Genomic DNA, 64,902 nt, shown 5'->3' with positions numbered 1-64,902 from the left:
CCCCAACTCTTCTGGCTGATTACTCCTAATGTAATTTTAATTAAAAACTGTGGTGTCAAAGGGTTTAGCCTGTCTGAGAAGCGGGTGCAGATTGTGGCACAGTGGCAGACCCCTTCACTTGCTTGAGAGGAAATGCATCCTGACATTGTTCAGGTGGTGCCAGCAACACCAGAGCCAGGATGAGCAGAACAGCTTTCTGGAGTATTTAAATATTATAGTAAATCTTTACTACAATGCAGTGAAAGAAAGAGTGTATCTTTTTTTTTTTTTTTTTTAAAGAATCCTTTAATCTTTAATTATGTGACTGTTTTTAATATGATTATTGAGGTTTTACAACAGGCTACTTACATCCAAAAAGATGGAGATTGAGGCCCAATGCATGTAAAACCCCAAAAGCAAACAGGAAGTTAAAAATCAAATGCAATGTCACTAATGCTAATGTTGAACTTCAGGCCTGTATTTGCTCTCTATGACCTTATCAAACAAACATCAATCACTATGTCAGGAGAAGGATTTACAATCATGAGTCCAATACCTCAGTAATGATATGCATCAATAAGGACAGGTGAATCCGTCAAGCTGCAACTCATTCTGATTTCATGATACTCATGGTTGACATTGGCAATAGTTGCCGCAGCCAAATGTCACAGAGATGACCTGCGGAGGGTGCCCCACAGCAGGACTCAACAGCAGAGGTCTGCCTGTAGGTTTGTAATCCCCTCGCCCGAGCCGTTGGATTATCTGCTCTCCATCGACCCTGAAGGGGTTCCCCGTGGCTAGGACTTAAACACTTTCTAAAATCCCACCGACACACCCCATCTGCCAGCTGAGTGATGTCTTGGAAGTCATTGATGCTGAGGAGTGGGGACGGAGGCTACAGAGCAGCACACAAGGAAGCCAGACTGCGCCTCGTCTTTTCTCGCTGGGATCTCTACCACAGGAGGAAGACATCCTTTAGTAGAAACAGTCTACATTTTGAGTAACACAAATCAAAAACACTTAAGAATCATGTTCAGTTCTCAAATCGGATATTCTTTCATCTTCGTTTTTTTTGGTGGGGGGGATCCCTGATTTTCACAATCATTGGTGCACATTATTCTACCAAGGGTTACTTCCATACAAATAAATTATATATCAATAAATAGTTTTTCTGAACCCTGACAAGTGGAAGTGTGTGTTGGTGATCCTCTAACATTCTCTGACAGGGGCCTTGTTTCATTGCCGTCAGAGGACAGTTGGAGGAGCTGGTGGTTGGCCCTGAGCAGTGAGGCATGAAGTAAAAGGGTTTAACTTTGCTAACCTCCTTCTGCCAGGTTCATGGGGCCCCTGCTGCTTGCGTAATATTGGATCAGTGTTGGGAGCCCATGCCTCTGCCATATTAGCCAGCACGCTATCTGGGGTACCGTGCACTTCCTACAATAGCGCCAACTGGATTTGATAGGGCTTCAGTTTGTGTTCTATGTGCTTGTGGATGTTACTAAACATATTAAAGTAAAGTTTATTCTTTTCTCATGTTTTAAAGTGTTATCCTATAGATAAAGACAGTAAGGAACAGTTGTTGCTCTTTTAAATCTATCATGAAAACCTATTTTTACACAAATAAATTCATTGGGTATTCTTTACCTTTATGGTGGCTTCTTGTTTGTCTGATTTCACAGCAAAACATCAGAAGTAAACAAAAAAGACCTTTGTTTGGTAACCATTTTTCTCTGCGCATATGGATACTCAACATTCTGTGTAAAAAAGGTGAAGCAAGGACAGTCAAACAATATTCAGGAAGTGGTATGTTATGAATATTTGTACATGTCGTATTTGGTGTTGGTGTTGACATGCATTGATAGAAAAATAGAGCAACCAAACTCACAATTTACAAAACTTACAAAAGTACTAAAAAAGATTAACATTATTTTGTCATTTCCATTAATGACAATTAAGTTATGTTAGATATACTTAAATTTAGCCAAAAGGATATGTACAATCTACATTTTATTGTTGGAATGAAACATATAGAAGAAGGTGAGTTTAGTTTTAAGGTGATATTTGAAATACAATTTTTATCAGATTTGGGTAATTGTTTGTGCAATCATGAGCTCATTATGGCCCTGTTAGGAGAATTTGGCAAGTGGTGCAGTCAAATGAGATTTCAAACCTGCAGATGCACAAATGGTGTCAGACAGGATGGAAACCGAAGCTTGTGCTGTCTGGGTTTGGAGATGCGCATATCCATCCATCTGTGGGGAAACATAACACATGCAGTGTACAAGCGACGGCCTGTGGTCTCTGTTTGTTAAAGTAGTGTGCTTTTGTGCTTGTAGAAATCACAGTTTTGTTTTAGTTTGAGGTGAAAAAGGTGTGCTCCTCCACAGAAGTGAGTGGTAGCTCTAGGACGGTGAGGTCAGAGAGCCGTGAGAATCATTTTATCTCTTCTGGTAGTGGCATATGTGTGGGTGAATGTAAATTGTGAAGACGCTGTCGGTTGTGTGTGTGTGTGTGTGTGTGTTTGAGTGTGTGGTTTGGATGTGAAGGTGAGTCGCTTACATCTGTTTGTTATAGTAAACTGTTGTTCTAACTTCAAGGTGTATGTGAGTGTGCACTGGTTCACTGCAGCTACCTCTTAGATTGAGCAGGTGGGACATCGTTTTATGGACTCTAGACAGCCGGTCTGCCACTGAGCCGACTGTGGTCAGGCTTACTGCGCTCTACGTGCAGTCTGTGGTTCCAGCATAGAGACTCTGTGGTTAGACGTCTCCATACTTTCAGGAGAGGAGTAGTAGAGTTTGTTTGAAAGATAATGTGTGGGTGCCACACACACACACACACACACACACACACACACACACACACACACACACACACACACACACACACACACACACACATGCATGCACACACAGCACAGGGAGCAAGGTGGGAACCCTCATTTGTCATTTGTCCCCCATATATACACAAAAAAAAAAAAAAATACAGCCTTTGAGATTGAATTTATTTTCCTTTTAAAAAGACAACACTCAATTCATCATGTGAATTGATTGGGCACCTGAGGTCCTCGACATCTGTCACACTATGCTGAAGGTGTTCTAAGTCTGTGGTGGTGAGTGTTATCCTGTTGCATGCTGGGGCAGCAGACCGAGGGTGGACAACACCAATAGGCTCAACGGGGCGTGGTGGCTGGGGCCTTCTCTGCCCCACCGGGTTGGGGGACTGGCACCTGAGGGCGAGGCGGGCTGGGCCTTTCTGAATGGAGGCTGCATGTTCTCCCCACGTGTGCGTGTGTTCCCACAGTTCAAAACGTTCCCCTAAGTGTGAATGTGAGTACTTTGTGTTTGTCTTGTGATGGACTGATGACCTGTCCATGAGGTACCCTGACCCCACCCTTAGATCATGGTGTGCTGCTACCATGAACAGGATAGTATAGTATACGTAGGTCTCCAACCTCAGTCCTCGAGAGCCCCCTGTCCTGCATGTTTTAGTTCTCTCCCTGCTTCGGCATAACTGAATCTAATGATGTCATCACCAACCTTGTGAAAAAAACCTAATAACGAGCCCCTCGTTGCAATCAGGTGTGTTGTAACTGGGAGAGACCTAAAACATACAGGACAGGGGCCCTTGAGGACAGAGGTTGGAGACCTGTGCTATAGAAGGTGGATGAAGTCTGTGGAGGAACGCTGAAAGGAATCATTCCTATTTTAGTTTATTCTAATTATTTTAGTCAAGTGAAGAAAAATTGCTATATGATGGCATAACAACAAATATTACAGAGGTTTAGAGCTGAGAGTTTGTTAGAAAGTACCTGTAGAAAAACAAAACACTCACAAAACTTATTATTGACTGGGTCACTGTATTATCAGGCTACAAAAAAAAGCTGTTCAACTGAAGCCATGGAGTTTGCATCATTGAAAGCACATGCCCTGCATTTTTTAATAGATATTATGAAAATACATGTCAATATATTGTGGCCAAGGTTTGTTAAATTGTCATCGGTGCATAGGTACATAAACAAGCAAACTTGGATGGACAGCAGGGACATTTGATCAATTTGTTATGACCCTGTTGAAAACGGTTAACACAGTATCCCACCACTAAATGATGTAGCCTTAACAGTAACATATCAAAGTAGATGTTTGTATGTTTAGCATTGAATGGTTTCTACATGTATGTGTGTTGGGGTTGAAGGTGTACAACTTCTTTTCTTTCATGATGAAGTGTTGTTTTTTATTGTGGTCCAATTTTTTGATAACATTGCAAATGTTGAAATATTAAATTACTTAATCACAAAAGTCTAACGTCTTTCCCTGTACTGCCGCCGTTTATATATGAAAACATAATTGACATTACTTTGGCGAGTGCGGCTGACCTTGTGCACGTGACGTGACTTTGTGGGACGCTGGGACTTGTAGTTTTCGTCATCGCGTGGTGACGTCAGCGGAAGTTGTTGCAGCTCGACAGCGAGGTCACATTGCTTCAGTTTTGTAATGTTTTGAGAAACACCGCCTCAATGGAGTCAACAAACGCAGGTATTTACCCCTTTTTTTCGTTGTTCTTAAAGCTTTTCATGTTTTTCAGAGCACACCTTTAGTGGTGGCTAAGTATCCGTGCTCCAGTTTTCATTGAGGGCTTTGTTTATGTGGCTATAGTAGCGTTAGCTGAGTCAACACTGTAGAGTTTGCACATTGAGGATAAATAAGTGTTAATGAGTCTGTTCGTATAGTATTTTAGAGCCTTGTTGTGAATCCTGTATATTGTAACATCGACAGAGGCACTGTCTGTCTCGTCCAACGTGACATATGATGACAATCGTTTTCTGGTGCATCATCAGAGCAGGAAATCCACCTGAGGCACGTGGAGACGGATGTCTTGATCCCGAAGATAATGAGGGAGAAAGCCAAGGAGCGCTGCGTGGAGAAGGTGGAAGGTGTGTGATGTTGATTCCTGCTCTCTCGACTGTGAGGCTCGACCGAGTAGGTGGGGGTGGTGATGGTGTCATCAACCTTTTTAAGACTGAGTGACTCGAAAGACTGCTTGTTATCAGCCTCCAGTAAGCTTGTTAATAGTACCTAAAACATGCAATATCATGTTTATGTTCAAAATAATTTGTGTACATATCACAAAGTCAGTACTTATGTCACTCACTACAGTATTGTCTAAATACTGTGCTTTATAGTTTTGAATGCATTACTACAATTGCAAGTTTTCTTTTAAAAAGACTAGTTACAATTCTTGGACTTTTGACATAAAAAAAAAAAAGTTATTCTTTCTTACATTTTCAGGCAATTGCTGACAATTTTTAGGACAGAACATACCCCATGACTAACCCTAACCCATCACAAGCCTGCAAGCTACAAGATTCAGAAATCACTAATAGACCTGCTCTACTCTCACTGAGACAGGATCTGAAAGTACTACTATTGCCACTCTCTATATTGTGCTTTTACAGTTTACTCCAGAAATAGCAATGCACTGCCTTAATTTGGAAAAGTCTGTCATGTTAGGTTTACAACCACGTAAGTCCTCAACAATAGGATTTGATAAAACTCAATAAATCAAGTCTTAAGTATTGTTTTATGTCCTGTCTCGGTCAGTCTGGCGTTTTCAATGCGCTAACAAATGCAATTGGTTGACACAACTACATTACAATTACTAGAGCAATCTAATTTGAGCTAATATAACCTCTTTTTCATAGATTTTGCATTTACCAAGGTCATTGTGTGTAGTCCAACATGCCTGTTGCCCACAAGTTTGAATGTGGATGTGTGTTTGGTTTGTCTTTCTATATGTGTGTCCTGTAAAGGACACACATATAGTCAACAAGCGCCTCATCCCTGTCCCCTTTGTCTTATATAGAAAGACAAATATAAGACAAATATAGTTGACCTGTCCAGGTATAACCTCTCCTCACGCAGTTAGCAGGGGTCAGATCCAGTATCCCGCTACGATAAACAGAATAGATCAAGATAGGATGGATGATTTTATTCAGTTTAGCTTGATGCTGTGGAGAATTGGATTGTTAGCATGGCAAGTATTGAGATTTTTGTTTTCAGTGTGGTTGCAATATATCATTTCACTGATCTTATTGTTCTTGTGGTCGTCTTTTGGACATTAATACAACATTATGTTTATTTTAGACATGCACTATGTTTATCATAAAGTTGTATTAGAAATATGAATGTATATCAACCCAAAGTATGACGCATATTTTTTTTAAATGCAGTTTTCAGTCAGTTATAATTACATGATTTCCAAACTATAAGCCGCCACATTTTTCACACATTTTGAACCCTGTGGCTTAAACCTCCTTTAGCTCCTATTGTCTGTAGCACTTTGAGATTTACTATTGTAAAGTGCAATAGAAATAAAAGGCATTATTATTAATAAACAATCTTTAAAAAATATTAAACATCTCAATTAACCAGCGCAATGCAAGTTATCCTTCAATAGCTTTTATTTCTTCAGACCAATTTTACTTGTTTTGTGGTGTTTTATTACCACAGTAACTCATTTGTGAAGGATGAGTGCATTTTTGTGTGTTGTGAAGCTGCCATGACAATAATACTTAGAGTATACGCAAGCTGTTCTAACTACTTGGAGTTACAGAAGAGCTTCACACCAGAATACAGCAGTGCACCATTCTTCTGTAATTTTGTAGTGTTATTGCTGTCAAGATTATGACGCTTTGGGAAGGTGCAAAATGAAGAGGAAAAGCAAATCATGTTTGAAAGTCTCATTTTACTTAAAATCCACTTATCACCCATTAACCACACTTTCATCGGAGTTTATGAGACTCCATATTTATTTAATTTCTCTTCAGGTTTTATTCATCTTTCTTTTTGAAGACACATCTTTAAATCCAGTTGCTCTTGATGTTTCACCTTACGGCGCGCTACTTTGATAACCTGCTGTGCCGCATTGTATTGTCACGATTGAGTAGCTGGTCTTTTTGGCCAGGTTTTGCAGTTTCTACAAATTTGACAGCAACCCGCGCAAGCCGGAGGTGACGGGACAGACAATAGACGTGTGGGTACTGGAAACCCCCCTCACGTTACAAGCTTCTCATCCCACTCATTTTCACACCTTTATCGTCCCCCCCCGCTATATTCTATACAGGTCTCCAGCATGTGATCTACAGATCTATAACTTTGTTTTCCTGTGTTGTCTTTCTAAGCACACACACCTCCAAACACCCCAAAGCACACAGACAAGTGATACTAACTGCTTTGTAGCATTTCCCTTACGTGATTTTTTCCCCCCCCATTCCCTTCTTGACTCGCATCACTACTCTGAAATAATTTGTTAAAAAAAAACGTGAGACATCTGCAGATACGATAAAAAAAAAGTTTCACATTGGATACTGGTTTCTAAATCAGATTTGTTAAATGTGTGTCAATATACCATCTATAACATCCACAATAAATAAAATAATTGTCAATTTCCTTGACATAGTACTTTATAATTTATTCATTATTCAGAAAAGCACAGATCAGGCTCAAAATCCTATTTTCTGTTATGGCTAATTATATATCAGGGGTTTAGACTCAGCCTCCTCTTTTAAAGCATCAAATCTCCCTCAATGTTTCTATCATTCCCACTAACTGCCAGACTACACTTCTGCAGCTATTAAAAAAAGCAGCACCACACGGCCAAAATTGGAGGTGGGGAGCACACTTTCCTTCACAAGGGCCTATTCTGACATGAATTCCGTCTCATAAATTGTCTTTTGGTGTAGCTTCTGATGTGTGCTCAGAAAGGCAGCCCTCTGCAGCCTCTATTAGTGCCAGGGGACAGGGATGAGGCGCTTGTTGATTAGATTAGTCGCACTATTCTGCTTCTCTAAATTGGTTCTGCCGTTGAGATTTTTTTTTTTAAACCCCCCCATCCTCTACATCTGCATCCTGATGAAAGTGTCTGTGTGATAACCATACTGATGCCACTGATAAAGGTAATTATGTTGTCAGTCGTTCAACTGGAGACATGAGAGGGCAGTGAGTTTTAATTAAAGCCTTGACAAAGAGCTCGCTAACAAGGTGACGACTCAGTCTTCAGCACCTTCTTTACAGTGAGGACCTTGCATGTTTACCGTGGAATAAAAAATAAATAAACAATTAAAGAAAACAATGGCCAGTCTGCACAGTCATCTTTGCAGAGGAGCTTTGTCTTTGCATATCAATATTTATTTGCTCAGCTCAAGGCATCCGTTAAAAAAAGTAGTCAAGTCTATATTGCAAGTTGCAGTATTTTGCGACCCCTGACAATGTGAGCAGCCTCAGTTTTTGAGTTTAATAAGTCTTGGCAGCGTGACGAAGTTCCTTCTTGTGGACATGAGACCCATCTCGGTTTGCCTGTGGCGATTTGTTTTAATCAACTGACAGGATATACCGGTACACACACTATAGGGAAAGGAAGGCTTCAGTTTTAGTTGAGCGATTCTGCTTGTGTTATTTAGGCTGTTTTAGTTCAAATCAAGCCCTGCCCACTTTATTTAACACATTTTTTTCTTCTTCTCTTCTCCACCTCCCTCCAGCCTTTAACCACTGCTGTAAAGAATCTGGCTTCTTCATGGTGTTTAAATGTCGAGAGCAAAATGCAGCCCTGAAGGAATGCCTGACAGTACAGTGAGTATTTACACTTCCCTGTGGAGCACTCCACAGTGACGCAGTAAAGTTATTTCTCAATTGTTGCAACTATGAACCGATACACATTTCTTTCCACTTCCGATCCAATGCGATGCCTGAATTTGGATATCTGCCAATACAGATACTATTCTGATACCAGAGCTCTGTTTGCTTTGATATTATTATCATTTTGGTTGATTTTATATGAGGCTGTAATAAACTCCTTTGTTTTGCAAGTATGAAATGTATGAATGTATTCTCCCAAAACACAACTTGAGGTTAGTATGAGGTCAGAAAAGGGAGAAGTCCAAACTGTTTTTCTTCAATTCGGACAATGTAGGGGTCTGCGTGACGTCATCATCTCATAATAAACTTGGTATGTTTTTAAAACCTCAGAATCACTTTGTTAATCCCTGGGGAATTTCTTTAGCAAAGCAGCATAAACTGCAATATTTCCAACACGCGCAGCACCAACGATTGGGACTATTTTCACGGAGCTTTACGTGGAGTAGGACGCAGCTTCACTGAGGTCTGAATCAACTGCTGACAGCGTGGAGGAGCTGCTTTTCATTGTTTTGACGCTGCGGTCAGAGCCGTACTCCTCTGCGAGATGTCGCTTTAAAAACGGTGACACCTGGCTCCAGAGAAGCCGCCACCCTGTACAATGGCTTTGCAAACATTGCATGTTGCTTTGCAGTGTGGTGAGCATAGAATACATTCAAACAGCCACATATTGCCATGAAAGGTTGGATAGCGACAGTGCGGCTATGCTCGCCTGCTTGCTGGCTGCAAACTGTGGAATGGATTTCCTGACTCATTACGCCACGACTCATTGAGACCCGCCTCTGTTCAGGAAATCCATTCCATATTTTGCAGCCAGCGAGCAGAGCAGCCTGCAGGGAAATCTCTTGTGGAGTCATTACAGTGACAGTAAAGCACAGATGCGGTTTTTCCTTTCCACAGTCGCAAACAAATCTGCTGTTGGGCTTTTCTGTTTTCTCTATAAAAGCACATTGGATTGACTGTAATGTATTTAAAATGTCTTTTTTTTTTATTTAAAAAAAATTGCACTTTAAAAAAAAAGCACAGATGTGGCTTGTAGATTGGAAATCTCCACAGGTATGATTGGAAATTTATGATCAGTGAATTACGTTGGTATCGGAACTCGATACAGATACTGGATAGGATCAACCCCATCTCCAATACTAGCAAAAAGTCATTTTATTTGACCTGTTGGTTTTTGTGACTTAAGCTCATCTGTGGTCAATCTATCATCTTCTCCATGTTTTATTACCTTACAGTCTTATTCCACAGTAGTTCACTTTTTGCCTGAAAACGTACAATTGCCGATTATCCGCTGCCACCACTATATTACCGGTTAGCCTCAAATTGCATTTTATTGACTGTGAGGAAACTGTACGCATGTTCAGGCAGAACATGCAAACAAAGTGACTTCTTCGATTGCGCATTGTGCTACTTTATAGAATGTTGTAACATAACACGCATTTGTTGGAGAAGGACTGTATAATGTAATAAAATGTGGAGAAGGAGAAGAAAGTGCTGCAGAGTGTTCAGCCTGTTCTGCTTTCCCACCAGCTACAAGGATCCCACATTCTTTGAAGAGTGTAAGCGGGAGTACATCCAGGAGAAACTGGAGTTTGAGAGGACTGGGATTCCATCCAAGAACAGGAAACAAAAACTGCCCACCAGCATGTAATACATCAGCATGATTGTGAAACAGCTTTCAAAAACCCCAGACGACGCCCAGAACCTGCATCAAGTCTTTCTCACTGAGGAAATGCGGCAACAGTCTGGATAAGTTTATTACTCTCACAGCTTCAAGCCTTGTGTGTGTGTGTGTGTGTGTGTGTGTGTGTGTGTGTGTGTGTGTGTGTGTGTGTGTGTGTGTGTGTGTGTGTGTGTGTGTGTGTGTGTGTGTGTGTGTGTGTGTGTGTGTGTGTGTGTGTGTGTGTGTGTGTGTGTGTGTGTGTGTGTGTGTTTTTTTTCTCCCATCTTTGGAATAGGTGGCTTAAAATGTGATTTTATTGTTTGGTATGATTTTTGAAAACTTCAATGCAAATGTTTTGTGCACATTATTCTCAATTCAGTTTTTCCATCACTTGACTCATTTTTGTAGCCACGGATCATGTCGTCATGGTACAGCCCCGTATTGGAAGATCTTCAGAGTCATGCCAGCGCGTTGCTGGTCGATAAATAGCCAGTTCCTGCTGGTCACTTCAACCAGCTTATTATATGAATGGCATGACACGAGTTAAAGAGACTTGTACAACTCAGATAAAACACCTGGTGTAAGCAAGAGAGAAATTATGTGTGATGATGAAGTGATGTAAATATTAAATTCTCAAAAGCAGTAAACATTGTGTGTAATTCTTTTCACTTGTTTTCCTACTTTCATATTAAGTAAGCTCTAATTAAAGTTTTAATTAGGAATAGCAAAAGATCTATTGGGATGCTCATCAGTCTGCACTGTGAAATGAAAGAATGTGAAGGAATAACAGGGAGGCTGGATTTTAGGAGATAAGCATGGACATTTTAATGAATTTAGATTTTTTTTTTCTTCTTTCATTCACGACAAAAGAAATTCACTAAGTGATCTCGCAACCTCCAGCACACAGTGTACTTCAGTTTAGTTCATTTGGGATATGAAAAACTGAACATTGTGAAGCATTTTCTTTTCAACATAAGTAGCTCTGAAGTGAATTAAAACTTTCTGTGCTTCTGTAATTTTTTCTGACTTTGACTGACTTAAATTTGTACCAAAAGAATTTCCAAAATAAATGAATAGCACTCTGTTGATTCCTGATAAATTAAACCTTTACAGTGCTGCACAGTTACTGTATGTATTTATTTAAAGATCTGTCTTTCTCTTATTTAACACACTCCAAAGAACCAAAATGGGGAGCAGTGACTGAGCTCGTTGTAAGGAGGTGTTGCTTTCATAAACAACAAAGTTGAGTTATTTTCTGACTTTCTGGTGGTTGATTTTGTCTGTTTTCTTTAAGGTGGCTGCTGAATTGGCATCACATTAGCAGTATGTGAACTTAAGATGTGTGGTGGAGGCTGTATTCATTATAAACATATTGACACGATGACATTGTTGAATGTAGCACAAAGACCTGGTTTTCACTGTACCCGAAGTGTCATGTCATAATATTTACAGCTAGACTTAAAAACTGACCTTTTATGGTTTAAATATGGCTCAATAGGCTACATACTGTTTACGATCTGTCAACATAATGAAAATATAAAGTGGTACAGCCCATTTTCACTTAACTCTGGCCTCCAGTATTGCTTCACTTTTACATTCAACTTTTAGGATTGCAATAATCTTCGGGAACAGATTTACCAAGTAAATAACATGGAAATGACATTGTCAGTTTTATTGGCTATTTTGTTTCGATCAAACCTACAAACCCACAGTACACCATGTAAGTAGTTTGTCTTCACACTCGCTTTTACGATTGCAACCTGCACTGAGTTTGAAATAACACGGAAAGAGTTTTGTTCTGAAAAGACAAGACTCATTTAAATTCTTCTTTTTTGTAATCATAGTTGTGAGGAAACCAGGGCACCCGTCATCTTCTTTTTCAAGGTCCTGGCTTCTTTTGTCAGGCAGCTCGTCAGAGGTGCAGTTCAACCTTGTCGAGAGACTCTCATTTGTCTTTGGGAGTTCAGCAATGGTTTGGTCTCTACCATGGAGCAACGCCTTCAGCTCGGCCACTTCTTGTTTGAAGTCCTTCTTTCAGGTGCCTGGCTGTCTGAGGAGGCCCTGGTTGCCCTCTGCCTTTCTGGGATCCACTGGGAACACTCTGTGTGAGTTGTCTTTAATGTTTTACAGCATTCAATAAGTTAACCATGAAAAAAAAAACATTCATCCATTCATCCTTTAGCCATTATGATCATTAACACTTAAATGCTTGAAAATTAGAAACTTGTAAGTGTAGAAATAACTGAAAAATCCATTTTAAAATCCTGATGATAAAGCAGGAGGTTTTGCAATTCGAGGCACGAGTGGGGCAAAACGATGGCTATTGCGGAACATGCACCATATATTGGAAGTATGATTGGAAGTCTCATTGCCTGTACCCATTCATCCATCTTCTGTTTAATCCAACGCAGGGTCAGAGAAGGATGGAGCTGATCCCGGCTCAATATGGGGATAAGGCAGCGTAGACTCTGACTGGCAGTCCATCACAGGGCAACCACTGAGAGAAAAACACACCTCCAGGTAATTTACACTCACCAGTCAACTAAAAACAGGTTTTTGGACTGTGGGAGGAAACAGATGTACAACCAATGGACAGGCAGAACAAGCAAACTATCAAATCAGGCACGTTACCGCTAAAGTTAACAAAAACAACAAAAAAAAACCATGATGCAGACAGGTGCCTTCATTTCATTCATTTAATTGATCATATTTACAAACAGTCTGAAGTGCAGTAAATCTAAAATATAATCCATATCTACTGTACATTGCATTTTGGTTTGCAAATTGTTTACAGAAGTATGAAACTACTGCTGTAAAATAATTCTTCTTAAAAATCAAGAACATAAAAGACCACAGTTATGAAACAGATTGCAGTATATGGAGGAAAGAAAACAAAAACAACACAAAACCTTGTTTTTTTTTTTTTTTTTTTTACAACCATGGGCCTTGTGCTTTGTGCACCTCTATGTCAAGTCACAGCTCACATTTCTTCAGGTTTACACATTATTGTTGCGCCACCAGTGAGAGAGCTCCTACATCACATCACAAGTCTTGTGGGTGGGGCAGGAGAAAAGAAAAAGGAATTAAATAAAAACCTATTCTTTGGAGTGCAAAAACCATGTTTGGCAGAGTACTGAAGCCCACCATATACATTTCTACAATATGCACATTCTTCCTTTTGTGTGTCTTATAAGCTAATATATTTAATTTGTACATCCTTCAGATTATCTGACACTCCAAAAGAGAAATCAATTACAAACTTCCCTTATCACTTAACAGCAGGATTAACATCAGCACAGTGCAGAGCTTCGGTATGTTTTCTATTATTGAAAATGTCCAAAAAATCTTGATTCAGCCTCATCGTGAGCTCAGTATACAGGGGAGTATGCAGACCACGTTCCTTCAAAATGGAAAGTGGAAAAAGTTCCTTCAAAGCTAAATTCTGTAGTCTGGGGAAAAAGGAATATGTGACAACAGGCAGGTTTAAAGAAGCTTTCCAAACAATTAAGATTTTAACTTTCACCTTTTCTGGAGGAGCCGAGATTGGAGTGGTTGCTTTTCCAGAAAGCATTAACAGCGTATCTTTGACCATACACACAAATAAATTTCAAATACGGCTTTCTCAAATATGATTCAGTAAGCATGGATAGATTGAAAGCCGACCATGATATAATGAATCCATATGTACTTTGTGGGGGGAGAAATAAAGGTTTGAATTTGGTATTTGTTAAAATGTTGGAACCAAAATATCAGCAATTATCCTACAGTTGCAGTATGTCTGTCTCCATCACAGTACAAAAACAAACACATCGAATCCTTGTACCAAGACATCTCCGTCACGTAATCATGACACAAACATGGGACTATGTATCTTGTATAATTTACAGTGATCGAATGTAAAAAGACTTGCATTGGAGGGAGCACGGGTATACAAATCCTAGTACTATGCTGTGGCTCCGGCCGTCACTGGCCACAGTATATGGAGAGAGAGAGATAGAGAGAGAAAGAGAGGCCCTTTGAGCTCTATTAGGTTTATTACGATGAGATACAGATCTAGGCGGGCGAAGGATTCCCACACACCGATCTGCACACACAGGCACACTGTTTGATGCACGTATATATAAACACACACGCAAATTAAACTGCTTGTATGCATGCTTGCGCACACTTATGCATGTGCATACAAGGACACATACACATGGACAAACTATTCTGTTGAGGGTCGGTCATCAAATTTTCCTCTGCAAAGTCAGGTAAGTTCACCGATGCGGTGTGCAGAGATGGCATTTCAATGAGATTAGTCTTTACCTCGAGAAAAAAAAAAAAGGCCTCTTCTGGCCTCTGTTAGATCCCACAACCAGTAGGTCCAGTCTCAATCACTCCGAAGGAGTGGTGTTTTCAACTTAAGGCAGGTTAGGTGGTAGCTATGTGGCAGGGTCGGAGAGTTCACTTATTCTTCCATTCAATTATTTTCCACCCAATTTCATACTGTGTTTGATCATTTATCTGTCCTAATAGGGCTTGGCCCACTCTGTATTTGGGCTTCTGGGACTGCAGTTCCCCATTGAGGACGAGGAGTTGGACGCAGCGGAGTGTCCCTCCCAGAACATGGCATCACTGGGCTTGGGCGGACTGGGGAAGGATCGCGAGCTGTCGTCCAGGGAGGCCTGGTTTATAGGAGGCGGGGGCAACACCACGGAGCAGGTATCACTACCAAGCAGAGCCTCTCCTGAGCAGCCCGGAGAAGGCCAGGGACCGTCGTACCAGCAGTCTTCCCTCAGACTGTCCGGCAGCAGGTTTCCCGACTGACCACTGACTGGTGGGCCGGGACGGCCGGAGCATGAGGGGAGTGGGGGGGCACTAGGGGGACGAGGCACTGACGCCCGGGGGACTGGGTGGTTGTTGTTCTTTTCCACATCATCCAGACACTGGATTGGAACCGTTGAGGCAGCTAGACAGAGAGGAGGATGGGTAGGATCCAGGGAAAAACAGAAAATGAAGGACAACGAAGATTAAAATAAAAAAATAAAAAAAGACAGCAGCAGATGTACAAAGAGTTTTAGAATCATTTTGTATCTAGTGAGACCTGTATACACCGACTGGTAATATTGTCAAACTTGCGTTTCATTTATAGCAACGATTCTGTATGTTTTTGTTTTAACGGCGCAAACCCCTTTTGAGGATGGAAATATTTAAAGAATTATCTTGTCTGTAGCATGTTAACAGTCTTTACACCTTACAAAATCTTCTAAACACATATTTCCTCAAAATAAGTTGGACTTAAAAATATTTGACATGTAATAAAAATCATTTTTTACTTTCACTCTTGAAACAAATATCTTTGTTAAGCATCGTCCCCTGACTTTAACAGCCGTGTCAAAATTGGCATTGATTTCTATCTCGTATTGTAAAATTGGTTTTCATATTGAAGACCAAATGTCCTGAGTTTTAATTATGTAACGTTTTTCTTTCAAGTATTTCAATGGGATATTTAGAGACAGCCAATTTCTATATGCACCTAAACTCAAAAACACTAAATCACCAGAGATTAAAGAATTATGAGTAAAACAGTCTGTTTATTATCCATTTTTAATGACTATTAATACGGTAATATAACAACTTTTAACATTATTTATTTGTGAAAATTTGATATGACTTAACATCCATGTTGACTTCCCAGAAAAAGTAAAGAATGGTGAAATACTAAAGAGTAAAATATATTTTTTGTAAATATCTTTAATCCTCTTGTTAATATTGTTGTAAAGGTTTTACAGAAATGTTAAAATCCACCTGGCGGCATAAATGAAGGCATCTGTTTTTTCTTTTGATAGATTAAAAATGAATTTATTTGGCACAATGATCACACCTCTGCGTTTGTTTACACGTGGATTAAAGTAGAGTTTGTAAAGACATGAAATAATGCTAAAGGTGCGTTCAACAAAGCCTTTTGATCTCTAACTGGCTCAAGACGGAGCAGTGAGATAGAACTTTCACACTGAGCAGCAGACTACGTATTGTACAAGAAAAGCCCTGCACAATGTAAATGCCACTGCCTGTGAATCAGTAAATATTCCCCCAAATAATTAGGTTTTGTTCACGAAACAAAAGCTTAATCAAGCCGACTTCTATGCATACACAAAGCCCGTCTTTATATTTTGCATATCCGTACACAAGTCTCACACACACATCGCTGCTTTGCTATCAAATCATCATCTTGAGCGAATAATAAAGTTTAAATGAGAGTGTCTGCTCCCGCTTTGTTTCCATACCTCTCCTTCCACACATCATCTATCCATCCATCCCTCCCCGCTATGCTTCCATGTGAAGGTCTCCTGAGTCTAGGATTTGAATAAAAGTGATTCCAAAGGAGGAACATTAGAAGAATACAGATGCACAGCAGGACTGAATAAATACATGCCCCTCTCCTCCCTCTCCCTATTCTTTGCCACTCCTGCTTTCCCTATTTCACTCTATCCGCCTCATCAAAGTCACAGGATTACTCTCTTATTCAGTGGAATAAATAGGCAAAGATTTATTTTCTTGCCATATTTCGTTCTCTAATTTTCACCTCCAGGTCTCCTGTTCTGACACTCTGAGGAACCGACGCCAGAGGTAATCCCTCCTAAGGGTAGCATACATCGTCTCAGAGGGAGGGGAACAGAGGCAGAGAGAGAGAGAGAGAGATCATTTCATCATGTCCTTTAACAAAGTGTTTGAGCACTTTCACAATATCTAGTCTTATCACTCTCTTATACAAAGTGCAACGAGAAGTCCTCTGAGTGAGGAGCACTTCTTTACAGAGGCGCTGCTGGAACTGAACAGAAGCAGGCGGTAGAAAAGCGAGCTGCAACGTGGTGCAGTCTTTCGCACGCTTGTGTCCTCGTGAGAATGTACCCGGTTAGAGTTTAGAATGGACCAGGGTTTGCAAGTTTCTCCTTGAGTGTGGCGCTTTTCTCCAAATAATCCAGTTTCCTCCCACAATCCAAAACATGAATTTAATTGATGACACTCAATATTTCTCGTAGATGTGAATGAGATGTGGTTGTCTGTCTCGGTTTGTGTCCTGCTCTTCAGGGCAAATCCTGCCTCAGGGCCGGGCTCAGAATGGACATTTGTCGAACTCTAGTCAACTAAATCAAATCATAAGTTACTCAACCAATGATGTTGCAAGGTTTCATGCTGTCTGCAATTTACGCAAAGGATTGGCGTCACTGAAGTTTAAGATCGTTCTTTCAGTTATTACAATTATTTGTTGTCGAGCAAGATTATTCTCAAACGGTATGGGGAAAATACACACGAATACAGGGTAGGTAAATAATATTGATGAAGGGGCCTTTCGGAGTGGATTTTTATTGATTCATCTAGCACGCAAACTACCCCCCCCACCCCCCACCCCACCCCCACACTATACGTACAGGAGTGGTATGAAAGAAAGCAAAGGAGCAGAGATGTTTGTTATCACATACACGTGGATCACACACAATAATTGGTTGATCTTTAATGAAAAAAACAAAACAAACAAATCTGAACTCTGCCACATTTGTGTCTCACCTTGTCTTGTCTCATTGATTAAAGGCCTGAGTTTCCTGATCAGGTCTGTTTGGTGCTTCAGCTCTGAATGCAGACGGTTGACCTCACGGTACATCGACTGGTACGACTGCTGCATGCTTCTCTCTCTACAGGTGAGAGGAACATTTAACGTAAACATTACGGGGAAGATTTCAGATTTCCTCAGTTTCTGCTTTTATAAAAAAATAAAAAAAATAAAATACAACCTTTGACTGGATCTCACACGGTAAAAATCCTTTATAACCGTGTGTCCGACAATAGCTTATTGTTTCCTGATGGCACCACCATACAGAAGTCTGGTAAATGCAAATTTCATGGGACACTTGAACAAAGGAGCTCAATTTAATTTAATCTAATTTAATTCTAGACATTGCTGGAGCAGCTTCTTTCCTGTGATAACTGTATTCCTGCAATAGGATTTGCTACTTTGCTGACACGCTTAGCACCATCACTGACTGTGCTGATATGGAGCCTCGGAGTTTCACAGGTGCTGAGCATAAATCACTTAACAGCATAAAATCACTATGGCACATTTACAGCACATTTGAGGTTTGCAAGGAAAAAAAACTAAAAGGTAATCTCAATTGATGTAATCACCTAGAAACATTGAACAGGATGAAAAAAATATATATATTTGGAAATTTGGAGACTGAAATGCTTAGAATCTGTCCCATCCACACATTATGCGTAGATGCAAAATCTCATCAACACTTCCTTTACGTTGTAACACCTGTATCAGCCGACAAAACCGTGAAAAGAAAGCCAGCACAGTGAAACAAAGTCATTTTGTAATGTTAAAACCGAATGAACTACAAACCGAAGTCCCCTTAAATTACACAAAATCCTAATTTACAGGACACACAGACAATTAGCACAAACCTTTCACAACCTAAATCATACCACGATTTTCAATGATTTCTCCCAAATACAATGTCACAGTTTAGCAGACAATGTTTTTTTTTAAGGTGATTGGCAAGTCTAAAGATCTGTGATGTGCAGATGTATAAAGCGGCACCCTCCTCTAGTGGCCAAACAGAATAAGTACAATCTGTGGCGGAAGCATGTGCCGTTTTATAGCTGTTCAAAAAGAGAAATATGCCACAACAAATGTCCATTAAAATTACAATTTGTAGACATTTTGTCAACAAAATGCCAAACTACTCCAGAGATGCAATTTTATTTTTTTACTTTTTAAAATGGGGAACAAAATAATCAGTTACTCTTCAAGCATTTGTTTCATACCTTGTATTGTATTTTGCGTCACAAGTCTGATCCAAGTCCGGTCCGTTAAGGCCGAGGGGTTCCTCCTAAAACACAGTTATGTTATTATGTTAACGGGAAAATCCTCATTACAAACAAAAGCAGGCCTCTTCGGGTCTTGTTCATACTGCAGCGCACCCCTTAATGTGTTGTTGCTCCAAATGTGTCGCCATGAAGTTCAGCAGAAAAGCCTGATTACTGCCTATTTTGATGCAGTTACATATTGAAAGCATGCAGAATGGAAGTTCTCTAGGATCACGACTCGACACCTCCGATCCCCATTATTCTTAAAATGGGTTTTTGGGATCTCGTTCCACGTCAGTATCTCAGTTTCAGCATCTGTTTCCACTGCTCTTTCTTCTCACACAAACTTACCACACTCTTCTCCAGCAGTCGGCTGTTCTCCAGTGTCACTCTCTCCAGCTCCTCCTGCAGTTTGATGATCTTAAGCTCAGTGTTGGCCCTGTCTACCTGCCAGTAGTCTTGTGGGCTGTTCAAGCTCTTCATCACTAGACACACAAAGTTTAAATGTACATGAATACCCGACACATGTAGATACACAAATCGATTCTTAGAAGTGGCTTATTGTTGTCTAAATATCTGGCCAACGTCTCATTTTTACAGTGATATTTGACGAAGGCGAGAAGGGAAGTAGAGTAATTCATTTTAAGAAGGTTTGTGTGTTGTACCCGTACCTTGGCTGATATCCATCTCTGTCCTCAGCTGAAGCAGCTCCAACTCTTTGGCCTGAAGCTGCTCTGTCAGCAGCCGCTCACTCTCACTCTTCTCCTTTTTCTGAGACAGAGACAGAAGGTGAGAGAGGGAGAGTCAGTCAGTACTCCTGCCAGTGCAAAAAACTGTCTTCCAGTTGAAATTATAAGTAGAACTCTCTTCATTCTCTGTAAACTTAATAATGATTAGTGTTTTTTTTTTTCTTCCTGGTTTGCAACATACTTGATCTTTGTGCCTGCCTGTAGTTTCAGTTTGTGGGATATTTAGATAAGTCAGTGAACGCACCAGTTTGTTAAGCTCCATCTGCAGGTCCTCCTTCTCTATATAGATACCTCGGTAAGCGCTGAAGGCCTTGTTCACATACTGGGGACCCTCTGATGGAGGAGCATCTGGCCTGAAGTGCTAAAGAGAAGAAAAAAAAGATAATGTCACAAAGAAGTAAGTGTTGTTTTATTTCTTCCACCTGTCAAAGCACCAGTGTATAAAGCAGGGTTTTTAATTAAGCATGTGGCTACAGGTCAGTTACATGCCAATGTTTTCACCTTTGACTACCGATCCGAATTTAAAACCTTCATCTTTTTCCATTTACCATAACTGCATTTCAGGAGCCTTTCTGCTCTGCTGTGTTTTACTCCAGTACAATGTCTGCCCGTGCCAGAATTTTTTTCAGCCCTCCTTTCTGTATTAGAGTTGGTTTATTCCTCATTGTTCTACAGCCTTGACTATAAGCCAACAATATTAATGATGCTGGCATGCAGACTCCCACAGGCAAGTATTTTGCAGTGTCGTGTTGAATATGCTGACTGTTTCCTCAACTTTTTCCAAGCACTTTTTGTTCGCCCATAACTCTGATGTCCTGCACAGAAAATGCAGATTTCATTCATCATGTTCCACAGCTCTCTTTCCAACTCCAATATCAGCCAACAGAATAACTTCTTTTGATTCATTTAAAAAAATCTTTATGAAACTTTCAATGTTCATTGTCAACACCCTACCCCAAAACATGCCATTGTATCCATCTATACCTTGTCCTCTAGTTGTTTAACCCTCTTCCTCAGTAGGGTGTTCTCCCGCTCTGTGTCTCTTAGCCTCTTCTTGATGTCCTCGTAGGCCGTGACCAAAGCGAAGTGGGAGGCAACAGACTCATCGCCGGCACACACTGAGACAGGACTCTCACCAGCAGCGGTGTAGGCAGTCTCATGTTTAAGGATGCAGATGTCATCATCCACTGCCAAGGGCTCCATGTCTGCACAGGCCTACTCTGTAGCAGATAGAAGACCTATAGATGGCAAAAAAAAATATGATTGTATTTTTAAGCACATCCACGTAAAATAGACAGTATGACAATAAGTAGAGCAAACAACATCCCAGTGCTTACATTTGTGCACTTTTCACAACACAATGACCATCTGTAGGCGGCACTCTCCTCTCGTCTCGAGGTTACCGAGAGATAGTCTGCTATGTGATTTCACTACTGCACAGAAACTAAATCAAAATTAATCTGGTTTTTCTGAGCATTAACTATGAAAACATTGACTTTTTGGACTATAATTCACTTGTGTAGATGATATTGGCTGTAAAGGTTGCAAATTGATAACATTAACAAATGCATTCTGTTCAATTATTGTGTGAACAGTACGTCTCAAGAAATCTAAACCATGTAAAAGTGTTACACAGCAAAAATTGTCAAGCTTAGCAAATATTAATAAAAATAACCTAAATCATTGTCAAAATAGCAAAAAAAGACAATCACAAACAAAAGACATACATTTGAGTTTACATTCTTCTTCTTGACTGCAGAGACAGTTTTTGTTTTGTTGCTTTGGCAGGTTGTCTATTATTCACAAAACACCTAATACTTCATATTCTAAGAATCTTGTTACTGGTGTGACTGTATGATGTATGAAAGAATGTTAATCCATGAAATAGTCAACTGCAGTTTAAAATACAAAGAGCCCTGGAGAGCTTGGATTGTTGAGTGGATAATCAGGTACTGAGCAATGCAAGACATTCACAGACAGGTTTGTGACACCCAGCAGATTCACATATCGAGAATAACACACACACACACACACACACACACACACACACACACACACACACACACACACACACACACACACACACACACACACACACACACACACACACACACACACACACACACACACACACACACACACACACACACACACACACACACACACACACACACGAGGTTAGTGTGTTTTCTGGGAAGCAGCTAAAGCTAGTTGATGATGTCAGCATGCAATGATGCAGCAAACACACAGCAGCCAAGTTTATTGCCCTGAAGGCAAAAGAAAAAGTTTTCGTGCGTGCACATCAAGACAAACTAAAGCAAGTCGAGCCGCTCGCTTCACTGGACGACCCTTGATGTGAAATACAAAGCGACCTTAAACAACAACTGAAAACGAAAGTCAACGAGAAACCAAAACAAGATGTCAAGGGCGTCATTTTGTTTGACTTCATTCACTGTAAAATGAAAGCGCGTGACGAACAAACTCACCACGGCAACGTGCAGTCGCGATGTTGTACAAAGGAGGACTAAAAGTAGCAATAATCGACTTGTAAACAATCAATAGATCCCGTCTGTGTGCGACGCTATCGTTAAAAGTGCTAGCTTCCGTGAGCACCTTTGACAGTCGAAAAACAGCAATTCGAGACACTTCTCAATTATTCTCCGTAGACGGCAACACACACATTAGACAGTGACTCTAAAAACAGAAAGAGAAACGTGAAGAGCGACGGCGATCGAAATGATCGATCTGTTATGATGATAACAGCTAGCGAGGGCTAGCTACCATTCTGAGGCTCGGTGAAGCGAAAGCAGTCCAGCGTCTTTCAGTGTTCCACTAACCGTGTTAGATGCTCGTTTCAATTCGGGGTGAGACGGCCACGTAGGATTATCATTTATTCCTGGATGGAGGAGAGCTATTTGCTGGAGGAAAACAAAGAAAGGAGGCTGGAGCCTCGCTCCGTCTCTGAACTGACAGCTGAGAAAACAAAAACTTCCGGGAGTCACCCGCCTGTACCGGTTCTTTCAGAATAAAAGCACCGGGACTCCTCGATGCAGAAACGAGGCAGATCAGATCGGACACATGCAAAGAGATCGAAGATAGCTCTTGTCATCAGAACTTTTTTATTTAAGGTGTGAACTGATGTAATCAACAAAAAAAAAGTCTGAAAGACATTTGACCAAGTGATGAGATGATCTATGTGACAAATCCTTGAAAACACACTCGCACACACACACACCCACACACGCGTGTATATATACAAGCAAAAAAAAAAAAAAAACATGATCAAGCGTCCTTTTGGGTTTGTTTCTTAAAGTTGTAGCAGATAGAAATGACCCGAGCTTTTATATATTGCTGGACTTTGCGTCTGACTTTTGAAACACCAACAGGTGAACACCTTTGGGTCTCCATAAGCTGAAGCCCCCACAGCCTGGACCAAAGTGCTGGAAATCTCCGAAGAACACCTAGTGTACAAGAGTTTTCTCGGGTGGAAGTTGCTGCTGGTAAGCTCTGATGACTTAACAAACCATATTAATATGAGGAAATCCAATTATACGTAAACATTAGCTTAGCTCTCCAATGAGCTTAACATCAATTACAAGCACCCTCTTTCTGAGTGTTTTGAAAGTGTTTTAGTACTTTAAACAGTTTGGGGATAATAGTTGGTGCCCAGTTAGCTTCTAACTGGCTTGTAACCACATCGGCGTTAACGGAAATTTCCCGTAATGAAATGGTTTCGCCAACGTTTCTCTTGTAGGTCAGTGCAGTTTAAGAAGCCTCACGAGTAGGCCGCAATGAGAATGAAAACATTGTTTATCTTAGTATAAAATCAAGACATTACAATGGGGGTAGAAATTGCTTTGTTACTGTTTGAGCAAATACTTTTTTTGTACTTTTTTTGTTCACGATTTTAACTAAATTATTAAACCACAGGAAAGAAATTATAAAAACACATCAAGATCATAAAAATATATCCTCATTCAGCAATTTGGTAATGCAGTAACTTTTGATTTTCAAAAGGTTCAGTATGGGATTGGTATTGGCATATTATACCCGTATTTACTGGTTATCGGGTCAATACCAAAACTTGCAGTGTAGCGTCATTATTCCAGACTCATTCATAGGATTCATGCAATCCATGCTTCAATTGGTCACAGCTGTTGGGCACGTGCACATTTTGGAGGTGGTCATTATGCTGTGGTGGGATGGATTTCATATATACATATATAAAAGTAAGATTTATGATATTAAATTCTTTCCTTTTTTTTGTTTTTTCTCTAGAAGAATCTGCCAAGGTCTGCAACATAACTTGATGGCTTGCAAAGAAGATGAAGCCAGCAGGTTGTTAAATGACAATTACTGTGAGTCTATCAAATTTATTTTTACTGATTTCCATTTCATTGTGCGAGTTTTGATTTGTTTGTTATGTCAAGCTTTTCAGATTGGGAAATGATTGTAGCTGTACCTTTATGGTTTCATAAATATTTTTATTTATTCAAGTTTAGCATTTGTCTTTGTTTGAGACTAATTATCACTTAATTTCAGGTTTCATTTTCACCATGCATAGAAGGAAGTAGCTTTTCTTTTTCCAATACACACATTTTTCTTATTTTCATGAATGTCTACGTGCATGTATGCCTTGATTGTCGATGTACTGAACTGCACATTTGCTTTTTTTAAATCTGAAATATGATTTTGTAAATTTTTCAGCACTAAGCTAATTGCACGGTTGGTGCTGTGTCACAGCTTTAACAGGTTGTGTTTAATAATTTGCATTTTCTCCTCTTTAAAAAGCCATTCTGGACTGGGCCTGGTTTAACTGGGACAATATCCTATGGATGTGTGTGTTCATTCTGTTGCAGTGTTGTTTGAAACAAACTGTCTAATGGAAGAAATAGAGGAGATGATTCATTGGTGTTCATCAGTAAACCACTCTGACCAGAGAGAGCACAGAATGGTACGTTTCCTGGCAGGGAAGTGAATTCTCAAGCATCCCAAAGCCTTTTTTTTATTGCTAGTCAATTTTCTTCAACCACATAAAAAAAACCCCAAACAACTTTACTTCTTTCAGGCCTCTTCACCACATGGCTTCTTGAGGCTTCACTTCCTTTGTTTTACCTTTCTTTCCTAATTCTTCCACTGACATTACAACTCTGACATCATAGGTTAGTCGAGAGCTCTATTGGTTGTTTTCATTTCATGTTGTCTTCATAGGACATGACGAATCAGATAGGACTAATACATTGGCTCTTTAATGAGGTCAGAAGTTGTTGGGCTACATGAGTTTTCTCCAGTTGCATAGCAACACAGTTAATTTGCCCTCTTAGCTCTTTGTATACGTAAACTGAATTCCCATCAACATAAATTATAGTTGACACAGAGGCTGACTGCTTAAATATAACTCTGCAGTCTATGCCAAGCCTTTTTCAGCATCATTTACTGTACATGGTGTTCTATCAAGGTGATCAAGGATCAATCAATATTAGTGATTAAATATTTTGCTGCTGTTTGCTCAAAAAAACAAACAATTTTGCTCTGACTTTGGGCAAAAGATAAATGAAACCTATTCCATTAGGAATAGAAAATAAAAATAATGTTTATATTTGCATACATTTGCATAAATTAAAGCTTTTCTTAGTTAGAAACGTTGGTAAAAGTCAGATTTCTAACAGCTTCAACAACCACTTGGAGTTGAAGCACAGTTTGTTGCAACTCCCTCTCATTCTGGCTGCAGCCCACTTTGATGTTGTTTCCCTCCTACACAGGTAACTACGGTCTCAGTTGATTCTCTAACAAGGAGAAGGGCAATTCGCGGAAGACCTTTGTGTCTCGCAGCCTAATTTGCTATGTGGTGCTAGAAGACTGGCCAAGCTCTGGATGAGAGGGCTGTTTATAGATCAGATGTCTTTCTGGAAGCTTTGAATCACACATGGCTGCTCATAAAACAGATCAGAAAAATATACGCCTTTTTTATCGCGCTCTGTGAAAAACTGTATAGCATTAATCTTGCTATTATTATAGTTGGTAAGGCATACATAGCATGCACAGGGTTCACTAATGGTGGTGTGTTGTCACAACAGATTCAGCAGCAAGAGGACCTGCAGGATGGAGAGGTCTTGATTATAGAGGGCTTCTGGTTTGAGAGTGCGGCGAGCCTGGAGGAATTGCAGAGGCTGAGTTCACGATCTGGGGCAGGAAAACACCAGCGTGACGAATGACTGATGGCTTACTTGCTGGGTTCATTGCACAGGACCATCAAGGTGAGATGGCTGACGGAGGTAACAGACTGACACTCAATACTAACAAATGACATGATGATGGGAATGAGGCTTGCAATTTGCTGGTGTTTGTCATTGCAATGGAGGGAATGAAGCAAGATGTCAGCTGGTTCAAGTTTTTGTTTCAGTAGATGTTCCAGTTGTTTTTCAATGCTGTTAAAGTTGTTGATTCTAGGAATAATTGTATTAGTGAGAGCATCGTTGAACATTTTGAATTCTGGACATGTGTTTAGTCTTCAGAAAATGGAGTTTGAGTGTTTAGGAATCTGGATTTTTTTGTCAGGCTAATTTAAGATGTTTATTTAAATTATTCTGTCACTGTTGTCCAACCAAGCATGGTGCAATTTCATATTGTTTTAAATTGTGGAGATGTACAACACTTTGTTTCAACCATAGTTTCTAAATAAAAATGGTTAGGTATGTTAACAATTTCCACATTCGTCTTGTTTTTTAGTAACATTTGTATAATCTGTAATACACATAGACTTAAATAGAAAATTCCTAATTTGTAAATAATGTGAGCACAGTGAGAATACAAATGATTTGTCGTGCTTAACAAAGCATGCATCGCCCTGTTGTTTGGTTCTGAAATGAACGGAAGCCTGTTAGTCGATTAACAATTTTCAGAGCATCAACATAACCAATTAACAAACTCCCTATTAGAATGTCAGATGAATGATTAAACCCAGAAGTTTACTAAGCATTAACATACTAAACAGACTGACATAATATATGCAAATAAGGCCATTATTATGCATGTGCTAGTTCATTGCCCAAATGAAGTGCTTGTTTGGAGCACTCGGGATATGTTTGCAAGCATGAGCTCTATGACAACATATTACAGAAATAATGGTCACTTTGAAGATCTAATTAGTCTTACATTTGGCCAAAAGTTATAGTAGTTACAGGAATGCAAAGAGAGCTGGAAACAGAATTTGCGGACATTCAAACACTCTAAAGGAGTCCCCCTCCATATTTACAAGAACAGGATTGATGATTTGACAATGAATTGTTTCGACACACATTGTAATATGCAGCCTCATAGTCACATCGGGCACATAAACATATGCGTCCTGTAATCAGGCTGAGTGGTGAAAAAGTGGAGAGAAAAAAGACATTTCACAGATGCTGAATTCGTGATGACTGGAGGTGCAGATTGAGTGTTGATTGTGATGGGGGGGGTTTTTTGTCCTAAAGTGCCATATGAATTATTGATGTCACAGCTTGTATGATTAGACCATGATGTTAACAGAGTCAGCCAGGAACATACGAGCAACAATCAGTCACTTGGACCTCAATCATTTGCGATCTGAGCCTCTTTGAGCTGAAGCGAGTTCAGTCACCTCTTGTAACAAACTGTTCTGAGTGGTTTCGCTTTGCTTGATAGCTGATTGTTTGCATGGCGATCTTGTGTCTGTTTCTGACATAAACATCTGCTGCTTGAAAAGCTCAACTGAGGGAATGGAGACTTGAACCAACAGCAAACAGATGTCTGCCGTGATCCTTTTCTACCAGAAGAGGCTGCTGTTTCTTATTTTTTGATTCGGCCTTCAGCCTCGTGCATTAGGCATTCATTTATGGTGGTTGACAATGAGACATTCAAAAGCACATGAAAGCCACTCCAAAGAGGTAATGTAGCTGAAGGTTGGAGTCTTTACTTGTTGTCTTTTACAGCCTTTTAAAACCCTGAGTTGGACCAAATGGAATTAGGTACAGACACACAGAGCATACCCACCTTTGTCTCATGGAAAACTAGAACATATTCTCCTATTATTAATCACCAGTGAGACACGTATGGATGATGAGGTCACTGTATACCCTCTGTGATCCTTTTCTCTGCAATATAACACCCCATCAAGTACCACTGCACTACTGCAGTTAAAGTTAAGATCAATGATGCCAGTGGTATGGTCATATATCACACTGCTGTCTTTGAGTTGTTTCACACTGCTGAACTAAACTGCACCAACACAAATTACACCTACTGTAGACATAACCTCACTATTTCTCTCACTCCCTCTCCATTTCACAGCACCGTGGAAGACAGCTGCGGATTGCATGTGGTGAAGGCTTATTGCTTGGCGTGTGTGTGTGTGTGTGTGTGCGTGCGTGTGCGTGTGCGTGCGTGCGTGCGCGCGTGTCATTAAGTCTCTTCAGAGATGAGAGTAGGGGCTATATTTTGACAAAGACGCTTGATGAGAAAGTGACTTGAGCAACAATTCTGTACACAACTGTATCACACACTGTGCCACGTGCAAGATGCTTGGCCTTGAAGCTTCTTCCCTGCATGCGGAGTTCAGGAGACCTCCACTGGTCAAAGGGTTCCTGCCTAACTGACGGCGTGTTTTTTTTTCTTTTTCTTTTTTTTCTTGTTTGCATTTGAAGTGTACTTGCTTACTTACTGATTCATTACAGGCTCTGAAACTCTCCTGCTCAATCAGGAGCTGGCCTTCTTCGCGTGGCACAGAGGTCAGACGTATCCAAGGACCCGCTTTGTGTGTTGCTACAGCAGAGGGCATCCCTGTAGACTGGGGGCGCATAGATGCAGCAGGGTATCCAAGGCCCTGCCTTTGTTTTTGCCGAGCCAATTAGAGAGAGATAGCATCTGCTGTGAAAGGAGAACAATGGCTTGTTCACTGCGTTTCAGTCTGAGTGTATATATATATATATATATAAGTGTGTGTGTGTGTGTGTGTGCATAAAGTTTGTGTGACGATTTCGCGGAAGGCTTACCTAGTATGCGTTTTCTTTAGCTACAGTATATGAACATGTGTTTTGAATAGCAATTGGAGAGAGGCGTATTGTATACAGCCGAAGAGAGGAAAAAGAAAATGACGGCCTACAAAGTATGACCGACAGCATACGGCTTCATCCGCTGTGATTCATTTAGGCCCTCTCACATACACACATATGCATGCACAGGAAGTCACCGAAGAGGCAAATATAAATGAGGGGAGCCTCCTTGCATTTGCGAGCGAGGCACATACAATGCTGTTAATTAAAAAGTCACTGCTGCTGAGTGACAGTCCGGCCTCTGCAAAGTCATCTTGTGTCTGTGCTTGGGCTTCTGTGAAAGATTTTGACAGGAAGAGTGGCGATAGTTTCACAGTTGGCCTGAAAAGTTCATCCATCCAAAAGGACTCCCAGAGGTCATTAACCCCTACCTGCTGCTGTCTTGAGTTTGAGAGTTTGATGACTCTTCTTTTTTAGCTAAGGTGTGAAAAGAGAGGTGTTAAGGATGTGTGTATGTGCCGTGTCTGTGTGATTGCCTGAGTGTGTGTATGCATGTTCAGCAGCGCATGCTCGCACCCCTGTCTTGGCCAGCCGGTGCTACCATATGGCCACATTTATCATGTATCTCGCTATTCATTAAGACTGCCCTTGCTGGCTGCAGAGGCACTGCTGGGGGCCTCAACCCCACATTCAAAACACTCTGGACAAGCGCGCTGCAGTCCGCTGTAGTTTTAGAGGTGAATTCTTTGCAATTATGCACAGTCGAACACCTTGAGCCAAAGCTTATTTTTCCTTTACCCTCATTATACATCAAAGGAAAGAGTTGATTAAAGTGCATTTTCAAACTGTTTATGAATAATTCAAACTAGCTTGTTTATCAAGTCGAGGTATCTCGTGTGCGGCTCTGCAAGGTTGCAAGGACCAAACGTCTGTGGACAGTCTCCCACGCCGTGCTGTCCTCATGTGCTGTTCATTTTTTTGGTACTTAAAATTTTAAATAAAATCCCCCATCTATTTTTGTTAAAAAAAAATGTAACTCTCTTTATTCCATATAAATGTGTCTGCTGCCTTACACCAAGTGCAATCAGAAGTTTCCCTATATTTTAGGCATCTTGCTGCTACATGCAGTGGCATATCTGATTCTACCTATTGAGGCTTTATTTTCAATGAATATAGCTCATCAAAATGTTTTGCACACATCTGCTTATATTTGTTGCAGACTTGACAGTCCACAATGATTACTAAACAACATGACATGACTTTTTTTGTAATATCAAATCCTGTACTTTCTAACTTTGTGGTTTCAAAGTGTGCACATTCAATTCTGTTGTCCTTAAACATGTTTTGTTTGCAAAAGAAAAACGTATAGTTTGACAGGACCGGTTAACATTTTCTTTATTGCTTCTACTTCAAAGGGTGCACTGATGAACATACTATTCTTGTTTCTTGATGTAACTGTTGCTCTCGATAATAATTACCACCTGTGTGGGGGATTGTCTACAGTTTGATCTCCACGCCATGTACTGCATCAGACTGTTTTGCACTCTGGATATATCCTTGTTTGCATTTGTGAGAATTCCCTTCTTGAAGGTAAAAGCTTAAATGGTCTTTACTTTTCAGACCTTCTCGTGACAATGCGTTGGAATCTCTCTCACTATTGTTAATGCTCCCTAGACAAAACAAGTAGAGTTGTGACGACCATGAGTTCATGATATATTATTGTCATGAACTCACCTTGTTGTGAGTAGAAATATTTATATTCACTGAATCTGCTATTTATATTCACTGAATCTGCTGAAATGTTGAGCGATGTCAGACCCGCTTCCCAGAGCTCTGTGGAACTTCCCACTATCCCAGTGGGGATCTCTCAATTTGACAGTATCGAGATTCAAGATGTATTTTTCCCCATTGGGAAATGGGCTCTTTCCCACCTCAAATTTCCTGATGAAAACACCAACACTTCTTAACATTGTGAATCTCCTCTGGGGATGGAGAAGGTTGATCAACATTTCGAGCATTTCAGTATGTCCAGTTCATTCATTTTTGGTAAGAAGAGAAAGAAATGAAAGGGGGAGTGATTTGCAGTGATTTATACGATGGATGGATTATCAGCCCATAGAGACTTTTTGAAAGAAGGATGAAAGAGAACTGTATTGTTGATTCTGTTTATACGTCATGTAAAGAGAACTGAAATAGTTTTGGGGGTTTTCAGATCCATTTGTTCGTTTTTCTTAGGCAATTTGTCTGTATGTGATTTTCACTTTTTATTGGTCAGTGAAAAGCACAGAGGTAGCGTGGGAGGAATGTTGCGCAGTGCTGCATCCCGGCTGGATTTGAACCAGGGATGTTGGGATTCTCACCTTTACAATTACACCCATACCAGGGTGCCTGTGACATTATCATTTTTATGGGAGTAGTCATGCCATGAGCAGTGCTGGAAAATTCTCCCCGATGGAGTCGAGGCACAGCTTGCTGGTGACGAATTGAAGAACATTAAGCCTAGCTAAAGATCTGGATGGATGTGAACTAGAGCAGGATTTGTGGTGAGCTCATTGGATGGACTCATTAGACAGCTGGCTCTAATGGAAATTGGAAGTGAGAGGGTGGAGATGGGTTATGTCAGTCCAACACCGAAAAGGCAGCTCACCAGATTTCCAAAGTGATTAGGAAAGGTGGGGCACATTTGGATTGAAGTGAGGAGGCAGTCATTTCAATGAGCTGGGAAAAATTAGAAGTAGATTATGGAAGTCATTTTGAACACAAGCAGATTGTAAAAGATGATCTTTTATTTCAACTGGCTTTACACAGCCACAGGCGAGAAGTTCTAAAAATCCTGTATTGAATTACATGTGATTTGTGCCTGTCACCATTTTCAACTACTTAAGTTGGTGCTGTGCCCTTCAACGGTCTTAACTATTGCCTCGGGTGAAGGGACTGTGAGGCCAGCTGTTGTTTCACTGCGTTTCTGTTAAGCATCAAAACATCAAACGCCAAGCATGACTTAACGGCCCTCAGAAGATCAGAGCCTGTTGTTGTGCTTGTCATTTTTATCTTGGGAAGAAATCGTTGCATTTCTCTCCTATTCTGTCGAACGCTCTTGATCCTGCTTGTCTGTCTTCCTCTGTCTCTTCTTGACAGTTTGACAGTGTGACAGTGGTGCAGAGACGTCCTCAGTCTTGTGTGGGGATGTCAGCCGGAGTGAGATGTCTGTCTTGGCACCACTGATTGCTCTGTGTGTGGGTTTGTGTGTCCATGCTCGTGTGAATGAACGCTTGTGTGTGGATCCGTGAGTCGTGCCTATGTGTTGTGTATAAAATCGGATTTGCCACAAACTCTTGCATTACTTGTGAGATTTCAGGCTGTGAGTCAGCAATCATTTATTTACTTAATTACTTTCCCGTGGGTGGATAAAATATATGGGGTGGACGAATGACCTTACCAGGATAGTTTGCAGCGTTATATAACTCAAACCATTGAAGCAGGGTCTTGTCGTTCCTTGAATTTAGCAGGATATAACTTGGGTGAACAAAACAATTTGGTAGGAGAGATGTTTCACTTAATTGGACTTACTTTCTAAATGTTTCCATGTTGCATCACTGTTGCAGGTATTCAGGACACAAACTGAAAATGGTGTTTTTCAGTGCACCGCTGCAATGCAATGAGAGGTGAGACGTAGCTACTCTGGATTCATACAAGTTTGCAGGCATCGTGCTTTAGTTTAGAGGGACAGCAGATATAGAAATGACTTCAAGCTGTGGAACAGAGTATTGAGTAGAGGACTTCAGGAGCAGCAGCAGACGGATTATTCTCGGGGTCAGGTGATGCCTTTCGCCGGCAAAATCTTTTTTCATTTGACTTTTTTTGTGAAGAAATGACATGCGTCCACATTCATTTTATTGAAATACACTTTTGTTTTTAGAAGGGTGTCTGAAGTTTAATGAAGACGACTGCAAATGATACAATTCTGTTATCATTAGTGCAAGACCATAAATGTAATGATTGCAGCAGTTGCAGACTATAAAGACTTAGATGTTCCATTTTAAAAGCTACTAACGAGCACGAGGAGCATTCACATTTTATTGCCTTTGAATCCCAACAGTTGTTAACAATGGTATCTTCTGTGTAAAAAAAAAAAGGGGGGGTGTGACTGAGTGGGGGCTTGCACAATTTAGAAACTTTTTTCCGAAAACTATAATTATTGAAAGGATTGATGAGACATTCATGAACTCGTCAACATGTTCAGAAAATCTATATTTGTACTAAATGTCGAATATATGAATGCTTGAACTGCCTTTGTTTTCCTCCTGAGTTTTACCTTTTCAGTTAATAGATTAATAACTGTTTTTAAAAGAAAAATTCTTAAACCTTCGTTACACTTTGGCTGTCCGTCTGGAAAAATAATTCTTAAACAAATGTCTTACAGACATTAACGTATTTCAAAACATATTGAGTTTTACTGCACATCTGCTATAAGATCAAGAAACATAATGCAGGATTCAGAGTCTATGTGCTGCTCGACCTTTTCCATTCAACAGCTCCAGTAAAGTGTACATTTGCTATGCACTCAGTTCTATCACATATGGAAACACATTTCTTACATCACCAAATACTTAATGAATATATACAACTAAGAAAGATAGGTAAAAGGAACTCAATGTTCACATTCTGCTGTTCTGTATGCATGCAGGGGTCATCGTATTACAAAAACAGCGCCAACTTGTGGACTGGCATGCAAACTAGTCTGTACCTCTGGAACAAAAACAGGAAAACAATGCACTTCCCAGTCGAATGTTGTGGTTTAAATATAGATCTTACATCTCTGTTGCTTTCACTTTAGAAATCTGAAGGAAAAGTTTCAGCAAGACGATTTGGAACTTCAGAAAGATTATAACTGGGGATGTGGATGCATGACTTTGTTATGGTGCTGCTTAGAAATGCAGTCACAGACTAACCTAGCATTAAAGAATGTGGACAGCTCAGAGGGATTGTGGGATATTCAAGCAAGTGAATTTATAAAAAGGAAACTTGAGTAACAGACTGAATAACTAACCATAATGAAATAAAGTGCCTCTATGCTACACGATACAATTCCAATTAAGCGTTCAGTGCCAATCAGTCACATGGACAGGGCAAACGCATTTAATTTCAAGAGTCCAAGAGGAGAGCTAGGGCGACTTTATATAAAGGGAAACAGTCAGAATACTGAAGTAGCAACTGTTTAGGTTGGAACTGTGAGTATACATTGGAGACCCAGTTATACTCCACACTAAATATGCAGACGGAGGGTAATATAGATTCAGCAAAATATGCAATTACATTTCATTTGTGTTAAATGGCCAATTACTACAAAGCCGAGTGTCAAACCACTTAAGATTACAGTGAAATGTATAAAACCCCACCAACTCCACAGGAGCAACCATTTGTGAGAGTGCAGAGGACAATTTTCTCTTCAATAGAAAGAAACCTCCACCATTACTAGAGTCAGAGGTGATTACAATCTGTTGTAATGCGCTACATCATGTACACAATTGTTAATTTGATTCATAATTTCACAATGATATCACAATGGCAGGTAAGGGATAACCAAAGGGCTGCATTGTTTTATACATTTTATAAATGTCACCCATTCAGGAAAGAAGGGAGGGAGATGGAGAGAGAGTGCGAGACTCCAGGTAACTGAGACTGTCAAAGCAGGATGTGATCCAACTGTCTGCAAGACCAATCTGTCAAAATCTTATTGAAATATAGTGGTGTCCTTTCAGGGCAGTGGTAAGGGAAACACTGGGATCATATTCTGTTTAACCAAGTTTGGGATATATGCTCAGCAGCTTTCCTCACAATCTTCACAACAGCCAAATTGTAATATGCTTTGGAGGTATCAGGTTAATTTCAGTCGGGCCTCCAGCTTTACTCTGGATGGAGTCAATAAAAGAGATATCCGTTGTTCATTGTTTGAGTTGAGTTACAGAGACTTGTAGCCACAAGTATTGAAGAATGCTGGTCTGTACTATACTACCTGAATATTATTAATCCATTCATTGTGTTCCTGCATGAACAGCCCAAGCCTAAGGTCATCTTCATGGACGACATTGCTCCAGCTCATGGAGGTGGCGTCAGTAGGGAATGGCTGCTGGAGACTAGGGAACCGCCAATGGAGTGACCTGAACTTTCTGTAGACCCGAATCTCATAGAAAACCTCTGGGATCAGCTGAGTTGCCGTGTAGGGGTTCTTCACTCCTTACCCGAGAACCTCAATGTCATGAGGGCTGCCCTTCAAGAAGAGTGGGATGACATATCTCAGCAGATAATAAGTCGTCTTGTGAAAAACTTGAGACGTCAGTGTGGACCTGTAATGGATGCTCAAGGGCACATGGCAAGTTACTGAGATATTGACATTTTATGTTGTGGTATACCCTCCACTGCTGTTGGCTTTTGTGTCAATAAATTGTTTGAGATGAGGAAGTCACTATTGCATGCCGTGTAAATGTCCCTTTTCATGGTATAACATCACTGTAGCATGAACCTTTTCAATAAGTATCACTTAAAGCTAAATATGCCCAAAAGAGTATTGTATTTTGATATTTCCATAGTTTAACCTACATTAGTTTCTTGCCTCAACAAGCTTTCTGTGAAAATGCTCTGATTCTTGAACACAGCCATACTGCAGTTCATTTGTGGCTTTAAACCTTTATACCAATATGTTCTGGATTTACAGCAATTGGCCATTAGGAGGTCAGGCAAAGGCCACTTGTATTTTGTACAAGACTAATTTGACCAGAGAAACTTCTAGTAACGTAGTAGATTGTGGAGCTCCGTTACTATGAATCTAATAGCAGTGTCATGTCCTGACTTTTTATTGTATAGTTCTTTTTTATTAAGGTTATTATTTTTAATAGTCGACTGCACCAGATATTGTGCTGTCCTTTGTTTATGCTCTGATTCTCCCTTGCTGGCTTCATAAAAGATGGTTTTCAGAAATGACTACACTTCAGTTTTATTCATACCCTGGCTTCTACACTTAACTGGTTGGATCAAATTTCTTTTTGTTAATACTGGTAAACAAGGCAGACAGTTATTTTATAATGACATTGGGAAACAATCCTTGGCAGGAACCAGAGTAAATGAAATGCTATTAAGTGAAAATATTCAGATGTTATCTGGACAGGTTGGGTCAACCAGTTCAAGTGGGGTCTATACAATAAAGGAGCCGGCAGAGAGACGTGCCCGGGCATATGAAACCAGCACAATGAGAGGATGTACGGACACAGATAAGGATGCAAGTGAAACCATGACCTTGGCATCGTATTAATGACAGGCTTGATCGCATATAACCTTTGATGACAAAAGAGGCCCTTATGACTGCGGGGAGGGAAACCCCAGTGTGGGTGGCACCTTCATTCTGAAAATGATAAACTAATCAGGTTTATGAGTGTAGGGTTGTGTGCGAAGGAGTTTTTGGTGGAATTTCCCTCATCCTTGTATGTCTATCGGTGGAATTACCCCTCAGGACACCTGATGCTTCCTTATGCTTCAAATACAGTTTAAACGAGGCTGTGTCAGAGTGACAGAATTATTTGTCTTGTGCGTCTCGTCTCGTTAGTGGGGTTGTCAGATCACAGGCCTGCTCACATGTGTCATACTTACATGTTCTGTCACACTAATGTGAAGCATTATAGAAAGCAGAGCCTGCTGTCAGGCCACATGTCTGGAAGTCTTTAAGACTTTAATATCATGTTTCAGGTCATCCCATGGGGATAAATAAATAAGCTTGAGACAAGCAGACAGTACAGCAGGTATGAATTGTTGGCTTTTGCATTGTGTTGTTGCGTCACATTTTTGCGTTTGCACTTAAAATCAGAGGTTGAAGATCATTTTGTCATATGCACGTTTGTGTTCATTAGCAAAAGTGTCTTCAGGTTGTAAATATGTCAAATCTGACAAATGAATGAGTGCAATGTTCAATGTGCTTTCAGCATCGAGTGCCGCATAGCTTTGGCTTGATTAGTGTACATATGTAGTTGGTTGAGAAAGCCATTTTTCTAACACAGAGGCTTACTTGTAGGCACAGTCTTACGATGATTCTGTGTCATTAAAAGCCTGAGGCGTTTCATCGTCGTAGCGTGTTTTCAGTATGAGGCCCTAATGAAAGCCAGCCTTAGCCGTTCAAGCCCCCCCCCCCCCAACACACACACACACAGAACGTAGACGAGACTATGATGTTATTTTCCAGGCTGAGCTAATTGTCTCTGGGGCTCCGATCTCTCTCTCTCTCTCTCTCTCTGGTTGCAGTTGGACTTTGCGGTGTTACACGATGCAGCCGTGAGTCCCTGGGAAGGCTCTAATGAAGAGTTATGAGAAGCTGGATGTCTCTTGGCTGTGGAGCGGGGGATGCAGGGAGGACACAGAGATGGAAGATGGGAGGGAAGTAGAGAAGGGTGAAGAGTGATGCATGAGAAGGAGGGAGGGAGAGAGAGAGAGAGAGAGAGAAAGACCATGCAATGAGGCAGAAAGATGGATGGATTGAAGTGGAGAATGCAGAAGCGGCGAGTGGAGGAGGACGAGGAGGGCCAAACACCCTCAGAAAGCCCTGGAAGCCAAAAGCCTGTTTGAGCTCTGCTGGCTTTGCTCTTCATGAGCAATACACACACTTTACATGCTGTGTAACATGCACTTTCTCTTGGAGAACGCCTGATGAGTTTGGAAGTGTGCTGACTCATGTATGAACATTGACATTGTCAACGTTTATTGTTGATGTTCACGAGCATAATTATTTGTGATTGATGCAAGTGCCGGCCAGTGCTATAGCGTATACAGGATTGCTTTTATCAGAAAAAAATTTATCTGATCGTATCAGATGGTTGTTTATTGTGTGTAACACTGAAGTTCCCACAAGGCATAGCTGCATCTACATGCTATTTTACTCTTCATCATCTCTCTATCTGTGATAAATATCTGTTTGTATGATGACTCCATGTATGAACGGTGTGTCTTGTTCTTGCTGATATGCCTTTGCTCTGTTCCCCTCTTCTTTATTCCATCGGCAGGAGGCAAGTATTGTTATTTATTTTTTGTGCTTCGAGCCGGTTTTTCCTGGAAATGAAACGTCGGAGAGATTTGAAAAGCAAATCTCAGGATTTATTCAGGCTCTTTTCAAAGCATTTAATGCACAACGTGTTCAACCATTTGCCTGGCATGCTCATCAAAATGTTACCTCCAGATTGTGTTTTTCTTCAGGTGGCCTTTTCATCCTCTGAGAAAATAGTTTAAATGAAGTGTGCTAACACTGCACTGAGGTGTTTGATTCAGTACTGTATGTACAGTTTATCGAGTGCGGTCTATTTCAAGTGGATTAATTAATTTACGTAATAACCTGGGTATATCAACCGCAGCAAGGAGAGTCAAAATGTCATGAAATATGCTTTAATGACCTATTTTATTTGACAATTGTAACTTTGGTGTCGTGATTCTGTTGTAGGGTTTACAAAAGATACTTGCAAGATAAGTGCAAGTAATCATAGTTAATTCACAAAATTACACAGTTGACTAATTAAAATGTTTTCATCAATTGATAGATGAAATTGTTTTCAACCTGTTGGTCAGAAAATCAAGGGAAATTGAGCAAAAACAGTCAATCTGCTCCCGTGCTGGTGAACCGCTGCTGATGGGACTGCAGATGCTTGTGGTGTTAATTCATTCATTCAATTGTTTACCAGAAGTATTTATTTGCAAATCATATCGTTATCTCAGACCTCATTACACTTGTTCACCTTGTATTGTGCAACTTTAGTAAGGAGCATAAAGTGCAGACATTTGCCTCCAAATGTAGAGGGTAAAAGTAAATAGTGTGAAAAGTCTATTAACAAAGAACAAATACTTAGTTACTTGCCACTTCTGCCTTTGGACAAGTCTATTTCTTCCTTTATGGTTTAAGATCCCTTCCTTATGACAGAGCGACTTTGACCATTTTGATTTCAGATGGGGTTGACTGGGTCAAGCCCTGGGAGGGTAGCCGAGGCTCTCTCTGTCCCTTTTCATTGGAGAATCCTTTCTTTAAGATTTCCTCTTCGTCCTGCCTTCAGTATAGTCTAAATGTCAGCCAGCCTGAGAGCAAGATAGAACGAAAGAGGAAGATCTGCAGTCTTTGGGGAGAAAGCCATGAAAGCATATATGATGACCCCCCCCCCCCCCCCCCCACACACACACACACACACACACACACACTTTTCAGTCTGATGAGCTATTGAAAAGCAAGATGACATTTTGCAATAATGCTCCATATAGCTCTAGAGTTTAGGAAGATTAAACATTATTCATAAATATGTGAAGGCTGGCATTTATTGATGTTTGTGGCAAGATTTGCTGTCAAACCACTCGGTTTCAGTTTCAATTTTGTTTGTGTGGAGAAATACTGCACCTTGACAAAGCATTAGACCATAACTGCGCTGATATAATCAGCTATGCAACGCATTGTTTCACCCAAGAAATGTAATGAATCACATGGAAAAAAAAAAAAAACCCCAAGACAAGATTTGTAGTGCACCTCTTGCATGATTATAAAGAATGATCTATTGTATGTGTGCAAGCACACTCCTGTGATTGTCTGTGGAACAGAACACCAAGAATTGAGCTCAGGCTTCAGCTTTGTGTCCTACTTACAGTAAAGATTTTTGCTACATCAGCGTGCACAAAAGCCTGCAAAATCAGTTTTTGGTGATGGGAAAAGTGATTTAGATGACATGCTTTCCCAAGAGAGCGTGTTTGAAAACTCTGAAAACTGCGTCTTGCATTTAATGCTGAGAGCTGTGTGTTTGTGTAGCTGCTTGCCAGCATGTGCACACACACAAACACACACTCACACACCAGGTGGAAAACTAACAATATAGTAATTCTGGTTAATCAGAATGTTTTATTTAGGAACGGCGGGCCAAATTGTACTATTATGCTCCCTCAATTTTTACCCTTTTCACCTCCCTCTATGTGCAGTCTTCTTCCATCATTCTGCCCTCTGTCAGAAGAGGAATGCATGTTATTTCCTTTTATGTCTTCAAATCGGTGTGAAGTCCCCATGAAGGGTAGTAGATTAGTACCGTTTTCATCCAGATAATTTTAACAGCTGCAGCGATGGTAGTACTGCAGACATCTGAAGCCTCTTGTCTCCTGAGAGACACTCTGGCTGTTGGTTGAATTTCTGTCGCTTCAGATCAGCCCAGCTGGAGAAACACTAAACAGCCACATTTTATTCGCTCCGGGCCCCCACGGATGTTCTGGCTACACAATGCTGGAGCTGAAGTATCAATGAAGTATTGACTGTTGCTTTCAGAGCAAAAGCAGCGTGTGTGTGTGTGTGTGTGTGTGTGTGTGTGGGGGGGGGGGGGTCTGCTTAAAGGCAGCAGGAAAGGTATTTGGTTTAGAAACTCTAACCAAGTCCTTGTGTGTCAGAATCCAATAATCTGTAAACTTAAGTAGAAAAACAGATTCTATTAATAGGCAATTACATTTGACATACAGTCAGGCTAATATGGCTATTGAGATTGTTTTTTCACTTTAGTGTCAGACATTAAGCATGCCTGTCTGAAGGGGGACATATGTTGGTGATTATTTAAAAAAGTGACTCATTTTCGGAGTATTGTTGCATCAACTTACCCATTTTGTCTCATATTATCTAATAAATGCTGATGCGCTGACTTACGGTAAATTTGAGCTCTCCTATTGGGAAGACCAGGCTTCTTTTTTATGTCAGTTCCTGAGTCACAGATAAAGACACACGTCATGGAGAATCAACGTCAGTAGGCTTTGCTTCTCGGAATGCTTGAGTATTTGAAGAGAGAAGGAGGGCTATTTCTTCAAAATATATTTGTCGAGATTCAATTTTTCCAATATTTATCAACACCGTGGATGGTTATTGTGTATTTAAAGTCACACTCAATATCCTTACATTGCTTTTAATAGTATTTTAAATGTCTTTTTTTTGTTTTCCGTTTCACCCTGTTGCATCAGCATGCATATGTACTATCACCGCCAGTTTTGCTACTTTCCTCCTACGGTTTTCTCTCTCATGCTCACGCTCCTAGAACATGGCTGCACCTGACATGCAAGGCACTCTGTAGACATAACATAGTTTGAGATGTAGGAAGTAATGTCAGCACTGCAGCATCCACAGCCTTGAATCACAAGTTCCAACAGTCTTATTCGCGTGTGACAGCAAACAGCACAGAGTTTAATTCTGATTATAAAAGCTCATCTACATTTAGGGAACATTCACTGTCGCGTTGACACAGTGCTGTTTGAATTTGTGATTTTCTTCTTCTTCTTTTTGTTTTGCCTGAGACAGAACAGTTGAAATCAGCACTGCTTGCATGAATTCTGATAGCAGCAGATTTCCATCCTTCAAAAATTGATTGAATTTTACGAACCAAATCTCTTTGTGAGCTACAGTGCTGGTAAATAGAGTGGTGCTGCATGGTGATCCAGTGGTTCGCGCTCTCATTGCACAGGGAGATAATCCCCGATTTGAGTGCAGATTTGGGGAATTTTCTGTCTGGAGGTGGCCTGTATTCGTTTTCTCTGCGGACCGCACTTTCCTCCCACATTATAAAAACATATTTGAGGTCAATTTGTGATCGAAATTGTCTCCCCCATATTCACTCTGTGATGGACTGGTGACCTGGTTGAACATGAATGGATGAATAAAGCTTTAGTGTTGCTATTTCTGCTCAAAACAACAGTGATGTAGAATCTGGAGGTGCACTTGACCTGACCAGGTGTAGAGGTAGATTGAAAAGGATGGACCTGTTTCCTGATTTGGTCATTTGAAAAGTAGCTGGAATCTTGAGAGGAGCAGAAGTACATGATTGATGAAGTTGCATTGCATTAAGTTGCACCATTGAGCAGTTTTACCGCTTCTATTTCCTTTTCATTTTGAGAAATCTGATGTAATTTATACTAAGTGTAACTTGATTTAATTGTCATTGCTGTTGTTGCTGTGGCTTCACATGTCATAGTTTTACAGCAGTTTATACATCTGATTATATGAAACAATGTAGAAAGCACAAATATAAATATAAGACTATGAAATCTCAGTTTTATGTATATCACCTTAAATTACAGTTTTTTGTTGTTTTTTTTAAACGGAGAATTACCCGAGTTCCCACTCGGTTGCTGAGTCGAGCCTGTCCACCTCTGTCGCATATAAGCCCCTTGGACACTCAAATTCATCCGTCTTATGATAGAGAAAATCCACATTGTAAGCAATACATAGACCAGGAATGTAAAACTAATTTTAGTTCGGGGGCCATGATACCAATATGAGCAGGTGAGTAAAAAGATGGTGTAATAACCTATGATTCAACCAAAAACCAGTCTGATAATTTACTTTTTTTTAATGCATAGGATGAGTATAGTCTGAAAATGTTCATGTTCAGTTCACTTTCTTTTCTTTCTTTGAACCAAAGTTATGATAGACAACCTGAAATTTATTTAAATGAAAAGTACAATCTGAAATCCTTTGAGACAGAGTTCTTCTCTTGAATGGTCGTGGGGAATAAAAGGCATTTTTTTGAAGCTTTGAGCATTTAGTTTCACAAACTCCATCAGACGGATTATGGATTTAATGCTCGTGTTGTGATAGCAAAAAATCTAGCGAGCCACGTTTGACAGCTGCCGTTGGCTGTTCTTGGTCTCAGTGTTATACCATTTCGGCTTATCTCACTGAAATGGTCAAATCCCCAGTCGGCAAATTAGTAATAGCATTTAAATTTCCTGAAAATTGCAATCAATTATCATTTTAAACCTTACAGTGTTGTATTGCGGGCTGAATTTAGGCCATATACTTGACTCCTCTAAAATATATACTTAGAAATATAAACAGTGGGTGTATAGTCATCTTCTTTTTGATATTTACAGCTATGAAATGAACTAAAAAAAAACCCAAACATATTTAAACTTATTTTTGATACATTTGTCACAAACAAGCATATTAGTATTATTCAAGCCATTTGTGAGTGTTGTCCAGTACAGCATTAGATAACTTTCAAATGGACATTTTTAGTGTTGTCAAAATTAACAAGTTAATTTTGGCGATAAATGTAAAACGTTTAACGTTCAATAAATAAATAAAGCTGCAGCAGCTGCACCGAGGCCATCATGGCTGCAGAGCAGCAGAATACCGCGCAATGGTGGGGGGCGGAATATTAAGGCAGAAAGTTTAAGCCATTTTCACACTCCGTAACAGCAAGGTTGCAATGTTGACTGACCAGTAGCTCCCAATCTGCTAAAGCTGGTGGAAACACTTGACACCTGCAAGTAAATTAGTAATTTATCCTCCCTCTGTCTTTCGCTTATGTCTCGTGTGTGTGTGTGTGTGTGTGTGTGTGTGTGTGTGTGTGTGTGTGTGTGTGTGTGTGTGTGTGTGTGTGTGTGTGTGTGTGTGTGTGTGTGTGTGTGTGTGTGTGTGTGTGTGTGTGTGTGTGTGTGTGTGTGTGTGTGTGTGTCTCTCTCTCTCTGTTTCTTTCTTTGTGTTAGGTATTTTTACAATATATTATTGCAGCTTTGTTCGTCTAATAAGTTCCCAACTTTGTTTCTAGAAATATCTAAATTCTACATGCTGGATCTGCACTCCAGCATATAAGTCTGGGTTTTATTATATTATCTCCGTTAGTAGATATGGATATAAGTGAGATTTTTTTATTGATTTATTTTTCTGTTAAACGTGTAGAGAAACTGAAAGACAGTTATAAAAACAAAAAGGTCTTTGAATTTAGATATACTTTCTGTGTGTTGCGTCTACATTAATCACACAATTTTCCATCAATAAATATGCATCACAAGCTTCAGCCTTAAGTTGGAAAAAACAAATCGTGACTAATTAGTAAAAAATTTTTAGTCAATTGACAGCAGTAGAAATGAAACATCTGAGGATGTTTTCTCTTTCTCTCCACATTTGTAATCTGTAAACTGGGTTGCGGCGCATGAGCCAGCATCAATTGGCAGATCGGCCGAGCAACCTCTGTGCTGTGTTTACATTGGGTGGGTATTGATTTTGTGTTTGTCCTGGTAAATACCGTATTTTGGATCCCGCTGCTTCACTGAAATCTGGAGAGAGTTGCTGGATGGTAGCAGAGGAGATGGAATGACACACATGGGAGAGAGGTAACGGAGTGCACGGAGCAATAGCTACACAGCCAAGATAAAAGAGGGAGGAAACATGAGAGTTTGAACACAAGGACAGAGAAGGCAAGTAGAGAACACACACCGTAGGAGGTGGAAAAGGAGGGAAAACAAAGGGAAGACGATGGTTATGCAAAAATAAGACACAGAATCATGAGGAGGATGAAAAAGATCTCGGCTGCAAACTGTTATCTCGCTCCGAAGACACGCAGCGCGACTCACCTCCAGCAGTGCAGACAAGATTCACTGCCAAATCATCCTCCTCTACCCGCTCCTCCCACTCGCTCGCCTTGCTGTTCAAGAACTTAATTACTGCGATAATTTGGCCTTGTTTGCTGTTGTCATTATTGCACTCTGTAAGAGTCGGTCAGCTAATGAAAACACAGACACCAGATCAGAGACTCGATCAAGCCCCTGCCTGAAAAGTGGAAAAAGAAAGTTATGAGAACAAAGCATCGCCAGACTTCACCGGGCTCTGACGAGCGTAATGAACAGCAAAGCTTTCTCCCTCCTCACTGGCACCAACATGCATCCCTCAGAAAAATAAAACTGACAAAGGCAGAAAGGATGAAGACGAGTTGGTACTTAATCTCGGTTGTTGAATGTCATTTTTGGAAAATGAGACTGTGAGATGAATTATCTTTTAATGCTTGCTTTGTCTCTAATTAGGTGAAATTACAGACTCGCCTTGATTTAAACATCAACTAAAGACACTTCAAAATCGAGTGAAGCATAATTATAAAGCGGAGCAGTAAAGCACTGTTGTTCCCTTCAACTTCAGTTCTCTAAATACAGTGTTATTTTATTACTTTCCTAATTATGACAGTGAAGCGAGTGTACATTCAAAATGAAAACGGCTGAAGTAAAAAGATGAGCGATTGCAGCCAAGACTTGTTATTGGATTTTTACAGCAATTCAACCGTAGAACTGGTCCATTATCTATGTCAGGGGAATTGAGACATAACATATGGCAATAATGATCATTAGGATCATTAGTGATTATTGATGGGACATGAAATGTCACATTAGAATAAGCTCATAATCCAGCGGGGATTGGCTCAGGCTTTATTTTCAGTAGCCTCCTTATCAGAGTCCAGCAGTGATTTAAAAAAAAAAAAAAAAAAAAAGAGCCACAAAACAAACTGCATTGACTTCACTTTGATATCGGCATCTTAAACGGGTCACTGCTTTTACCTGTTGAACATGAATTGTTTATTTATGTATTTATTTACACTACCAGTCATATAGCAGAACCTGCTATCAGAATACACATCAAATCACAATTCTACTGTCACTTAATGAACAACCATTGGGAGACAGATTTGTACATTTACATGTGAAAGCAAGTAATCCAGCAGCAAGCCTGCTCCTCGTGTGCTTGATCACACGTATCTCGGCAGTATTTTGTCGACAGCTAAAACTGTGTGCCACCCCTTGTCATTCATTCATTCATCAACCATTACCTCTATAACTAACTTGACACTGAATAGGTAGAGTTTGACACTAAAGCACGGTGCTCTAAATTCAATCACTTCTCACTGCCATGATGTCAGCAACAATATTGTTGTGACTTTGAGTATACGCAGCAAAACTAAGTTTTCACCATAACAGCCAAATAAAGACCAATGAATCGTAAAGAAATAAGAAAATATGTGTACGGGCGGCTTTGACTTCAAGTATTGCACTCACTGAATTCCCAGCAATAGGAACCAAAGTGCATCAGTTGCGATGGCCGTCAGTGGAAAGCAGGATTCTAAGTGAGACAAAAGGACTGCCACACAGTTGGAGTCTGCATTAGTTGGAAGTCCTGACTAGATAAATTGCAGAGTAAGCTCATTCTGAAGCACCACTCAGTCTCAAGAACCCCGAGGAGGCATTCAAGTCTGCTGGGATGCCCCCCCTCCATTTATTAAATGATTTTGCTGCAGTTACAAAGCTATATAAATGTCAGCTGACATGTGGGCGAAACTCCATTTAAAGCTTGTCAGAGAGATTTATCAGGGTATTAAAAACTTTTAAATGTAGCTTTATATATATATATATATATATATATATATATATATAAAAGAAAAAAACGAAAAGAAAAAGCGCTTCTGATATTTCTTGCAGTTTTTTTTTTCAGGGAGCAAAAAAAAAAAGGTAGCAAAGCTAAACTGTACGATAATGTCTCAATGGTCAATTTGTTAAAATGACCGAAAATGTAGTCTAAAGGATCCCAGATAATGCATTTTTTTCTCCTCTCTAAAGCACAACAATGAAATATGATGTGCACAGGGGAATGTAAGGCATATCACTGATTACGGTGCGTGTACTTCACTCGCCCCGAGACACAAGCATGCACATGTTATGCATGGTCTCCTATTAGTGACAAATACACGTCCTCAGCTGACTAAGCGCAAATGGGCCAGAACGAGGCCGCCACTGACCCACACTTTCCAGACGAGGCGCATTCATATGTTCCACACACCCAGCGTCGCCGGCCGTCTGGAGCGTGACCTAAAATTATTACAGCAGTGTCATTTTTATAACCCTTATTCTCGAATTAGGGCCGATGCAAACTGTGCCAACTGTGGGGTTTCCGTCACGGTGGCTGCTGTGAGCGTCATAAAAGACACACACACACACACACACACACACACACACACACACACACACACACACACACACACACACACACACACACACACACACACACACACACACACACACACACACACACACACACACACACACACACACACACACACACACACACCGATTAGGGACCAGTGGATTGAGGGTGTTATTTTTTTCTTTTTCATTTTTAAAGACTGGTTTAGGCAAATAGTGTTCACAGCCAACTGGTCGTTATGCTGTGCATTATCCCATTTGCTGGAACACATTTCTCTCTTTTCCAGTAATGCTGACTCGAACTTGGCAACACTGGACAGAAGTCCAGAATTATACTGGACAAAGGAGTTTAGACACAGAAGCATATAGGAATATTAATCCGGTGAATGATATGGATGGAGAGATTCATGGAGACATTGACTTGAATACATTGCTTTTCAAATAAATGTAAAATAATAATATTTTGAATCTACTACACAAAGTATGAGCAAAAGGGGCATGTGTGTTTTTTTAAAGATATTCATCAACACATTCAATGTTTATTTGTTTTTGCTGAACTTGGATTTAGAGAGATTTTTTTTTATAAAGAATATTTCAAGACCATGGTTTCCAAAGCTCAGAGTTGCCCAACTTTATTATTATATCCATGATGAGCAAAATCTCTCTGGACAAAGAATTCAGTTTGTCTTCAGTTGCAGTATTTGAATCTGAATCAACACTTTCATTCCATACCCAAGTGTAGAAATCTGTGAAATATAATTTCTTAAATTCAGTAAAACTACTGAACATCACACACATATGGACATGGGTTTCAAGGAAAGAGATTTTGAGTGCTTTTCCATATATTACTTCATGTAAAGGAGTACATGAATAGCCCATCGTGGTACATGTGATAAACTCAATAGGAACCAGTCCTTTTGATCCTAATTTTCCCCACAATTTTACAATGTTAAAAAATCTGGGGTGCTAAATTAAACAGTCTCAAAGGCATTTTTGGATTGTATTAACCAAATACAAATACTGTTAAACATGCTTAATCTTCAACTCGTTTCACTATACTTAAAACGTAAACGTATGTTTGAAGTTGTGATTTTTTTAAAGAACTATAATGAACTGACTTTGTTTTCCCTGCAGTGTTTCACTGTGAAGCCATTTAGGGAATCTGTGCTGTTTTACCTTATTGGCACCATACTGTTTTGTCCTTGAAGACTTTTCTCACGCTTCTGTAGGGAAGTCTTCTTTGAATTCAAAACCAGCTTCTTTGTCTTTGCTAGGTTCTGCTCCTGCATTTCCTATTGTCAGGTTTGGTTTAAACGTAGTATAATCTGGTGCATTTGCTGTTAGATTTTTATTTTCAAATTGTAGAAGTCTGATGTTTGATATTCTGATGTGCACCAAGCAAAAGATTTGAATTGTCCTGTTTTTGTAGATTTCTGTTGGTTTTGTGAATCCTTTGATACCCATTTCAAATAGACATTTTCAACAGTCTGATCCAGGAGTTTTAGTTGACTTTGAATGAGTCTTCTTTGTGGCAGAGAGAGAGAGAGAGAGAGAGAGAGAATTCACAGAGCTTTGGCTTTATCTCCGTTTTAACACGGAAAGCAGCACAAGACGAGGCCACTAAGAGTAGAAATATCACTTTTAGGGCAAGTTTTGGAGAAGCAGACGCTCAAAACAGCATGTGTCTACACGTGGAAGTAGAATCTGGCAGCATGAAGCCCATTAACCCGTAAAAAAATCATCAATTAGCTGTGTCATTTTATTGGTTTATTGGTTGCCAAGGAGGAGTTGCGAGACCAAGTAAATGACACACACTTGTTAAAAGTGGACACTCACACCTATATATACAACACTCGCGTTATCTGTTAGGTAGCAAAAAAAAAAAGCGAGAGATCGCTCTGCATTGTCACGGCAGGTTGGAGTCCTGACAAGTGTTTCTAGAAACACATAGTGCTAGAGCACAATACAGCATGGGATAGGGTGCATTTTGAGTACTCAAAATAATAAACAAAGCTAAATGAGCTGCAGGCAGCCATACTTGCTGAGGTCAGAGACCTCCAAGGTGGATGCGCCAGGTGAGAGCACAAAGTCACCAGAAGGACGGGCCGCCATCTTTTCTCCTGCTGCAGCCTCAGTGATGAGGTGTTTTATTTAAAGAATCACACACACACACAAATCAATCCTGCTGCATTCTGTTGTTTGTAATTTGTTTTTCCAATAATACATAAATGGAATTTTTCAAAATTATTTGCGCATAGTTCTAGTATTCTTTTTCCTGGGATGAAGAAAAGGTGATGTTTTGTTATAAAGTTTCTCCATGTATCCCAGTAATGGATTTTTTTCTTGGGCATAATAGTGTTTTGAATATCTCCAAGTATTACATCAGTATTTTCTTTTGTAATGCGGGGGTTGTTGTTTCTCAATACATTTCTTGTCCATTTTTTTCTTAATGTATTGGCCAGAAAAGGAAAGAAAAACAAACAAGCAAAGGCACATCATGTTCTTCTTGGTGGCAGCTGCAGGATATAATGTACTGCTGGATCGGACTCTGTCTTGCATGGGTGTTAAGATGTCCCACGGCTGTCTGAGAAATGCCTTTTTGGGAGAGCTCCAACACTTTTTCAAAGACAAGTAGGATTAAACGCAAAAGTGCTGTAACTGAAGTTTCAATAATGGACATTTTTCTTTTTCATTTTGCACTTGTTATGAGATATGTGAGGCAATTGAGAGACATTATCAGGTCAATATGAACATTCCTAGCAATTCTGTTTGTCACTTTATACTCAACAAAACTGACTTTGGCACACTCGTGCATGTCAACCCCCGCAATACATTGTTATTCTACATTGCGGTACATTCTGCACTAACAACACATTTGTTCCTCCAATAGGATTACATAAGTCAGGTGTGCAGAACTGAGAATAATTTGCTTATGTGCATCATCATAATCCGTCAATGTTTAATTTATTAGTCAAGTGCTTCTACGAAGTTGTTTTTTTATTTGTTTTACATTGATTTTTTTTTTTTAAGATGTATTCAGCCTATATTGTTATGAATTTCCCCAGATGAGAACTTTGGGCTGTCTTGTTCTAATTATTGTTGCTTATAGTGCAGCGTGGGAGCTAATTGTATAAGCCTCAATTATATATTGTTTTCACAACAAGCCTGCTAGATTTAATAAAGCTGATTTGACCAAAGACTTTGAAAACTATTAAAACATTAAGTTGAAGGATATCAGCAAAAACAAACAGTTATACTGAAGTGATGGAACGCATCACTTTTGCTCATTAAACACACATTTGCCGCAGATTGATTGTTATATTCGGTAATTGTGAGTGGGCTCTGGAGTAAAATGGGCCAACTGCTTTTTTAACATGCTGACGGAGATACCACCGTTATTTGGCACGGGAGCCTAAAATTCCTTCACATCTCCAATGGAATTAGTTTCCGTGACACAATTTCCCACCTTCTTGGTGTCACAAGGGATTTCCCAATCTTTGCAGCAAATAGAAATAAGAAGCAGCAGCAGCCTAATTTACCTTGTGGTGTCCATGGTGTTTTCAGTTAAAAGTATCCCTAAAGACTTATGGATTATGCATTGTGTGATAAAAGAGCTATTTTGAGTTCCATTTCAAAGTTCTTGCTGGTCAGCCTGGCAAATACAGCGTGCCGTTTACACCCCAGTGACAGTTTCACTTGCATGAACACAGCAAAGCTGCTTTTGCTCCAAATATACTGCTACATTAGGGGGGATTTAGTCTCCCTTTTTAAACTGATATGCACTCTACCAATGGAGCAGATAGTGTTACATCTGAATGACTTGGGTTATTCAATTAATGCAGCACCATTTGATCAAATTAAAGTCCGAGCCTGGGAGCTTAATTAAAAACAAGGTGGCGTGAAAATGCAGTTTTAGGTGTGTTCCGTTACTGAGAGAGAGGTACTGTCTGCACCTCTCTCTCTCTCTCTCTCTCTCTCTCTCTCTCTCTCTCTCTCTCTCTCTCTCTGCTGTGTGACTGCAGGTGCATGCCTGATTCACTCTGTGAGTTTATGCTTGCATGGCTGTTTGGGTGTGTGTGTTTTTATAGCTGGTTGCTAGGCAAGGGATGAGATAAAGTATTTAACTGAGACACAGGAGATTTCCAACTTGCTCTTCCGTTGAGCTGCTTGAATACACAATAGGAAGGGAGTTCAGCAAAGTTCACACAAACCACTTCTGACTGCACACTCAATGCTACATGAATATGGATTTGTGTTGGTTTGTTTGATTTATTATTTGTTTCCATCACACTAAAAATTATTAATTATTCAAAAAGCACCTTGAAGCCAAAACAAACAAGCAACAATGGTAATGCACAGAGTCGGTGCACATGGGCCGTAAAGAATGTGAACAACCAACTTGACATCAACAAAGATGAGGCTTGAGCTTCAGTTAAACTGTCGTTTACAATTGTTTATTCATGGTCAGCTCACAAAAGCACTAAAGCAAAGTTTTTGGGGGGGAACTGCCATCACTCTTGATCATTCTTTTGTGAACGCCTGCTATCGAGATGAACTACAGAACATAAAACTTAAGGTAAATAAAGTGAAGAAATCAATCACAGAAGAACCAAACATACCTCGAAAAAGTAGAATGATTAATTCATAAACCTTGTGCTTCAGTCTCAGAGAGCTGCTTCAGTCTACGGTTATGACAAACTGGGCTCCCCAGAACTTTACAGCCATTCACCAAGTAGGACATCTCTATCAGCCCCTTTGTTACTGCCACACTGCCAGAGGATAACTCTAGAGAATGCTCCTGCAATAGTCTTCAATGTTCTTGAACTGTTGGCTGCAGTCGTGAGACAGCAGAAGAAAGAATGGATGCCGCCACTCATTTTTATGTCACCAGTGAGACATCGCTCACAAGACAGTTTTCTGGCATTCTCCCGCCGAAGCTGCCAGTCTTGGATGATTGTTTGTTTCATATGACACCCCCTCCCCGTCCCCTGCAATGATGCTGGCTTTACTTCCCTGCTTTGTCACAGACGGCTCGTGAATATAGCTGCGGATTTTCCATCTATAGTGTTAAGAAATCTGTGTTTACCTCGAGAAAGTCAGTTATGTTTTGGGACTGATGCCATCAGCACTCCATGCTTGCTGTAGGGATAATGCTAGGGGGGGACCCATATGTTAATTTTTCTCATCAGCACATATTCATTACTTTGTTAGTGCAACTGAATATACTCATCCCTGAGTGGAAGCCTGCATAGTGTTTGTGGTGCTTTTTCCTATGCTTATGTTCCACTTCCATGCTCTGTCACCAGTACCCTGATGTCTTCCTCTCTCTTATGGGTAGCAGACTAAGTTTAACTACCTCATCTAAAGCAGTTGCTGGCACATAGCGGGTCTAACCCTTCTTTCTGATTACCACTGAGTCATTTTTGTTGACATTTTGTTGCACTGGTCAGTTGATGCTTTAGCAAACCGATGCCTATATGCAGTATAAAGCAACATTTATTGTTAAAATTGTTAATTTGTTTTTGATAAGCATATACAAAAAAATTATAATAATAATGTGGGACACTTCTAGAGATAATGATGTATACCTATCACTTGTACACTCAACTGAGGGCTCTTTCAAGGTGTGATTTTGTGATTTTCACATACATATAGCTAATTTGTTCACATTAGAAAGGTCGTGCTCCATCACCTGACGAACTCTTTAACTGAAACACAGCAACACTTGTCCTAAGCTATAAATTCAGTTTTGTCAAACAGCTTGAAGGGCTCCGGAATGTCAATAAAAATAGATATCTAGTGCATCCTTGCAAGCAAAACTCCTTTCACCGGGTCAGAAGGGATAAAATATTTAGCTTCAGGCACCAGAACATCAGCAGCGTATGAGTTTGTCACCGAGACAAGTGTTTGTATTGACCCCCATTTTCAACTTCAAATCACCCAGCAGGTGTCAGGGGCCATTTATGGTCACACGAAAAATGGAGGCTGCTGTTTATAAAGTATGCCTGGAGAAAACAAAACACTACAAGCCATGTCAGTCTCCTTAAACCTGTAGTGAGGCAATGTAATACTTGTCTCTTTGCAGAAAATGGAAAATGAAAAAGATCAGTTCAGACTGGTAGTTACAAAATCAGTCAAGCTTGACTGTGCCCTTTGTGATGACCATTTCTCAAGAGAACAGCAGATAAAAAAAAAAAATACCATCATATACCGTGGAGACACTGTTAGGCACACTGGCAGGCACACTGGCATGCAGCTATCTCTAATTCTTGTCTCAACAGAGATTGGAAGTAGTTCTGATACTGCTCCAATACATAAAATTTCCATTTAGTTTTAAGTTCATGAATATTTTGTTGAATATAGTGCTGTGCCTTCATAACTTTAATATGATGGTTATAAACATATATCACTTTATCATTAAAAGACAGATAATATTTTATATTGATAGCAGTCTGCACAGCACTCTCAAGCGCATTTGCTGCAATAAACCAGTCGATCTGACTGCACATTGGTAGTTCTTTTTATTTTATTTGTTATTTTTCCTTGCTGCTTATTAGGCATATTTGCTTCTTGGGAAAGTAAATAAAATGTTACATTCCCTTCAAATTCCATATGGAAAAATATAAGCAAATCATGCAAATATCATCTTGTATTATATGAGGAGCTGCGTTGGTATCGCAGAATAGACGTTCAGTACTGATGGCCGCTTAAAGACTAATATCTGCATTGACTTTTGTTGTAATGAAGCAGCAGGCATGCACAGTAAGCAGATTCTCTGGATTCATCTTCATAAAGGAGCAGTTTGTTACCCTGTGTATCTAAGCAGGAGAGGAATACCTCTGTGATTGTCGAGGTTTAGAGTTATATTCTCATTGGTACCACACGTAATAAACACAAGCAAAGTTTGATTTTGGTAAATCACAAAGAAGCTTGCTTCACTGGCCCACTGAGTTTTTACCCATTTTATAGCTTTTCTTTTTTTTTACTCTTCAAATCTGTTGACCACTTTCCTTCACAGTTAAAGGTCAGCTAGTTACTCTTTTAACCATGTATAAAATCATCATAAGCTGAGTGCTGTTATTATAGATGATTATTCTTACAATGCCAATAAAACTTTTTTCAGCAGTCAGTCTTTGACTGTTCAGTTTTTTTTTCTTTTGGCTCTCTTACCGCTTATCTACCTTTTTGATCTTGTTCTTGTCCTACCATTGCTCATGTCTCTGCCCTCATTGCCACCCTCCAATGCTTCTTTCTCTCTGTCTCTCCCTCTCTCTGCCTGCACCCTCATCCTCCCGTCTTTCCAAGACTTTCTTCTCCTCCTCAGGTGACAGGGTGATGGATTAAGCCCAAATAAACTCGTTCATCTTTCAATTAGCGCCACTGTTGAGGAGGTGCCAGCCATTATGAAGCTGTCTGGGAGACTGGGAGCAAAGCAGTGATGGAGAGAAGGGGAGAAAAGGGGGACGAAGGTGAGTTATGGTCTTAGTTTGAGAGGAAGATAGAAAGATGATTGTTGTGAAAGACAGAGTGAGAAAGGAATGAAGTGAGTTTTGTATATTGGGGTAGGAAATAGGTTGGAAGGGTTGGAGGTGGTCTAACTATTAAAACATCAGTTCCATGCTGTCATCAGACCAAAACTCGCACAGGTTGCCGACCACCCACGGTCGAGCCCTTCACATTGTCACCCAGCCAGCGTGCACTTTTACGCAACAGTGCCTTTCACTGATTTGATTTTTTTTCTTCTGTATATTGTTCTGTGAACTGTGCGTGTGCATTCATACTGGTATGTTTGAAGGCCCTTGCGTATGGTAATGCAAAATACCAAAAGTCGTAGTAATCACTTCCAAGTAACCAGCAATCTGGATCCTGAAGGTGTTCGACATCAAACTATTGAGTCACTATTGTAGAAGTCCTCTTGCAGTGTGCAGTTTGCTTGATCTCCCTTTTTAAGTCTTGGTTTTCTATAGGAAGTTTGGTTCCTTCCCATAGTTCAAAGGGCAGGCAGGTTCGGTGGTATTTATGTGAATATTTGCGTATGAAATTAGCGCTCTTTATATACACCCGGTGAAAAACTACTGACCTGCCCAAGATGTACCCTATCTAGTCAGCAAGACTCGGTTCCAACCGTCTGCAACCATAAGTTGGATAATCGTCGGTATTGAGGATGGATGGCTTCACTCCTGTGTTTATGTCATTATTATAGTTGTTCAACATAATATCAGCATAGTACTGCACATGTGGGTGTAAGCGGACACATTTTTCTGAATACATGTGAAATTAATCTCACAGTATACATGTTTCTACATATTTTCATTACAATGTGTGAATACAGTATATGTATTTATGTACAGTAATGAGTGTGTGGGTGCATGAGTGCAAAGACATTAGTATTTGAAGGGGTTGCTATGACTTTGTACCCTTGCCTTCAGTCTCTGAGAAACCAATACTGAGTTGTTGGCATATTTTCATTTTTTCCCATTTTACTTCTTCTACTTCTTCAAGGAATATTATGTACTGTAGGCACACAGGGACGAGTTCTAATGAATTTGAATGAGCGTCTCAATTTATTTTCCATGTTTTATTTATTTTTTCAGGGTTTGGGGAGTAAATTGAATCGACGGCGGTGATGCGTGTGCTAGTCAGGAGCAATATAGGGACCTGCTGTTCTGATTAAGTTCCTGTTATGGAGCTGTTCATTATTGATTTCATTTCTCCTCACTTCTCCTCCTTTTCACGTTCACATTTTGCTCCATATCTATTTCTTCTCAGCAGGTCTCTCCAATTTTTCTCAGTGCCTCTTATTCTTCGCTGTCAGCTTTCATTTGAAAGCAGCAAGTTATTTATACAGCAAAAAAAAAAGGGAGATGTCAGTTTTGTTTAAAATAAATCAGAAATATTATTGTTATTTTTTAATCCCTGTTTGGCAGTCTTTGACTATTAGGTTGCTAATCTAACGACAAGAATTTCTTTCTTGGAAGTATGAAGCAAAAGAAAAATCATGTTCTGTTCATGTCCCCATGATAATTTAACTTGACAATATACACTGCACGGTTTATTTCCCCAGCAGTTATATACAGTTCGATCGGTGTGTCATACCAAATCAATTTTCTTTCTCAGTTACGAAGAAGGTTATCCGAGAAGGAGGAAGTTCACAACAGAAACTGTAGACCTTTATTTAACCACAAAAAAGAGGTGACGAAAAGGCAAAATTTTACAAACGTGGACCTTGAATGTCCTTGAATTCCATGTAATACTTTCTGACAAAGAACATTGTAATAGTTTCTCCAGTACATTCGACATTTCACTGTGAACAAGGAGACTTTTTCACTAGATTGGAACCATATATTGCAAATTTATCACGATCACGGATATAAACATACTTTATCACAAAAGACTGCAACAAATTCTTTAAAATGCACCCTGCAATCGCGCTATGACCAAAACCAATTGGGTCAATAACTGCTTTGCATCTTAAACACTGCTGGTGGGAACTGCAGAGACATATGCGACGTAAGCAAGCAATAAAAAAACAAATTCTCTTTCACACAGCTAGTTAAAGATAAGAGCAATAGACAGAGCAAGAACAAATCAAAAGCACATAAATATCATATGCAGGTGTTTATATTTATTGCAAATCATAGCATTATTACACTGTTGCCGGACATCCCATGTTCACCTCATGTACATTTTGTTGACTCTTTCTTCACCCGATTCCATCTGTGTCTATTCAGCTGCTCCCTGTTACAGCGGTATCTGCAGCCAGTCATTGCAATTTGCACTATAGACTTGCCTAGATTTTACACCAAAAGACGTTCATACCATAACTGTGTTTTAAATTCAGCCCTATATTAAGGCACCTAGCTGAATATTGCCTAAATCAATAAGGTGTTTCAGCATTTCCTTTTTTCCTTGCTTGCATGCATTTAGATAGTTCTTCCAATAGTTCTTTCCGACTGTCTAAATGTTTAAATGTTGTCCCCCTAATTGCAAGCCTATTTGTAAGGTTTGATATAATCAGGGCAAAGCTAGTATTTTTAAAAAATGAACATTTCTTTGGTGTCTTATATTCCTAAGGTCCTAATATTCCTAATATTGTGAATACATTACATTTGTGGCTCCACATCTGCCATTAATAGTTCTCTGTTTACAAACTCTGGAAAAGATTGGTCACATGTACTGAAAGGGCTTATTGCAGACAAACATCAATTCTCTTTAAGGATAATGCTCTAGTTGATAATCAACAAGTGCAAGTTGATTGATCTTAAAGACCTGCAGTTATGTAGAGATAGTGACAAAGCTACGCTTCAGAAGCTGACTCAAATCCCCTGCATGGCTACCTTTCTATAAACTGACCAGGCCTTGAGTTAAGAGTCACCTCAAAGAAAAAGGACTGCAGCTACAGGTTCCATAGAAAAAGGAAGAAGGGAACCTGTTATTTTCATGATTTCCTGGCCTTTTAAGAACTGCTAGCAATTCCGCACTCTGTACATGACATTTTGGATCACAGACAGGTCAGTCATTGCTAAGTTATTATTTCTCAGCTAATATGTTTTCTGCCTGGGCTTTTTGCTGACAAGGTAAAGGCTATCTGTTTTACCATCTGGAAGACTCGCTGGCTAAATGTTAAAACAAAGTCTGGTTGATTCAGGTTTCTTGGCTTTCAGCCTTCAGGCCTAGTCAACTTCTTATACATCTTCCTGTATTTATTTATACAATATTTAGAGATATGGATGAGGTTATCGTGAGAGTAAGCTCTCACATTAGGCTTTATCCTACTGCGTTTATCTGCCTTTTAAAGAAACCACTCTGTCAAAAGTTTGGCCGTCTTAACCTAAACTGTGAGAGGGAGAGCAGCATGCTGAAACATCTGTGGTCTTGGCCGGGAATGAATGGATACAGACAGACTGGGATTAAAGATTTTGGATTTGAGCTTCGGGGTGGGGTGATGGAGGCCATGGCTGGGGGTTTTGGATTGGGAACAAGGGGTGGGGTGAGGTAGGGGTAAGAGTGTCATTCTCAGAAAGCAGGGAACTCAAATTGGAGTTGAGAGTTTGGATCAGGTGATCAAGGGATGATGGAAAGGGATGGATTTGGAAAGGGTATGGTGAGTGTTGAGAAAACTGGGGTTAATACTGGAATAGAGTAGTAACTGTAGTAAGTACAGCACAATAACTACACTCTGTTCTTTTACATTTGTAGCTGTGTTAGTGTTAATGACCTCAAATATCCAACACAATTCATCACTTTATTGCTCAGTAAGCATTTTTGTGGGAACGTGTTAGGTCTAAGAGGGTTAAGAATGAAGTGTGTACAATGGCTATGAAACATATTTGGGTTTCTTCATTGTGGAGAATGTGGTAAAGCACATTTTCAGAGCTGGTTCAGAGTTCATGAAAGGCTTATTTCTGCAGTGTTACTACTTTTATTCTTTCTTGTCGGCTGGAGCATGGTTTAGTGTAAAATGCCTGCAAATGCTAAAGCTGCACCAAATAGATGGATAGATAAACGGATTACTGACAGATTGGAATACAAAAGAATTTGGACTGAGCAGTAACATTTGAGAGTGCACTTGGCTTTCAAGCTGGGATGTTGATCTGGAGGGTTTGTGGGGAGTGTGGTGATGGGAGTCATTTGCAGGTATTTTGATTGTTCCTGAGTTCAGAAAGCCTGAGATATTAAAAAGACCTGACTCACTCACTCACTCACTCACTCACTCACTCACACACACACACACACACACACACACACACACACACACACACACACACACACACACACACACACACACACACACACACACACACACACACACACACACACACACACACACTCCTTTCATGTGAAGCCAGTTGCATCCCACTCTGGGGAGACGTTTGGGAAGATGATAATGTGGATGACACAGAGCACAAGATGACTCAGCCACAGGAATCCTCGAAAACCCACAGTGGTTGGCTGGACAACATAGACAGTAAGAGCCAGTGAGAAAGAGGGAGGCAGAAGTGTGTGTGTGTGTGTGTGTGTGTGTGTGTGTGTGTGTGTGTGTGTGTGTGTGTGTGTGTGTGTGTGTGTGTGTGTGTGTGTGTGTGTGTGTGTGTGTGTGTGTGTGTGTGTGTGTGTGTGTGTGTGTGTGTGTGCGTGCGTGCGTGCGTGCGTGCGTGCGTGCGTGCGTGCGTGCGTGCGTGCGTGCGTGCGTGCGTGAAACTGTGGGATGTGATCATTGGAATAATGTTTTTATGACATGTAATAGCACTGGTTAAGTAAATGTAGGCACCCACAAAATTAACTAACATTTTTTAGTGAGTAATGAAAATAAATTACAAAAATTACAAATTTGAGTCCTTGATTTTGATAGAACAAGTTGACTGAGCCTGTGAAAATGTCCTTTTTTAAGTTTAAAGTTAATTTAAACAAAAGTTGAAAGTTGGCATTCAGTGGCAATGGTCTTTGGAGCCGAGTCGATGAACAAACGATCTGCATGCGAGTTCAGAGCAAATGACTTGAGAAGATGATCTCAGTTGAACTTGGAGCATAATGGCGTTGTTGGGGATGCAGTGAAAGAAGTGAGACAGACAGGCTGCTTAATAGAGATTGGTGGCTCCTGGACAGATGAAAGACAGTTATTAAACCATGCACACAAGTTTAATTTGAGTGAATAAACACAAACAACATGAGCAACCGTGTACCAGACCAGATGACACAACAATCTAGCGACTCGTCATCAGGAGCCTGGGGTATAAGGGCTCGAAGCCAAATCAGAAGATGGCCTGCAGGTGCATGTGAGAATCATCAACCTAAAGGAGTGGTGAGAGAGAGACTCTTAATTCAGGTCATAACAAAGATGTGGAGAGCTTCAGCAGTTCTATGCTAAGCACAGTACAAATTACTGTTTTCATTTATTTTAGCTTGTATTAAAATGTTTTTAGCCAAGAATATGGCATATTGCATCCTTAATTAGAAGTGGGAAACCTCTTGAGACTTGTAGCCTTCATGTTGTGGAACATCAGCAAGACTACGAAAGTGATTCAGCCATCATTAGCAATTTCTTGCAAGGTGGGAAGGCCATTGTGCAACATCATGGCAACTAATTTGTGAAAGATATATTAAATATTCAGCATGTTACTCTTCTCTTTTTTCTTTTTGGCTGGGTGCAGTAATTGGACTGACATTGCAGCTTTCATGTGTTGTCGTGCCAAGCTGAAGGCATCCAGAAACAATCCTGGGACCTTCTCGAGTCCAACAATCTGTAGCTCTACGATTGCTGGGCAGACATAACTGGACAGCAGTAAGACAGCCAGGTGAAAGAGAGTACAGGCCAATGTTTTTATGTGTGCTGGCTGCTTGTCTCCCTGCTGAGGGATTATTCATAGTGTGCACTTTTGTCTGTTCAACCACTTAATTCACCTAGGAACTACAATCAAGTGCCTACAATTGTTGAGTAAAATTAGCTCAGTACACTCACTTTGTTTTCTGACCTAAATGTATTTATTTTTAATTTTTTATTATTACAGCTTGACAAGTTTCAAGTATTTGGTGTCGCTTTGCTTAATAGGACTACTATCTTTCACAAGTTAATTAAATTGAATAACTCCTATTTTGTGAGGAGGAACAATTCTATCAAATTTCCATTGAAAATCACAAACAGTATATCAAGGAACAAATGGAAAGAAAAACAGGATCCCTTTAATTTGGCAGATTCATTTGTTAACAAAGAGGATATTTACCCAAAATGCATGGCCAGTGTCATACATTGGAAATACATTGGACATGCAACTGGATTTGTACTTGCTCTTTTGCCAATCTGGAAGTTACAGATAAAGTGGAGGAGTGGAGAGGTGCTGACTCACCCTGGAGCTTCTAGGATCCTGTACCTTCCAAACTTTTGCAGTGTTGCAGTGACCTTGAGCGGCACAGGATGAGGCGAGCCACTGAGTGACTGAGGAAAACGAGGAGTGGAATTGAGAGAGAGAAAGGGAACCCTCCAGCCTGCTCCTCGACAGATAATCTGTCAGCCCCCCACCTGTCCCCAGACTCACGGTACATGCAGCGTGCACACACATACATAGTATGTAGAACACATACCTCAGCAGCTGCCTCCTCCCGTGGTGCAGCCGAGTGTCTGACAGAGTGCTGGAGAACGTGCTTACCTCCCTCCTTTCCACCTTCTTTTCAGCTCCATCCATCAGACCTTACACGACACTTAATTTTTCTGTCTTTAACTTCCTGCCTTCTCTCTCTCCTGTATTGTCTTTCAACTCTCTCACAACCTTCTTCTTTTTCCTGCTGTGGGTCCGTTACAATTTCTCCCTCTGTTTGCTTTTTACCCCCCTTTGCTCCAATTTATCTTCCCATTTGTCCCTGGACCAAAGTCTCTGAGTTCGTTGAGGAAGAAGATCATATAAAAACTTCATAAGAGAAAAATAGGCATGGTGGAGAACACACAGTGGTCTGTAATTTACTATAAGTACAAGTTGGAGCACGTGATTAGATCTGTGAACGGCTAGATATGAAACATGAATAGCTGTAGGTAACAACTGCAATTTTATAACTATTGATTTGCTGAGTTACAATCCATCAACACGCATCCGATATCAAGTTTCTTTCTTTCTTTGTGTGTTGTGCACATAAACATCAGACAGCGTCAGCCACAACAGAAGTGGTGTCAAGATGAAGACACGGTCCTGCTAAGTGGCTCTGTCAGATGTTTTTCTGGATTTCAGTACTTTGAAGTAAAACCTGTGGTCATTGGGTCAAAGCATGCACAGTGAGTGTTGTGTGCTTGTCTGTATTAATCTAATGTGATATACGTCTGGACACACGCTCCAATGTTTCACACAAGGAACTCTTTTTACTCACCAGGGGCCTCATTTATAAAGCTTGCGTACGCACAAAACAGGTCCCGAAAGATGCGTACGCCACTTCTCACACAAAGTTTGTGATCTATAAAAATGATTTTTGCGGGAGAATTTGCGTACCGGTACGCAAACTTTGAACCTTGCGCACGCAAATTTTGAAGACGGGGAACCTGGCAGCGCTGATGATGAGGTAGAGAATTGAATCCAGGGGAGTGCGCGCACAATACCCTGAGTGGGTAGAGCACCGGAATGAGTCAGTGGGTTGACATTCACTGCCGAGCGTGCAAAGCGCACAGAAGTATCTCAAAGACTCAAGATGAGTCAGTCCTCGCATCAGAAATCCTAACTGCACTTACTGACTCAATTACCACGTTTAGATTTGGAAGATTTGAGTGGGACTTGCAGAAGAGTCTGAACATCACATAGGCATAAACAAATTGGGACAGATATGTAGAAACAGACTGGTTTTCGATGGACTGAAAGTCTGCGGTGAGAGAGATGGATTTAGATTTTCGAATGCATTAAGAGCGGTGATGTATCTTCCTCCATGTGCGATCATTTAGATCATTACTGGCCGTATTGTTTGTTCTCAATGCTTGTACTGCTCTCTCATCTATCTTTCTGCCAACTTAATTTCTCTGTTATGTGACAGTTAGATTTATTGATGTGTCCCCCCCCTGAGCTGCCACAGGAGGTCGAGCAGCACAGATGTGATGAAGCACTGTCCGGATTCCAAGAACTCCAGTTGAGATCCCAGTCTGTGCCAAGAACCATGTGCCTGTGGGTGGAGTGGAGAAAGCAGACGGAAACTTCCAGAGATGCTGTGAAGTCAATGAAATTTAACATCTGTGGAAGAAAATGGTCTTGGTGGGTAAAGGTGATGAGAGAGAGTTGTCCTAATTTGTGTTTCAGATTTCTTAAGTTTTATTTGGTACATCTTTAAATTCATTACCTTTTTTTTGGTCCTGTTTTAAATGTATCTTATTGCTGTAATAGCTCCAAACATGAGACTGTATTCAGTGACAAAAACAAAACTGGTGACACATGGTATGAGGGATAGTAACGTCATGGAGTCACTGTGGGAGGACATGAAGAACCTGAGACACCTCAATCTTTATAAGAACTGCAGCAAGATCATGTTATAAAAAACAACAACTCATTGTTGTATTGTAATTAATCCTGACAGTTTTGAACAATAACCAAAGTTTAAAAATGACAGAAAATTGTGTTGCTAAATTTATAAAGAAATATAAATGTTGTGGTTGATATTGACCACTTTGTATAAAACTATTTAGGTTTTCCAGTATATTCAACAGAGTAATGCAAAAGCATTATTTCATTTGTAAAGAAGCCTCTGCCTATTATATTTTGAAGCATGTTTGTAAACACGAGTCTGATATTATTCAGGTTCCTCTGTTGATAACGGTACTGTTGTGGATCCTGGAATAAGACCCTTAACCTCCAACTACTCAGATTTCATGTGGCGACCATCAAAGGGCACAGCAAATATGCTGTTGGAAATATGTATATCAATATTCTTAATAGCACTTGTAAATATGGCGCATTCTCTCACATATTTGATTTTGCCAAAGTGCGGTCTAAATTAATCTACAAATCAATTTTACATTTCGTTTAGTCTTTTAATTTCCTAATTGTGGATGTACCAATAGAATAATAAAAAAAAGTACACTTTTGTACTCTGAAGCAACGCATGTCTCTATACATAATGGAACTTCTGAATTCATCCGATGTCTGACAAAACAAAAGCCATAGCTGTTGCTTAATGAAGCATTTCATTTCAATCATTGTTGCTACTCCCCCACAGGATTTCAATGTGTCTTTTTTCTTTTTCTTTCTTGATGTATGTGAAGTGCAGCAGAGCACTGTATCTGCATAATTTTAGATAGAGGGCTCTGAAGCAGTGCCTCAGTGTTGAGAATGGGCTGGTAATGAGACTCACAATTCTCCACTGCACAGAAATAACTGATGTGTCTGTGTACGTCTGCACGTATGTGTGTGTGTGTGCGCGAGTGGAACAAAGATAATTGAATGTAAGTGGTGCCTATCAACTGTGGTCGTATTTCTCTGTGGTAGTGAAACCTACAGAGATTTGAAAGCTCATTTTGCCGTGCCACTTCAAAGAAAAGAAAATATTACGTAAAAAATTATGCTGGAAGTGGTTGGCGCACTCCCCTTTCGAAGAGGCGCACAAAAGACCTGGCGTGGTGGAAATGAATTAGGGCTGCCATTTTGCTTTGCTTTCACTCCACTAAGATTGTGTGTGTGTGCGTGTGTGTGCGTGCGTGTGCGTGCGTGTGCGTGTGTGTGTGTGTGTGTGTGTGTGTGTGTGTGTGTTTGCCAATACGCATCTGTTCACATCTTTGTCTGGACTAAGTGCATGTTTGAATTCATGCTAATTAGTGTGTCCATTGAAAGAATAGGAAGCTTCTCCCAGTGTGCAAAGATGAAAGGCATTAGAGCCGTGTCCAGTACTTCCTCCCCAGTGTGCGACACTGAAGCTCCACAGGCTTTCACAATAAGAACTCTTACAGATAGAAAAAGAAAGAAGGAAGCAGTGAAAGAGTTTCATAAGTCCCGCTTTACAACATCAGAGAGAAAGTCTTTGTCTTGGATAATTGCAGCCAGGTCAGGAAAGGTCCAACATAGAGGAAACGAAACAGATGCTTTGAATCAAACTGGACAACAAACCTAAAAATGCAATGGCTGCATTCATAGCATCAAAGTGGCTCTTGAAATTATACACCATGTGTTTGTTTATAACCCGGCCGGTGAATAAAGTGAGTTGTCAGATTTAATTAACTTGGGAAAAAAAATGCTTTAACTAATTACATTCAATTGAGGTGAATTTGATTGTGAGATAACTTGTAGTGCACACACTGTGGAAATTAAATGCTGATGTATCCGTGCAGTAGTTCTGACAACACTTATAGAAAACTAATTAAGATCTAATTGTTTTCGTGTGACTTAGGAATTCCTATGATCTTTATACTTCCAGCTGATCAGTTATAAGTAATTGCAGAATGTGGCAAAGGCAATTTTGATATTCATTCATTCACCTTCGACACTGTTTTATGTCATGTCACAAAATCCCCGTTGTGGGTGAAGACCCGGAACAGTCCATTAGCACAAATGGTCACATACACTTACATTCACACCCAGAGGTCATATCAGAGTCATTGTTTAACCTCAAAAATATTTTTTTGGGACTGTGGGAGCAAACCAGAGCAACATGCAGACTCCACATGTTCCCTCGGACTCGAGCTGTGGAACTCATCACTGTGATGTGAGAGGGTTAACCACTACCCCACT

General features: G+C 40.2%; 2 protein-coding genes across 2 annotated transcripts; one reads left to right on the top strand and one right to left on the bottom strand.

Moving 5' to 3' along the window:
* The first annotated feature begins 4,419 nt into the window (after nt 1-4,419).
* On the top strand, nt 4,420-10,447 carry cmc1 (C-x(9)-C motif containing 1). Its single transcript, XM_080500928.1, has 4 exons — nt 4,420-4,514; nt 4,817-4,912; nt 8,516-8,606; nt 10,203-10,447. Exons 1-4 carry the CDS (start codon nt 4,496-4,498, stop codon nt 10,321-10,323), a joined length of 327 nt encoding a protein of 108 aa, XP_080357054.1. The 5' UTR covers nt 4,420-4,495; the 3' UTR covers nt 10,324-10,447.
* A 2,625-nt stretch (nt 10,448-13,072) lies between these two features.
* azi2 (5-azacytidine induced 2) lies at nt 13,073-22,909 on the bottom strand. The gene is made up of 8 exons (XM_080500927.1): nt 22,775-22,909; nt 20,922-21,175; nt 20,182-20,298; nt 19,860-19,959; nt 19,540-19,673; nt 19,147-19,211; nt 17,887-18,011; nt 13,073-15,286 (listed from the first exon to the last, which is right to left on the bottom strand). The coding sequence occupies exons 2-8, from the start codon at nt 21,138-21,140 to the stop codon at nt 14,847-14,849; spliced, it is 1,200 nt and encodes a 399-aa protein (XP_080357053.1). The 5' UTR covers nt 21,141-21,175; nt 22,775-22,909; the 3' UTR covers nt 13,073-14,846.
* Between the last annotated feature and the right edge of the window lie 41,993 nt (nt 22,910-64,902).

The sequence above is a fragment of the Blennius ocellaris genome, assembly GCF_963422515.1.
Source record: "Blennius ocellaris genome assembly, chromosome: 8".
Taxonomy (NCBI): domain Eukaryota; kingdom Metazoa; phylum Chordata; class Actinopteri; order Blenniiformes; family Blenniidae; genus Blennius; species Blennius ocellaris.
The sequence above is the reverse complement of the archived record's forward strand: the minus strand, read 5'-3'. Positions and strand labels throughout refer to the sequence as shown.

Coding starts and splice junctions, on each gene's coding strand:
- cmc1 (XM_080500928.1), top strand. Junction 4,913..8,515: donor CTGCGTGGAGAAGGTGGAAG/GTGTGTGATGTT, acceptor ACCTCCCTCCAG/CCTTTAACCACTGCTGTAAA. Junction 8,607..10,202: donor AAGGAATGCCTGACAGTACA/GTGAGTATTTAC, acceptor CTTTCCCACCAG/CTACAAGGATCCCACATTCT.
- azi2 (XM_080500927.1), bottom strand. CDS start 21,140: ATGGAGCCCTTGGCAGTGGATGATGACATCTGCATCCTTAAACATGAG. Junction 19,674..19,859: donor AGAGATGGATATCAGCCAAG/GTACGGGTACAA, acceptor TTGTGTGTCTAG/TGATGAAGAGCTTGAACAGC. Junction 18,012..19,146: donor GACGCAAAATACAATACAAG/GTATGAAACAAA, acceptor TCTCACCTGTAG/AGAGAGAAGCATGCAGCAGT.